This window comes from Lolium rigidum, chromosome 3 (genome assembly GCF_022539505.1).
Source record: "Lolium rigidum isolate FL_2022 chromosome 3, APGP_CSIRO_Lrig_0.1, whole genome shotgun sequence".
Classification (NCBI taxonomy): domain Eukaryota; kingdom Viridiplantae; phylum Streptophyta; class Magnoliopsida; order Poales; family Poaceae; genus Lolium; species Lolium rigidum.
The window spans coordinates 91881337-91953425 of record NC_061510.1 but is presented as its reverse complement, the minus strand read 5'-3'; the positions used below and the strand labels follow the sequence as shown (position 1 = coordinate 91953425).

At 42.2% G+C, this 72089-nt stretch overlaps 2 protein-coding genes across 2 annotated transcripts in view; both read right to left on the bottom strand.

Annotated features, from left to right (window-relative positions):
• LOC124701935 overlaps positions 1-14624 on the bottom strand; it is a 14661-nt gene extending 37 nt beyond the window's left edge. Inside the window, exons 1-18 of the mRNA XM_047234038.1 lie at positions 14340-14624; positions 12937-13000; positions 12680-12778; positions 11966-12144; positions 10590-10754; positions 10209-10463; positions 9952-10067; positions 8185-8242; positions 7846-8043; positions 7222-7281; positions 6052-6134; positions 4899-5197; positions 4698-4789; positions 4488-4617; positions 2431-3599; positions 2057-2343; positions 975-1142; positions 1-394 (exon numbers count right to left, since the gene is read on the bottom strand). The exon at positions 1-394 is cut by the window's left edge and continues 37 nt beyond it. Of these exons, the coding sequence (XP_047089994.1) occupies positions 265-394; positions 975-1142; positions 2057-2343; positions 2431-3599; positions 4488-4617; positions 4698-4789; positions 4899-5197; positions 6052-6134; positions 7222-7281; positions 7846-8043; positions 8185-8242; positions 9952-10067; positions 10209-10463; positions 10590-10754; positions 11966-12144; positions 12680-12778; positions 12937-13000; positions 14340-14624 (3837 nt within the window). The 3' untranslated portion in view covers positions 1-264. The remainder of the gene's footprint in view (positions 395-974; positions 1143-2056; positions 2344-2430; positions 3600-4487; positions 4618-4697; positions 4790-4898; positions 5198-6051; positions 6135-7221; positions 7282-7845; positions 8044-8184; positions 8243-9951; positions 10068-10208; positions 10464-10589; positions 10755-11965; positions 12145-12679; positions 12779-12936; positions 13001-14339) is intronic.
• Positions 14625-36861: 22237 nt separating this feature from the next.
• LOC124697527 (eukaryotic translation initiation factor NCBP-like) lies at positions 36862-40442 on the bottom strand. Its single transcript, XM_047230108.1, has 6 exons — positions 40181-40442; positions 39971-40063; positions 39789-39893; positions 39609-39686; positions 37288-37407; positions 36862-37179 (listed from the first exon to the last, which is right to left on the bottom strand). Exons 1-6 carry the CDS (start codon positions 40337-40339, stop codon positions 37048-37050), a joined length of 687 nt encoding a protein of 228 aa, XP_047086064.1. The 5' UTR covers positions 40340-40442; the 3' UTR covers positions 36862-37047.
• Between the last annotated feature and the right edge of the window lie 31647 nt (positions 40443-72089).

Here is a 72089-nt window from a genome sequence, read left to right as displayed (position 1 = left end):
ACATGTATACGTCTGTTACTGTTAGAATAACATCAGCCAGAAGCTTACAGGGAACTATAAATTAGGATGACAACATTTACATCTACAGGAATACACTGGATTTGTCAGTTTCGCCCAGTATGGACCAGAACTTCGCCATTGGGCTACTACAGTTACTGAATTGTGAAAATAAAAATGAGTCACCTCAGTCAACCAGTCAAGCTACAGCCAAAAAAAAGCTGCCGCTTCTCATCGAAACCAGATTATTAACTTGTATCTAGTCTTCTAAGCTATAGTTTCCTCTATATCCTTCCCACACCTATCACCAAAATGGCCGCTTTGTGCTAACAATTTGATGCCTTCAGGTGATAGCGAAAGCGCACCAGAACTCAAGTAATGTCTTGACCGACGACACCTGCAGTACAAAAACAGCAACAGGGAATTATTGCGCCTTGCTTGATACATTCCTGAAATTAAATCCTGAATTCTGAGAACAAAAATGCTACATGATGTTTATGCTGAAAGTTGGGTCAAGGGATTTGAGAACATATTGTTCGGCTGTTAATAATATGGACAAAGGAACCATTTAACTACTTCCCCGGTCCAACTTGAAGAAAAATGGAAATTTGAACTTAAGCTTGTCCATTCACACAATAGATCCCATTTTGAAGCAATTTAACTAGATTGAGGCAAATATTATTTTCAAAGTAGGACTGTTACATGGTTTAAATATGCATTTGAAGAGAACAAATATGTCCAAGGAAGGTATCACGGTATGTTTAGACAAAAACAGTGCAGTTTTGGCTGCTTGGTCTCCTTAGATTTATTTACACAAGAAGAGCTTGTCATACCTAGAGTACCAAGAGCTTGTGCACCAAAAAGAAACTTATGTACACACAATAATAATGACATAATAGTACTTCATTTAAAATAATAATAATGTCATACTTAGTGTACAAGAGAAAATATCTACAGAGCTGAAAGACAGGGATTACCTTCTCTGGTTGTTTCCAGCTTTATTTTCAGAAAGTCGCAAGTTTTCTAACTGTGATATCTGACCCGTCGAAGACAAATAATCAACAAAAGCAGGTCCTCTCAGTGAAAGAGATAGCTTGGAAGGGACTACTGGAATCAGCGTTTCAGTAAGATGGCCAAGTTGCTCCCTGCACAGTTCAATGCCTCAACATGAATGTTCCATTGGTACATACATAAAACAACAACAACAAAATCGAGAAAACGCAAAGGACCTTTGCGTTTCATTTCATTGAAAAGATGGAAGTTTTTGTTACAAGCCTCCTAGGAGGAAGGGATACAACAGAAAAATGATTTAACAGTAGCCAAAAAGGCTCATTCAGCCAGATAATATTTCACCAAGTAAAAAAAATTGAGTAAAAACTACAATTTATACGAAATCTATTATTCACGGAAATTGCCGAACATGGAAAAGAATCGCAACCAGCGGTGAAGTTTAGGATTTCAACTGTGGTGAAAACGACTATCATGTGAAAGTACCATGTGCACATAATACCCATTGGTGTCATATTATAGCATGTGGATTGAACAACTAAGTGACATTATTAGCATATAAGTGTAGGCTGACTATCGTTACAAGATATGCATATGTCAGACACCAAAACCCCAGTAAATTTCCAAATAAAATGCACATTGTTTAATGCACCAAGAGAAAACTATATCTTGTGTTAAGTGTATGGCTATATATATGACCTTATATTATTGCAAATATAGCTGAAATGTTTACTATTATGACCTGTGAGGTGTGAGTATGACCACTAGATAATATACTCAACATGCCTTCAATTTCTTCCCACCTAGCATTGCATGTCAAACTTGAATATTTGCCCATGTGGGAATTTGCTTTTGTTTTGTCTTGTTTTGGAAACCATATGACCCTTCGGCAGACATTATGGCCACTAGGACCATAAAGCAATTTTCTCAAATTTACTCCATATTAAATGCATAAATTAATAAAACTGAGCTGTAATACCATGAGGAAAAGCACAAGATACATTCATACAGTATAAAAGCTACAGATGCACAAGGGAAATCCAATGCTTACCTCCCCTTAGAAATACAGCTTGTTGGATTTTTCATGTGGGAAATGTTCCCAAATCCATCACTACTGCTGATCCCTGAACTAATAAGTGTACCAAGAGATGTGGCAGATGTACTGGCAAACAACAACTCGTGTGACAAATCAATGAAATTACCCTCCTTATCCTGGGAATCCCTTGAGAAAACGCAAAGAGCGTGCTGGGAATAGGCAGATCCCATCTCAAGCTGCTTGTCATACCAGGACAAGTCATCAGGCTCAGCACATGGAGTCGAAGATGGATCCAAAATGTCCTGCACAAATTTATAAAAAAATACATCTTTCAACACCATATAACACAAACATGAATCGGCAAGCAACAAAATAATAAGAGTACTGACATTGATAAGAGGGTAGCAACGGGCAAGCATAAGATCTGTTTCCGATATAAAATCAGACACACAGGAAGCAAGCTTCAAAGTTCCAGGAACAGTTCTGTTGTGGTTGGTCTCACGGGGAAGTACAGGACAACGTCGCAGCCTGTTCCAAGTATCTTGTACACATTCAACCTTGTAACAGTCATTAGTTTTTTTGCCAGAAAGCTGCCAAATGCTTCCAGCTTGACTACATTCATCCATAAGTTGATACCCTGCAGTTGAACAACTTGCTTGTTCGTTCCTGCCAAATGATTCTGCATAAGCCTCACATGTCTCACCAACCACATCTTCCATGCATTTGTGCGTTTCAGCCATTAAATTCCTTACATTGAAAGTCTCTTCTACTGCCGTTATAGGCAAAGTGCAAACACTGTCATTGTTAAAGGTAGATAAACCATTGGACACCATACTTGATAAAAGGTCATCGCTGCTGACTGATGCAGATACACCCCCAGCTATGAGGGATGACTCAGGCACACACGACACACCCTGTGACATAAAAGTATCACATATTTGCGAAATGGACCCAACCAAGTTGCTTTCAAACTGGTTTTGGAAAGAATTAGTTATTTCAAAAGCCTCCCTTGATTCGCTTGGGAAACAAAACTGATTTGAGATTCCTTGCTCATGCAGGGGTACTTCTAAAGCTCCCGAGAATATACCACCTTTTGGAACAGTAATTTTGGCATCTTCGGCAATATGTGCATCAGCTTGATCATCATCAGACTCAGATAATAGCAGTACACCCTTCTTTTTCCTCATTCTTTGCTGATCAGACGGAAGAGAGATATCCGGGTCATCATCAAAATCATCAAGATCATTCTTACACGGTGAAATATTGTTACATTCAGTAGAGTGGCCATGCTTTAATTTGGATTTCTTTATTTTTCTTGTTTTAACTGCACTTCTTCCCTTGGTCAGAGGTGCTATTATTTGCAACTCTAGTGCTTCAAACTCTGATACTTCCATCTGCCTTTTCTTTTCTTCGGCTAAAAGGATTGTCTTTTCTATCTCCATGAACACTGTTTCTGATAATTTACAGGGGAAGTCCCAAGGTAACATTCTTGGCACAGTAGAATGTACTGCATCTAAGTCAAGTGAAAAAGGACTAGACAAGCATTTGTTTGACCTTTCTGAAATAGAAAATAAATTAGAATAAATTGATATGCTCAGCAGTTTCAGATTCAATAAAACATTTAAATGCCAAACCTTTGAAGCTAAACTACCAGCTAGTCAGAGAGATGACCTAAAAAGAACTGAAACAACACTTATCGCTAGTGCATGGCATTTTAGTGATATCAATGACCAAAACAACGCCACGTCTTTCAACAAACTGTGGTGAATTAGGGCCTTCTGTACCGAGCTTATCATTAATGCCTTATCGTGTAAGGTGACTAAAGGGCATTATAGTTGCCCTAATTTGAACTACTCTCTGTAAGGTAGCTCAAGGTTGATCAATAAATGTGAAAAATAAGCCATCTGTTGATTTGACCAATAATGAAATTATTTCTACAAAAAGAATCCTAGAACTATGCAACCAACATGATAGACTACCCATTATGAGATGCATGCAGCTAACCAGATTAAAAGGTCACCTTCCAACTAAACGATATGAGCTGTCTAACAGTCCATGCCTATAACAGCTAGTCCAGCAGTGTCCACCGCGAGGTAACCATGTTAGAAGCACCACTTCCCGTAGGTCAGGGTACCAGCACCACTTCCCGTAGGTCAGGCACCAGCACGCAAGCACTTCAAAGGCAACAGCAGCATAAGCCACACGAATGACAGGACAGACACGGGTCCAAAGCTACTCATGCGCTCGCGTAGCCAACATCGGTCAAGCCTACCAAGCCTCCCCCCACGCATGCAAGCAAATTACACAAACATGTTTCTATCTTGATACGTGAATCATGCAGCTAGCCACCCACTTCAGTGAATAAATGAAAAATAATTTAAGCTACATTATGCACTTAGGATTCAATTCTGTAAGTAATGGGCCAGCACAAGTGCACCGAAGTAACCTGTGTATTGTTGTCTGCCTTGATACCAAAACTGCAAAAGCATTGTTGTCCTCCTAATATCACCTAAACAAGCATTCATAATATACTTCAATTGAGGAGCAGCAACATCCACTCCCTCAGATTTACAGATCTGAACAAAATTAGAATATAATCAACTTTCACCAAATCAGACAAGTAACATAAGTTTTCATCCACGAAATAGCTCTTTACCATGCCAACATGGGAAAGTAGCTCCCCAGCTGATGGATATTTGAAATCCAAAATGAGCTGATCCAAGAGATTAGGCAAAGATGGATCCTTCTCTTCACATATCAAGGAAAGTGTACCAAAATAACAAGAGCTTTAGTATATATATATCAAATGAACTACGAAGATCATTTGGGATATGCAAGACTGAAGACAAAGACTCACTGTTGCTAGTCAGTATAATAGGCCATTTTGTAGTCTCTGCGATCTTAAGTATGGTCGAAATAAACCCACGATCCTCATCAAAGACAGTATCCACATCCTCAAATAGGATAAGCGTCTTGTTAATGACTTGTTTAGGGGCTTCATCACTCAGCTTCGAAGTCAAGTAGCATTTTGCAGGTGACTTATGCTCATCGCTGTTAGATGTTTTTCCTGTAGAGCATGACGCTGATTGTTTGCATTCAGCCCTATCAGGATCTAGCAAATCAGTTCTTGGTGCAGTGGTGTCCTCCTCTTGTGACCTGTATGGGAGACAAAAAGATAATTGATGTATGTACACCTCAAAAAGGCAACTCTATAAAGTTTAGACAAGAATGCTTACATACATTGGCATTTAAACTGCATTTCACTACATGTCAACTTGCCGCTTGCCAAAAAAAATTGAACAGCACTTCACATGATTATAAGCAAGTTTCCACTGTTACATGATGATATGATAATCCCTATAGCAGCAGATTTGGTTGTCAGTCCCTACTTTGCAGATTTGGTTGTTAGTCCCTACTTTGCTGAGGAGCCAGATTAAGTGTAAATGTTTAGTTGGTGCCAAAATTTGCCATACCAAAATTTTGGCAGCCTATATGATATTTTGTCTCTGGCTTACTTGCCAAAATTTTGGTTGCCTATGGAGCTTGCACACTCTTCATAATTCTTGCCAAATTCTTGGCCAACAAAGGGTCAGGAAATCTCTACCCATTTTTTTTGGCTAGCCGATGGTTGACCAAAATTGGTAGGGTGCGCTATGGCAAGGGGCCAAACAATACCCGAAATTGGATGAATTAGAGAGCAATATTAGCACTTATATTATATTGTTAAGGCCTATATGTATATAAGAGCTAAGGAAGGTTGGATTATCTCTTAAGTAATAAGAATGAACAAAGAAGTCATATGGCCTATAGTCTCGCATTTCTCCTAAGATTCTGCCCCTTCAAGTCATCACAGTGCAGCTTATTTGTGTGAGGTGTTTCCCAAATGGACTAAGGTGCATAATAAGATGTGACATGAAAAGAGTAGAGAAGTAACAAAGGAATGTCAAAACAATTAGACAACTATTATTCATCATAAACATAAATGGTGAACATGGAGAAAACAGGCATACCATTTTTCAAGGCCATGTGATTTAGTTGCTTCCTCAAACTTTTGCTTTACATATGCCCCATTTCTCATATCAGATGTATTCACCTACAAATTCACACTTTGAGAAAAAGTACAAGGAGTTTTTCAAAAAAAAAAACTGCTGAAACACTGCTAACTTGGTAGGAAACTAATTAAAAACTATGCATGCCCTATTCCTGCTTCTCTCAGATGACAGCATGCCAACTCATGGATACTGTATGTATACCATCATGTAATAATTTGGGAAAACTTTGTGCGATGTCCCTCAGGACCCCAAGACCTTTCGTACATAGGCCTAAGATTTACAACCTGACAATGATACGATCCTTCATTACACTAGGACTAGGAGCTTATTGGATCCTGTACTAACTCTACAATACTTTAAGCTCCTCCCCGCAAAAAAAAAAAAAGATCCAAACACTGGATGAAGACATGGCCAATTATATTGGTACGAAACCTTGGTGCTTTAATCATATGTTGCTTGGATTAGACCAAACAAACAACACTGCGTAAGACACTGAATGCAAATTAGCCCCTTTTCTTCAGATCAACAAAAGAAAGTTGATCTAGCAAGCAAACAGTGCCACATACTAAGTATAGGCTATGGTTACACAACAGGTGAAGATTAAGCATGCATAGAGATGATTATGATCTTGTTTGTTGTCAATATGGAACTTGAGCAAGGTGTGTGCCACCTAAGTACAGGCAGCTGGGCAATGTAGTACTAGTTTACACATGACTGACCTGTAAAGCACGACCACTTTAAGTGCACACAGAGGTTATGATAATGTCTATCGTAAATATGAAGCCACCCACGCAAGCCACCCAAGATACCTCATAAGAAGCAACTGGAACGGATTTCAGCTAATCTGCTTGTGTAACCCATAGTTTACAGTTTACACGAAAAGTGACCTAGTGAAGCACATTCAAAATATTGGTAGGTGGAGCCTGGTGCACTGCTTGAAGTCAATATGGTTCAAAACAGTGTATTACTACAAACTCAAAGACCAAGCAGCCCCGCGGAAGACAAAGCAGGGACCGTAGGGTGCCAGGAGGTTAAATATAAGTAGTGTTTCAACAAATAAATGGTACTAACAATATGGGAATTGGGAAGCATTGCAAGGTGCACCAAAATTGGAACTTCAGAAAATACCTCAATTACATTGAACCCTTCTTCTCTTGCACACGCAAAAACTGCCGCTGATTTTCCACACTGGGAGTAAGAACAAAGAGATCAGAGCTGCATGTCTATGTATAGACATAATAATACAAGTACACATTGTTCCCATTGCATTGTCTTAACAGAGTTCGTTGCTGATAGTAAATCGGTAACTTCAGGTGGCTACTACAATTTGAAAATATAAATTAGAACACAGTGGGGGCATCAATAGATTAGTACTTTAATGTTACTGCAGCTCTGTGTTCACTTAAATGAATACATAAAAATATAAAGTGCTAGGACAAAAACAGAAGCCACTTGCTATTAATGCCTAAACATAGCCAGGTGCAGTACTGTCAGTGGCAGAGGCATGTAATCCTATTCCATAATTTGGTGGGCTGCATTTAGGATGATGTTAGTTACTGGCAGCAATTTCCCCAATACAAATGTATGTCAGTTATAGAAAATATTCACCCAAACTGGTCCAGTAATTAGAAGCATAATTTAATGAAGTGTACAATGATAAAGTGCAGATTGATGGATTGCTGAAAGCAGCATGTTAACGAAGTGTACAATGATAATGACAGGTGCTCTTGACCATGACACATTGACACTCACCCCAACTGGTCCAGTAATTAAAAGCACATTATCATAATCAGAAGCATCTTCTGAACAATCTGAGTCAGATTCATCTTCACAAGAGCTGGCATTGATGCTCTCATTAGCAGCACCAACTTGCTTCTTCTTGTGGCCTCTTTCATCCCAACCTTTGAGCCATTCACTAAGAAACTTTACGTGCTCAACATTTCCACAAACCTATTTGACCAAAATAGAGAGGAAATTCAGTAACAAATATGAGCATATCTGATTTTTTTTTGTGTATTCCTATAAGAAGCGTGTTACTTCAAAGAAACAAACGGGAAAGATATTATGCTATGTATAATTGTCAATGTTCACCTGAGCAGCAGTTTCAGGCCGGTACTTGTCAATCCAGAGGTAATAAGATGGCTGACAGCTGCAACAGCAAATATTATAATACATAAGATAAGGGTTAAAACAATTCTTTCTTTTATCATCAAATAATTTCTTAAAAAGACTTGGTTAGCATGCAGTATTACACATCGATATGCTAACCAACCAAAGCACCACAAGAGATAATTCCGACAAATAGTTAAGTAGGGAAGGACAGGGAGGAGTTAGGGTCACAAACATTGAAAAAAAGGACGGGGAAACTTTTGATGTCGACTTTTCATATTTCAGTACATATGAAAGGTAATAAATCCTTTATGTCTATACCTAGACTCTCTTCATTGATGCTCACAGTATAAGCCTAAATGACGACGCAGTTTGGTATGTGCAATGATATGAGACACCAATTGGAAATGGATATATGAATATCAAACACAAAATCTAGCTTACTTGGGACTAATGAAGTTGATGGAAAGTTAATGCTTGATAGGATATTAGGGAGAACTCGCGCATTTAGTGTTATTAACAAACAACCTTAGTTAAACAAACTGATAAGCACCTATTTGTTAAAAGGTAAATTGAAAAACAATTTTCAAGTCAGTTTTTTTACAGTATATCGCTCATAGAGAAACAATTATTCAACCAATATGTTTGTCTGTTAGTCAGGGTTTTAGGTTTACGAATTGTCTAGCAAACACAGTTAAATTAACCAGAGCAGCGATTAAAATGGGAAAAAAGAACCAGCTATTCTTAGAGGAGGGCAACTTGGCTGGCCAAGCCCAGCCTTGCATCCATCTCATGCTCTCTCCCACGTCCACATCCTCCGTTTTCATTGCATCATCTGGGTCATCCACTTGCTTCTGTCTGCTGCCGTCAAATTCCCAGTCCCGTGAACTACTTTCATCATCCGCTAGGTCCAAATATCATGGGCAGCATAACATAGGCGCAATATTGGTTACAAGAAATAAGGCACGCTGGGGAAACTTGTGAGTAGTGGCAAGCCACTAGAAGGAAGAGACATGGTGTTCAGATGGCATGTAGTTTAGAATTGTTTGAGATTAGAGCACATGCGGTTCAGTTTTTCGTTTGCATTAGACTAGAGTTTGGCACGTTGATTTATACTGGAATTTTGTTGGGTCGGAGCATCTATAGCTGGTTCAAGTAGGCAATATCTAACACAATCTTTCTGACACCATAATTGATTTTTTATTTCCATCATCCATGGATTCTTTCAGGTCATCCACTTTTGACACTGCATATTTTTTCCAGTTGGAACTTCTTACCCTACTATTTGCCTCTATTTCTTAAAAAAAATCAAACTAATAATGGTATTTACAAACCACCAGTTCAGTCAGTGAACCACTGGCCTTACTGGCTCAGTATCTAGAACTATGGATGAGGCATCAGGAATAGAAAAACTCATATTTGTTCTGTTGCAAAATATACAATCGAAAAAGTGTGACAAGATTCTATCTGAGGAAAAAAAGAGCACGAAAATAACAGAAATACAAAACAATTTGATATCCTGATGACTAACACCACTTGAGCAGACATTAACGAATAAGGTGTGGCCTTGTTTGGCTTAGTCATTTGACGACTTTGTTCCAGAAACTATGATATGCAACTTCATGGACTGACGATTTCAAATGATTAATAAAATTTCCAAGTTAAATATGAAGGAAAAACTAAGGCAGCTAGCAGAAAGCCAACGATCTTGCACATATTTAGGCAAACAACATATGTAATGCTTGTTACCCTTTCTGGCCAACTTCTGGCAATCCTTGCAGTATCCTTTCTGGGTGTTTGGTATAAGAAAGAGAAGCATGGCAACTGGAATCAGATGTCAACAAACTCTCATCGTCCAAATGGATCTGGAGTGCAAATGGTCAAACAATCTAGATTAATGCACGGCTAGAACAAGGAATGTAGTCGCTGAACAATTCTGATAAGAGAAGCACAGAGCAAGTTCATCTGAATACTTAATAAGAAAACTGTGAAAACAAAGCTTATACCATATTCAAAGAAGGGAACTTGCTTCCACTTTGTTCATTAGAAAAGCTAGAGAAATCCATTCCTGAAGCTGTATGATCTGCAGCATTCTGCTTGACCAACTGGTTTGGACACATCTTGCAATTAGATTCTATTGTCAAAGGTTTCACAAAGCCCTCACAGAATGAGACAGAGTTTTCAAGCGTATCAGCAGCTCTGGTATTAAGAAAAGATCCCTCCACAATTAGCCATCTACTCCAGTGAATTGGTATGCTAGTCTGCAAAATAGCAAATAGAACCCTGTCAAAATAATAAGGGTACAGTTCAATTGAATTGAATAAACCTCCTAGAAATAGACTGCAAACTATTCTACAAGTAGATGTATGGAATTTATGCTGGCACACCTCCAACTGGCACACGTGAACAGGCCAGAATGGCGGGTCCCTCTCCGTAGCACAAAGGGAGTCTGCATCCTCGATATTGAGAACATCTTGATCAGCACCTTTGTTCACTTTCCGGGAAGCAAAAAATGGATGGATTTTCTTTCCAGATGATAACATCCGAATTTCCTGTCAACAAAAGCAAAGGACATGCTTTTTCAGAGAACAGCAGGATAAACATGAAATTAACTAAAACAAGCACAAAGGAAAATTCTTTTTCCCCTCAAACATTGGGGCCATAACCAGAGCACCGACAAGCTGGTAGATGTGTAATAAGATAACGAGCCTTAATTCAACACTGGGTGATGAGGTGGTTCGCCCAAACATTGGAAATGGTATGTTGCATGCACAACGGTACTGTGTAACAATGAATGAGACCAGTTCTTAAATAATTGTTGGTGTTTTAACTTGGTCTTACAAATGAGGCCATGGCTATACAGCTCAGATTACAAGTAGGAAATAACAGAGCAATCAACCTCTCTACCTGACACACTAAGAAGTTACTACAGAAGATCTCGTTTTTCTTCTCTCCTTTCACGCCAATACTGAGGGAGGACCGTACTGCTTTTGTTCTACTAGCCTCCGTTCACTATTATAAGATGTTTTAGGGTTTTTCGAAAATGTATGTATCTAGACACGTTTCAGTGTGTAGGTTCACTCATTTTGGTCAATATCTAATCCACATTGAAATATCGAAAACATCTTATAATAGTGAACGGAGGGAGTATTATCTAATATCTACAGATGTTAGGTGTGATGATACTGTTCAAACGTGCTTAGTTTCTTTAGCTGGGGGTCAGCTAATTTGATTACTCTAGATGCTTATCTTTGGCTAGGTTGTTTCCTTAAAATAGAGATTACCCCTTGGGAGTCAAGTCAAGTTGTTTCTATAAGAGTTGAACGGTGTCTTAATAAGCAAATATGAACTAATAAAGTCTCCTAGCTCATTTATGGCTGTATGTTCCAGCTCGGATCTCCATCCCCCTCTCTCCCCGTCCGATGGCCTCCTTCTATAGCTGTCGCCACATGACCCCTCTCTGAGGGCTCTTTACCAGCGTTGTGAAGTGTGAACTAGTTACTACAGATATAGACTGGTAAACCGAGTCATCAGCAAGAATCCAATATTCAGCCAACCAAAGATATCCACCACCATTCCGTAACAGTATCAAGTATTCTGAATGAATAGCATATGACTCGTTCCCGTTTCTTTGGGTTATAACGTGACATTCGAACAGCTATAAATATGAGCTTCGCAATAAATTTGATGGTAGCAGGAACACTTGCAAGACAAGGAGCATACGGCGTATCTGAGGAATGCAGACCATGGAGCTGGAGCTTACCTGTGCAGCTATTTTCGCCTCTGACCTTAGGTCAACTATCACCTGTGACTTATCTTCATTCTCTAATACATCATTGGCATCCTCCTGTGCTTCCGAAGGCACACTGTTCAAATCTATATCAATTGATACAGGTGATGCTTCAGTTTGACTGCTATTCAGTTGCTGGTAGCTTCCATGACCTTCATATACAAAAAGTTCTTATTACACCTCCGCCGAACTCAAGTGCAAGCTAACCAATAAATACGTAAAATTACAAGTACATAATATTATCCAAATAAATATGTAAGTAGAATACAAGTAAACCCAATAAATACGTAAATTTTTTTGTGACAATAATACATTTAAGCTAATGATTAGTATGCTCTATGTGATAAACCTGTTAAAAACTAAATCTATATGACAGACAAGTGAAATATTTCCGACTCAACATGTAAAGTTTTCAGTCTTTCGAATTCAATGTAGGTGGATCATTTTTCCTTCGAAATGGTACATGTCAAACTTTTGAAGACTTGATAGTTTTTATCTTTCCATTGTACGAAAAAAAAAACATTAACTCAATCATACCAAACTGGGATACACAGGCATAGTTTGATACAAATTATTTGATAAGACTATAAGTTCTTAACTGTGAGCATACGGATGAGAGAGAGAGAGAGAGAGAGAGAGAGAGAGAGAGAGAGAGAGAGTGACGGTGTGTGGGGAGAGAGAACTAACCATCAGTAGATTCCAATACCTTGCAGCGTTTTCTGTTAGGAACCTTCCGTGCTGCATCTTGATTTCTACCTTTCCGCTGCTTTTTCTGAGGGCTCTCATCTGAAATCCAGCAACATAGATATTAATTTCTGGCACAATAGTATTCGCCCCTCAATCACAATGTACCAAATAGATACGAAAAAGAATGACTGACTAGGCCAGTGAAACACTTGAAGAAATGGCAGAAATATTGTATGTCGGTTACGGGATTGACATACCAATAGAAATCCCTTCATCTGTGCTACCTTGATCCAACCCATTGGTCTCCTTGTTTGAAGATGGCTACATGAAGGTTGATTAAAGAAATTAGTATTTCGCATAACAGGACAGACAACAGAATTCACAGAATGTACAGCATAGAAATTGAACCAAAAGATCGATCTAAGATTTATCGATTTTGAAATGAGGAAAAAAGGACTTGACATTTTCATTAATTAAGTATGTTTTCAGAAGTTTTGAGTAGAAATTGCCTACTCTCCCAGTATCAAGCAGCTCAAGACCTCAAGTATTTTGCCTGCCACCCCCAGTGGTTATGAGACAAAAGTTAGCTTAGTTTGGGATGATAGCCCTCCTGATTTCATAATAGCTGATGTAATTCGAGATGTAACTCTGCTAGAGGTTGTAACTAGTATTTGAACTCAGAGCAGCAAGTTTCAGACGCACTCTTTTCCTTACCAGGGTACCTAAGGGGACTGGAAGGTTTTTAATGAGGCGGCTTGCTTGCTTAATATATTGTGTTTATTACAAAAAAAAAGCAGCTCAAGACCTCAAGCACCCCCAGTGGTTGTTTTCTTCCTTAATCTTGTAGGTAGAGCTACAGTGTGTTGGAAGACCCACGAATTTCTTTCATTACAGATCCCACACAAGACTAGCACTGCAAGAGAAGCATTTGAAAAGATCTTTGTTTCCCAATAGCATTGATCTTCCACCCAGAGTCCTCATTTATGTGGTTGGATGCACATCATGAAGACCGAGCCATCGCTTGAGCATTTTCCATATTCTCATCGTATAGCAGCATTTGAAAAGGATATGCGCTGCTGTTTGCCGTACTTGTTTACAAAGAGGGCAAAGGCCAGAATTTGGCCAGCCTCGTTCGTAAACACAGCCCGCTGTCCCAACCCTGTTTCTCATGACCAGCCAGTGGAAGAATTTACATGTCGACGCCACCCAAAGTTTCCATATCCGCGTCAAGATCGGTCTCACCCCGAACACTCCACAGGGTTACATCAAACTTGCCATCTCACCCAATCTGTTTGCACTCCTACTGACGCTGGGTCGCTTCAACCAAACATGATAAAGGAAGTTTTACGAGTTCCAAAACACTAGAGTGGTGAGTAGGCTGGTCTCGGCTCGCCATGGTTCAGGTCAAAGGAAATAGTGAAGGGGTCAGTCAGGATGTTGGGTTAACTTGTCTACGTTTGAGTAAGCAGTACTAGTACACAGCACTGCAGATTTATAATATTCTCCCGGTTAAAATTGGAAAGGGGAAATCGAGATGTAGCACAGAAGGTGCCTAATTCGACAGGCCATAATTCGACACAAGGGACAAGTAAAAGCTGTCCAGCTGACGAGGCGAAGACGCCGGACAACAGCTGGAATGGGGGGAATTCTGGAAATGTACCTTCTTGCCCGCCGCCTCCGATTTGCGGGACCGTCCCCTCCGCCTCCCCTTCTCCGGGGACTTCCCCGCAGCCGCCTCCTCGGCCGCGGGCGCGGGAAGGACAGCCCCTGCTCCGTTGCCGGCGCCGGCGCCGCCGGCGCCGGCTGACTTGCCCGCCCCGAAGGAGAGCCTGGACTGCACGCACCGCTTCGTCCGCTTGGCGCTCGACGAAGCAGGGGAGGGCGGCGGCTTGGCCGGGGACGGCGACGGCGTCGGGGTCGGCGCCGGGTCAGCAGATCCGGCCATCGGAATGGGGAGATCGAGCCGGGGGTTGGGCGGTAGGGTTTGGGTGTGGGGAGCTGGGTAAAGAGAGAGCGGGAGATGGGGCTGGATTGGCTTCACGTTTTTCCCGCGCGCGCGGTGCAGCCAGCGTGAGCGCGGGCGGATTTGGGCGCGACGCGACGCGCCAGGGAGGAGGAGGACGGAGGTTGGCGCGGCGTACTCTACGGTAAGGACAGGGACTCTGGTAGAGTGAGAAAAAAAAAAAGGTAGGAGTAAGTATTCTGGGAAAAAGTAGGTTGGTGGGAACAAGGCCGAGGGCAGCAACATGGGCTAGACTGGAGAACGCGGGCTTGGCCCATTTACCCAACCAAGTACCATGGGCTAGCGTTGGAAACGCGGGCTTGGCCCATTTACCCAACCCAGCGTGATAAGATTATTTTCACAGACAGACTTGATATGAATTAGATTATGAGCAATTGGACTTTTTTTTGAACAATGGAAGGCGTCGGAGATGCCAAATTTCATTCAGCTCACAAACAGTTTACAACATGTAACATGGTCCCTTGAAGATCAAGGTGTTTAAAAGCTATAGCAAAGGGATAGTAGGATTCTAAAGTATGAGCTAAATTAGAGCAGCTAAAGATAGGCAAAGACTGATTGTCTAATTTCCTGTTGTGCACAGTTGTGGGGAACACCATTTATTTCCCGCTTCACATGGAAGATGGTTGGTTGCAGATTTGTGGAAGCTCTTTTGTATTGCACTATTTGCTCCCTAAGCTCCCAAGGCACCTGGACATCTGAAATCTTTCTTGCAGCTGCAGCTCTAACAAGAGTGAGATTGTGAGTAAGAAAAGTGACTTGTTGAACTTGGAGTTGTTCTGCTACTTGAGCCGTAAGCCGAAGAGCAGTTTCTTCCACATGTAAAGGCCGCTGAAGCTTGAATTAGAGTTGTTGCTTCACTGTTTGTGCTGTGTTTTATTTGTCAACTAGTAATCAAGCACGTGCACATGCACGTTCACGTTTCATGAAATATTTGAACTAAATGTGTAGGCTTTGCAACTTCTCTAGCATGATGGTATTTTCAGTGCTTGTCGATGTGAACCTCGACAACCATAAGCACCAGAGGTGCATGTACCCGTGCATCCAAACCTTGACCTGTTAAACAGAGGGAACAAAGAAGATTTAAGTATGAAATTTCGTCCTCGAGCACATAACACTTTCGTATCTTCGTCAATATAGCTATTTTCATTAATAGTTGCATCCGGTGAAAAAGTATTAAAAGCATACTGCAGATGCAAAAATATATTCATCATGTCTCATGATAATAAATTAAAAAATAAAATCACCATGTGCACACGTATTAGAGTTGCAACCTGTTGACTGAAAATGTTACATGGTTTATATTTCCTTCCAAGACCTAAATAAAGCGTACATTGTCAGCAATATAACTGAATTAGCAGCAGAAGCAACATAGTAGGGGAGATAAGTTCACCTCAAGTTTGAGTTCTTTCATGGATGCAGCACCAGCACTACTTGCTGCTTGGTATGTGCTACCAACCATATATGACACCTACCACAATGACTGATCAAAAGATTGCCATCAATTTATTTGTTCAGTCCATCAATGCAACAAATAAACTTTTACAGAGTATAGTAAACTTACTACAAAATACCACTCACAATACAAATGATGACAAGATCTCAAGAATAACTATGCCTAATTATGGGTACTCCCTACTAACAAGCATCATGTAATCTATAAAAAGTTGTTAAGTATCTTAAGTTCTTAACAAATTGCATGGGTTATAGCTCACAGACATCTGCATTAAGAGAAATATTGCCTGCTGGGACATTTTGTCCAGCACCTGAAGAGCACAAACAAATATGAGAGTCAATGGTTGATCGCCAGTATAGATGATCTCCACATGCCGCCGGCCGCCGGCGGACATGGAATTCAGCCGGCGTGCATCTTGTCAACCTTGACACACCTCACCAGTCTGTAGAGCATTGAACTATGAAACTACGGAGTCATCTTTCACAAGATTCTTGAACTATGTTTCGGGAACTTCTTTTTTCATGAAGGAATTGTTAATGATGCAGTTGCCACTGATCAAAACTCTAAACTTCCCTATAAAAGAAACTGAAGCTAGAACAGAAAAGCCATAAATATACGGAGAATAAAAGATTTTGGAACCTAACGGGTAGTAATTTTTCGCGAGTCTGATGTCCATGAACCAGGAGGGTCTTGCAGTGTCGAGAGGCTGCATTTATGTTGTCTGCGACCAACCACCGTGGCCGGCCGGTGCCGGTGACGTCCAGGTCAGCGTTCCGGCGTGCAGGGCGACCTACCGCGCGGCCGGCTGGTGTAGTTGATATCCACGATGGCTGCTTCGCGTGCCGGGGTCCCGGTGGGCAGGAGCAGGACAACCCACCGTCGCGACGGGCCGGCGAAGAGAACGTGCAGGGGTGGCGGCTTCGCGTGCGGGCGTTTAGGGCGTGGGGGGCTGTCGTGCAGGCTAGCACAGTTCTCTTGCCGGATCTCGCGGAATTTTTGCCAAAAAAGACCACATACGCCAATGAATTGCCAGAAGAGACCATCTGCGAAAAAAATTGCCAAAAAAGACCTCCTTCCCGTGGCGGCAAGACGCGCCAGGCGACACGTGACACTTGAGGGCTTGCCGCCGCTCTCACTGGCGGCATGTTAGGAGGCCAGACGGCTCCGTCGTCTGGACGTTGATGCAGCGGACCATGCCGCCACCAGTGTGGGCAGGGCCGGCCCATAAGGCGGGGCGACGGGGCAACCGCCCTGGGCCCTCGGGTGGCAGGGGCCCCGGCCCAGGTATTAGTCCAGCACACTAGGCAACCATCGGCATTATGCTCAAAAAAAAAAGGCAACCATCGGCATCGTTACTTCCCGAGAAAAAATCAAGGATGAGCACGACGCATCGTTCTCTTCTCCTCTGGACCTGAGTCGCATGGTTGACTCGCGTCCGCCCAGCCCTCTCCAAATTCTCCAATCAGGACAGCATCATCGCCTCAAATCTTGCCTTTCCAATTCCAAGATCGCTGATTATCCGCATCCATTGATGGGCAGGGAAACGGTGCTATTTGGTTCCCCAATCACCTCTCTTTCTTTCCATCCCCAAGAACTGGTCCACATCAACGATGAGATGGTGCGTCTCATTTCTTCCCCTAGCTCGTAGTAAATAGCACATCCAATTTTCATTCTCCCATTCTTCTCTTCTTAGGCTCGCTCTTGAGATCTTCAAGGGTCAATTGGATCTGAGCGTGAGGAGACAAAGCAGTGAGAAAATTTGGAGAAGAAGAGAGGACGGGGAATCAGCAAGGCGATCTTCCCCTTTTGTCTTCATGTTGAGTATTGCAAGCTGCAGATCAAGAAAACTTCATCGGCAGTTCGACATATCCAGGTGCTTTTTTTTTTCCTGTATTGACTGTTTTTTGCAAATTATTTCGGTGACATGTTATCTAGAAAAAGTTTATCTGGAAACGAGAAAAGGAGAAGAAAAAAAAGAGAGAGATAAATTGGTAGAATCTCAGAGAGGCTCGACTGACAATTTATTTAGAACCGGTAGTTCTTCCAGGAATTCCCTGCAATTAGCCCTAGTTAATGTTGAAGAACAGCACAATGAGAATTTAGGCGATGATTATGATACCAACTAGGTCGATAATAATTTTAGTGCTAAATTTGCTTTACTATTTCTTATGCATGTATCTTTGGAGAATTTTTTTTTTCTGGTGAACATAGCTGATTGAAGGGATAGAATTTGATGTAATTTCTCATTCACTAGCATCATTCTCATGGTAGCACAGAAGCTATAAGTTGCAACTAGCAATCAGTTATGACAAGGTTGTTTGTTTTGCAGATTAATTGATGAAATGATGGTCACCTTCTGGCATTTAGAAGATCGATCTTTTGTATAGCTACAATGTATTCCTTCTATCATTATGTGGTTCTGTGGAATGTTGCGAATATATGTCTTGTGGGAGTTTTGTAATTTAAAAGACCATCGATATAAGTTATGTATACTCAGTTGCTCTTGAAATGTAATGCATTCTGGAAAAAAAATTATCAACAAGGGCCCTTTTTATTGTCTCGCCCCAGGGCCCTGAATATGTATAGAACGGCCCTGAGTGTGGGCGGCAAGATTGTGCAGCACGCTTTCGTCTGTGGCCAGCCCCTGCAGGCCGACAGCGCACAGCAAAACAACAACACGTAATTAAAAGGCTCAGTTCAACACGTGAAACAATATTTCTGATTGCCTCATAGGTTTTTGGTCTGCTGGTTGTGCCATTACTGTTGGTTGCCGTAGGTGTTAGGGCATCTCCAGCGGGCCGACGTATCGTCTGAAATGTCCGTTTGCATCGGCCCGCGGACGCGTTGTGGCCCAGGGGTTTGTGTCGGGTACCTCCAGCGGTGCGGACGCATATTTTATCCGGGGACAGCGTCAAGGTCGCTAATGGCGTTTTGCGTCCCGTCGAGGACTGCCGCCGGCGATTAACTGTTCCCGCGCGACGACGATCGTTCCCGCGCGCCCAATACATTGGCAAGTTTCGCGCGCGCGGGAAACGCCCTGCGCGTCAACGCCGTTTCCCGCCCCGCCGTGGCTATATATGGTGGACACCGTCGGGGGCGACGAGCACAACTCAAGCTAACCCTACCATCCATCCATGGCGGATCACATGAGTTGGGAGCACGTTGTTCACATGTGCCGCCAGCTCCACCCGGAGGAGGAGGAGGACGAGGTAGCCGCCGCCGGCGTTGAGGCCCGAGCGACTGGACCTGGAGGTCGCGGAGGCGGAGGCGGCAGAGCGCGCGGAAGGGCGCCTCGCGGCGACCAGGGCGGAGATCGCCAACGCCATGGCCGAGCTCGCCGACGCCAGGGCCGAGCTCGCCGACGCCAGGGCCGAGCTCGCCGACGCCAGGGCCGAGCTTGCAGGCATCTCCAGCGGCGCGACGCATTTCGGACGCCCAAAAGTGGTCGCGAGCGTCCGTTTGCGTCATAAAAACTTTCAAAGTAGTACATATGAATGCATAAAAACTATACAAAGTAGATCTATAGGCCTAGACTACTTGCTTCCTGACGGGCCGGCACCGCGTGGACCTGCAAGGGTGCAGGCCTTCCAGGACGCATCCGGGAACTTACCGAGCTCACCGACGAGGCCGGGGGAGCGGCACCGACGATCCCCTCTCGCTTGACGAGGAGCTTGGCATCCGCTATTCTCGGATGGAGGCCTACTTGCTTGGCGGCGGCTTTCAGCTGCATCTGCCATGCCATCTGTTGGGTGGCCTCCACATGCTGGGCGGCGGCGACCGCTGCATTCATCTCCTTCAGATTCATGCACCGACCGCGACGCTTCTTTGCCGCCTTCGGCTTAGCTTAGCTTCTTTCTCCTCCTTGGACAACACCTTCTTTGCCGCCTTCGGCTTAGCTTCCTGGCCGCCGGTGGCGGCACGCTTTGCTTCGGCCGGAGATGCAGCCTCCGTTGGGGCTATGGTGGTGGCTATGGGAGAGTCCGGGGCGGCGGCGGCTGCGAGGGTTCCCTCGGAATCCATGGTGGTTGCGGCGACGAGGACTTCGCCGCCCATCACTATGGCTTGGACTGCTCGCGCCGGTCTACTTTGATTTTTCGCGCTGGGAATGGCCACCGGCGGGAATATTATCGATGTCCCCGCCACTGACGTGCGAGTCCTACGTAAATTTCGGTGGTCACTCGGCACGTCCGCGCAGCATCCGCTGAGACACAAACTCAACGTATATTTGGACCAGGTTTGCGTCGCTGCAGCCAGCCCGAACGCTATGGCATGGTCCCAGAGACATTTCCGTTTGCGTTCGCCTCATTAGAGATGACTTTAGTATGAGGGAGTATACAGAGAAAGAAAGAGGTAGATTTAATAATACACTAGTGATGATGGGTCGATTAGTTTTTGCACTCGTACCGTGGATAGCCAGTGTTGCTCCGTTCCGTCCGCTTTAAATGGAAGGAGATGGCGCCATGCATTCGTGCCGCCAAGGCCGGTGGTGGCATGGCCCACTGCCTCAAGGCCTGTTAACGGAGCTGGCCGGCCTCCAAACGTGCCGCCAGGAACAGCGGCGGCAGGCCCTGCCGCCACAATCAACGGCGGCAGGTGCCACGTGTCGCTTGGCACGCCCTGCCGCCAGATGAAGGTGGTCTTTTTTGGTAATTTTTTTTGCAGGTGGTCTATTCTGCGAAAACCTGTTTTTACAGGCGCCGGTAGGTGCCGGCGTCGAATCGTCCGTCCAAGCACTTTAAGATTGATGCGTCCGCTTCCTTCCCACCACGCCGTATACATGTATTCTCTCCCGAAACGTTACGTGTCTCTCCCGTAATGTCAGATCACGAACAGAAGTGGGGCCCGCCACTCCCGGTCGCAATTCTCTCTCGTCTCTTCATCCTCCCACTCGATCGCCGCCGCCCACGGACAGGACGATCTCGTCACCAGGGAGGAGAGCAGCAAGGCGGCCGGAGCACGTAGCGGGACGGTTCCTCCTGGCGTGAGAGGGAGTTTTAATGGGGAGCGCGCAGCTGGAGCCGGAGAACCCGGCTGCCCCTCGTCTCGTCTCCAGAAGGAAAGGGGATGCAGTAGGGTGCGGGTCAACTTCTCGCCCCGACGTGATGCGCGCCTGCCGGAGCTGCTGCCTCCGCCCCGTGCTTCAGGTCGCCTCCACTGGGCTGGCCCGTGCGTTCCATTCACATCCAAGTTGATGATTTATTGATTGATGGTAGATACAAAATTTCATGACCCTTTTGTTTTCTTCCACCTCTGTGTTTACTTTTTTTGGGATTTTCCCATCTTCCTCTTTCTCGTTGCTTTGTCCCAGGTTCCGCTGGTGTAAAAATAAAATTAAGCCGCTCTGTCTCCCCTGCACAATTACTTCCTGCTACTTCTCTGTTTTGCATATGGATGCAGCAAGAACAAGAGGGGTGGCAGATCAGATACATGCAAAGATGCAGGTCATGAGTGTTTTTCGTTGGCCTGCCGTGGAGCATCCAGCCGAGGCAAAAGCCTAGAGCAAGGCTTCTACTTTTCAGCGATTTTTTTTTGTTAGATTTGCACCTGTTTCAAAATCTATTGCTGGATTATTGCATTATTACAATGTCAATTCAATGTCAATTCAGTTGTTTTTCTTTTGAACCTTTGTATTAGTTTCTTATATACCCCTCCCATAAAAAATAATTGTCGGTCAGTTAGTATAAACTTTATACTTACTTAGTACAAATTATGGATCCAATGGATTACAAAAGTACCATGTTTGTTGAATCAAGTGAAAAAGAATCGGTTTGATTGCAAAAAGATTTGCACACCGACAATATCAAAATGGTGCTATGAACTGGTTATGAATTTATAGTGAAAAAGGATAGATTGTGAAAATTCATTGAAATTACATGGGAGTCCATGGCCTTGTGAAATCCGAAGGGAATTAGATATTTGGTACTTCATTAAAATATTTGTGAACAATAACTAGAACAATTATGAAGTAAGTGAATTTTTGAATCTTGGTATAATTCAAGTGCGAAACAATTGGAAAAAATGGTTGATTTTTTCGAAACTTCTTCGAAATGTGTGTGAAATCAATGCAACTTATGTGAACCTAATTTCAAATACGTGTGAAATAGATGGTAATAGAAACCTTATGAAATTTATGCGAATCAAATAACTCATATGAAACAAATTTGAACCATGCGTGAAACCATCACAAAATTGTATTTTGTGATGAATTAGTATTACTTTTTCGGTAAAATATGTGTGAAACTAATGGAACATTTGTGAAACTAATGGAACGCTAGAAGGATTTCATGGTCTACTAGTGAAATACATTTCCAGAGGCCATGCACAATTGAAACTTCAAAACATCTTAAAGAATAGTAACCTATATCTTGCATTGATACCAAAAAAAGATGAAACACACTCCATCCATTAATTACAAACTAATGTGAAACATATTCATCCAAGTGAAATAGTTCATTAGTTGTGTTTCACAAGTTCATTTCAATAATGCATATCCTATTGATTTTGTTACACAAAAGTTCAACATGGAATCATTCTATTGCTTCAATTATGTCACAAGTTGGCCATGGAATCATTCTATTGCTTCAGTTTGTCGGGCATGTTTCAAATTAGTCACAAATGGATCGACGATGTTTCAATAATGTATGGGCTATGGAAATGCATCTAGTTTTTCACATTTTGTTTCATAAGTCGTGTTTGGGCTTAAATAATCTAGTTGTTTAATTTCCACAATTAAGCTACTATTCCACAAAGATTTCAATAATGCATGGGCTATAGAATTGTGTTTTAGAAGTTCACCATCGAACCTGTATAGTGTTTCAGTTAGTCGACCATGTTTCACATTAGTTACAAATGGATGTAGAGTGTTTCAATAATGCATGGGCTATTTGCTTGTGTTTCATAAATTGGTCATGGAATCCTTCGACTATTTCACGAGTTGGACATGGAATCATTCAACTGTTTATGTTCATCATACATGTTTAACATTAGTTACAAATGGATGGATGGTGTTTCAATAATTCATGTATAGGATTGTGTTCCACAAGTTGACAATGGAATCCTACTTAGCTCCTAGTTCTCCGGGCATGCTTCACATTAGTTCCAAATGGAAGGATGGTTTTTCAATAATGTATGGGTTATTTTATTGTGTTTCAAAAAAATGTTCAAGCATTTAAATATCTAGTTTTTTTATTTCCACAATTAAGCTATGGTTTCAAAAATATTTCAATGATGCATGGGCTATAAGATTGTGTTTTACAAATTGATCATCAAATCCTTCTAGTGTTTCAGTTAGTCGGCGATGTTTCACATTAGTTACAAACAAATGGAGGGTGTTTCAATAATGCATGGGCTATTTGACTGTGTTTCACAAAATAGATGACTATTTAAATAAGCTAGTTGTTTCATTTCCATAAGTAAAGCTACTATTTATTGGATGCAGTGAGTTTCAATAATGTATGGTCTTATGATTGTATTTCACATGTTAAACATGGAATCTTCAAGTGTTTCACAAGTTTAGACCAAGGAATCATTCTACTGTTTCAGTTCGCTGGGCATGTTTCACATTAGTTACCAATTGATGGAAGGTGTTTCAATAATCCATGGGTTATAGGATTGTGTCTCACAAGTTGACCATGGAATCCTACGAGTGTTTCAGTTCTTCGGGCATATTTCACCTAAGTTCGAAATGGAAGAATGGTGTTTAAGCAATGCATGGGCTAGTTGATTGTGTTTCACAAATTGGTTGACCATTTAAATAATCTAATTGTTTCATTTCCACAAATTAAGCTACTATTTCACAAATATTTCAGTGATGCATTGGCTATAGAATTGTGTCTCACTAGTTCACCATGGGATCCTTCCAGTATTTTAAATTGTCGCCCATGTTTCGCACTAGTTACAAATGAATGGAGAGTGTTTCAATAATGCATGGGCTACTTGATTGTGTTTCACAAGTCGAACATGGAATCCTTCAAATGTTTCACACATGGTCCATGAATCCTTCTAGTGTTCCAGTTCTTCGTGTATGTTTCACATTAGTTACAAATGAATGCATGGTATTTTCAATAATTCAGGGACCGTAGGATTGTGTTTCACAAGTTTAACATGCAATCCTACTAGTGTTTCATCTCTTCGGGCATGTTTCCCGTTAGTTCCAAATGGAAGGAGGGTGTTTCAATAAAGCATGTGCTATTTGATTGTGTTTCACAAAATGGATGACCATTTAAATAATCTATTGTTTCACAAATATTTCAATGACACATGGGCTATGTTTTGTGTTTACAAGTTGAACATGGAACTGTATCACAATTTTACCATGGAATCCTTCAAGTTTTTCAGTTCTTTGGGCATGTTGGTGTTTCAAAAAGCATGTGCTATATGATTCTATTTCACAAGTTGACATTGGAATCCTACTACTATTTTAGTTCGTCGTCCATGTTTCACATTACTTACAAATTGGAGGGTGTTTCAATAATTCATCGGCTATTTGTTATGTTTCACAAGTCGTGCATGGGCTTAAATAATCTACTTATTTTATTTCCACAATTAAGCTAATGTTTCAAAAATATTTCAATCATGCATGCTCTATAGGATTGTGTTTCAGAAGTTAACAATCGGACCCTTCTAGTGTGTTAGCTCGTTGGCCATGTTTCACATTAGATACAAATGGATGTACGATGTTTCAATAATGCATGGGATATTTGATTGTGTTTCATAAGTTTACATGGGTCAATTCAACGGTTTCATGAGATTACAATGGAATCATTCAAGTGTTTCAGTTCGTCAGGGCATGTTTAATATTAGTTACAAATGGATGGATGGATGGTGTTTCAGTAATGCATGGCTATAGGATTGTGTTCCACAAGTTGACCATGGAATAATACTTGTCTCTTAGTTCTTCGGGCATGCTTTACATTAGTTCGAAATGTAAGGACGGTGTTTCAATAATGTATGGGTTATTTTATTCTGCTTCAAAAAATGTTCAAGCATTTAAATATCTATTTTTTATTTCCACAATTAAGCTATGGTTTCTAAAATATTTCAATGATGCATGGGCTATAAGATTGTGTTTTACAAGTTGATCATCAAATCCTTCTAGTGTTTCAGCTCGTCGATGATGTTTCACATTAGTTACAAACAAATGGAGGGTGTTTCAATAATGCATGGGCTATTTGACTGTGTTTCACACAATAGATGACTATTTAAATAAGCTAGTTGTTTCATTTCCATAATTAAAGCTACTATTTCAAAAATATTTTTATGATGCATGGGGTATATCATTATGTTTCCACAAGTCCCCCATCGAATCCTTCTATTGTTTCAGTTTTGTAAGCCATGTTTCACATTAGTTACAAATGGATGCAGTGAGTTTCGATAATGCATGGTCTTATGATTGTGTTTCACAAGTAAAACATTGAATCTTCAAGTGTTTCACAAGTTTTGACCAAGGAATCATTCTACTGTTTCAATTCGTCGGGCATGTTTCACATTAGTTACCAATTGATGGACGGTTTTTAATGCATGGGTTATAGGATTGTGTCTCACAAGTCGACCATGGAATCCTGCGAGTGTTTCAGTTCGAAATGGAAGGATGGTGTTTAAGCAATGCATGGACTAGTTCATTGTGTTTCACAAATTGGTTGACCATTTAAATAATATAATTTTTTCATTTCCACAAATTAAGCTACTGTTTCACAAATATTTTAGTGATGCATTGGCTATAGGATTATGTGTCACTAGTTCACCATGAGACCCTTCTATTGTTTCAAATTGTCGCTCATGTTTAACACTAGTTACAAATGAATGGATATTGTTTCAATAATGCATGGGCTATTTGATTGTGTTTCACAAGTCGAACATGAAATCCTTCAAATGTTTCACACATTGGCCATGAATTCTAGTGTTCCAGTTCTTCGTGTATATTTCACATTAGTTACAAATTAATGCATGGTGTTTTTCATAATTCAGGGGCTATAGGATTGTGTTTCACAAGTTTAACATGCAATCCTACTAGTGTTTCATCTCTTCGGGCATGTTTCCCATTAGTTCGAAATGGATGCAGGGTGTTTCAATAAAGCATGTTCTATTTGATTGTGTTTCACAAAATGGATGACCATTTAAATAATCTATTGTTTCACAAATATTTCAATGATACATGGGCTATGTTTTGTGTTTACAAGTTGAACATGGAATCCTTCAACTGTATCACAATTTTACCATGGAATCCTTCTAGTTTTTCAGTTCATTGGCAGGTTGGCGTTTCAATAAAGCATGTGTTGTATGATTCTATTTCACAAGTTGACCATGGAATCCTACTACTATTTAGTTCGTCGTCCATGTTTCACATTACTTACAAAATGGAGGGTGTTTCAATAATTCATAGCCTATTTTGTTATGTTTCACAAGTCATGCATGGGCTTAAATAATCTAGTTATTTCATTTCCACAATTAAGCTAATGTTTCGAAAATATTTCAGTCATGCATGGTCTATAGGATTGTGTTTCACAAGTTAACAATCGGACCCTTGTAGTGTTTTAGCTCGTTGGTCATTGATACGTCTCCGACGTATCGATAATTTCTTATGTTCCATGCCACATTATTGATGTTATCTACATGTTTTATGCACACTTTATGTCATATTCGTGCATTTTCTGGAACTAACCTATTAACAAGATGCCGAAGTGCCGCTTGCTCGTTTTCTGCTGTTTTTGGTTTCGTAAATCCTAGTAAGAAAATATTCTCGGAATTGGACGAAATCAACGCCCGGGGGCCTATTTTTCCACGAAGCTTCCGAAGTCCGAAGACGAAACGAAGAGGGGCCACGAGGCAGCCGAGCATAGGGCGGCGCGGCCCCTGCCCCGGCCGCGCGGCCCTATGGTCCGGGCCCTCGCGCCGCCTCTTGACCTACCCTTCCGCCTACTTAAAGCCTCCGTGACGAAACCCCCGCATCGAGAGCCACGATACGGAAAACCTTCCGCAGACGCCGCCAACGCCGATCCCATCTCGGGGGATCCAGGAGATCGCCTCCGGCACCCCGCCGGAGAGGGGAATCATCTCCCGGAGGACTCTACGCCGCCATGGTCGCCTCCGGTGTGATGTGTGAGTAGTCTACCCCTGGACTATGGGTCCATAGCAGTAGCTAGATGGTTGTCTTCTCCCCATTGTGCTATCATTGTCGGATCTTGTGAGCTGCCTAACATGATCAAGATCATCTATCTCGTAATTCTATATGTTGCGTTTGTTGGGATCCGATGAATAGAGAATACTTGTTATGTTGATTATCAAAGTTATATCTATGTGTTGTTTATGATCTTGCATGCTTTCCGTTACTAGTAGATGCTCCGGCCAAGTAGATGCTTGTAACTCCAAGAGGGAGTATTTATGCTCGATAGTGGGTTCATGCCTCGCATTGACACCAGGACGATGGAAGAAAGTTCTAAGGTTGTGTTGTGCTGTTGCCACTAGGGATAAAACATTGATGCTATGTCTAAGGATGTAGTTGTTGGTTACATTACGCACCATACTTAATGCAATTGTCTGTTGCTTTGCAACTTAATACTGGAGGGGGTTCGGATGATAACCTGAAGGTGGACTTTTTAGGCATAGATGCAGTTGGATGGCGGTCTATGTACTTTGTCGTAATGCCCAATTAAATCTCACTATACTCATCATGATATGTATGTGCATGGTCATGCTCTCTTTATTTGTCAATTGCCCAACCGTAATTTGTTCACCCAACATGTTGTTTGTCTTATGGGAGAGACACCTCTAGTGAACTGTGGACCCCGGTCCAATTCTCTTTACTCGAAATACAATCTATCGCAATACTGTTCTACTATTTTCTCGCAAACAATCATCTTCCACACAATACGGTTAATCCTTTGTTACAAGCAAGCCGGTGAGATTGACAACCTCACTCGTTTCGTTGGGGCAAAGTACTTTGGTTGTGTTGTGCAGGTTCCACGTTGGCGCCGGAATCCCTGGTGTTGCGCCGCACTACATCCCGCCGCCATCAACCTTCAACGTGCTTCTTGGCTCCTCCTGGTTCGATAAACCTTGGTTTCTTTCTGAGGGAAATCTTGCTGCTGTGCTCATCATACCTTCCTCTTGGGGTTCCCAACGAACGTGTGAGTTACACGCCATCAGTCATGTTTCACATTAGTTACAAATGGATGTAGGATGTTTCAATAATGCATGGGCTATTTGATTGTGTTTCATAAGTTTACATCGAACAATTCAACGGTTTCATGAGTTTACCATGGAATCATTCAAGTGTTTCAGTTTGTTGAGCATGTTTAATATTAGTTACAAATTGATGGATGGATGGTGCTTCAATAATGTGTGGCTATAGGATTGTGTTCCACAAGTTGACCATGGAATCGCACTTGTCTCTTAATTCTTCGGGCATGCTTCACATTAGTTCCAAATGTAAGGACGGTGTTTCAATAATGTATGGGTTATTTTATTGTGTTTCAAAAAATGTTCAAATATTGAAATATCTAGTTTTCTATTTCCACAATTAATCTATGGTTTCACAAATATTTCAATAATGCATGGGCTATAAGATTGTGTTTTAAAAGTTGATCATCAAATCCTTCTACTGTTTCAGTTCGTCGGCGATGTTTCACATTAGTTACAAACAAATGGAGGGTGTTTCAATAATGCATGTGCTATTTGACTTTGTTTCACTCAATAGATGACTATTTAAATAATCTAGTTGTTTCATAACTAAAGCTACTATTTAACAAATATTTTAATGATGCATGGGGTATATGATTATGTTTCCACAAGTTCGCCATCGAATCCTTCTATTGTTTCAGTTTTGCCGGCCATGTTTCACGTTAGTTACAAATGGATACCGTGAGTTTCAATAATGTATGGCCTTTTGATTGTGTTTCACAATTTAAACATGGAATATTCAACTGCTTCACAAGTTTTGACCAAGGAATCATTCTCCTGTTTCAGTTCATCGTGCATGTTTCACATTAGTTACCAATTGATGGATGGTGTTTCAATAATGCATGGGTTATAGGATTTTGCCTCACAAGTTGACCATGGAATCCTATGAGTATTGCAGTTCTTAGGGCATGTTTCACATAAGTTTGAAATGGAAGGATGGTGTTTAAGCAATGCATGGGCCATTTGATAGTTTTTCACAAATTGGTTGACCATTTAAATAATCTAATTGTTTCATTTCCACAAATTAAGCTACTATTTCACAAAATTTTCAGTGATGCATTGGCTATAGGATTGTGTTTCACCAGTTCACCATGGGATCCTTCTAGTGTTTTAAATCGTCGTCCATGTTTCGCACTAGTTACAAATGAATGGAGAGTGTTTCAACAATGCATGGGATATTGGATTGTGTTCCACAAGTCGAACATGGAATCCTTCAAATGTTTCACATATTGGCCTTGAATCCTTCTAGTGTTCCTGTTCGTCGTGTATGTTTCACATTAGTTACAAGTGGATGCATGGTGTTTTCAATAATTCATGGGCTATAGGATTGTGTTTCGCAAGTTTAACATGCAATCCTTCTAGTGTTTCATCTCTTCAGGCATGTTTCCCGTTAGTTCCAAATGGAAGGAGGGTGTTTCAATAAAGCATGTGCTATTTGATTATGTTTCACAAAATGAATTACCATTTAAATAATCTATTGTTTCACAAATATTTTAATGATGCATGGGCTAGGTTTTGTGATTCACAAGTTTAACATGGAATCATTCAATCACAAGTTTACCATTGAATCCTTCTAGTATTTCAGTTCTTTGGTCATGTTGGTGTTTCAATAAAGCATGGGCTATATGCTTCTATTTCACAAGTTGACCATGGAATCCTACTACTATTTTAGTTCGCCATCCATGTTTCACATTACTTTCAAATTGGAGGGTGTTTCAATAATTCATGGGCTATTTGGTTATGTTTCACAAGTCGTGCATGGGCTTAAATAACCTAGTTATTTCATTTCCACAATTAAGCTAATATTTCGAAATATTCCAGTCATGCATGGTCTATAGGATTGTGTTTCGTAAGTTAACAATCGAACCCTGTTTTAGCTTGTTGGCCATGTTTCACATTAGTTACAAATGGATTTAGGGCTTTTCAATAATGCATGGGTTATTTGACTGTGTTTCATAAGTTAACATGGACTCGTTCAACGGTTTCATGAGTTTACCATGGAATCATTAAAGTGTTGAAGTTCGTCGGGCATGTTTAATATTAGTTACAAATGGATGGATGGATGGTTTCAATAATGCATGGCTATAGGATTGTGTTTCACAATGTTGACCAATAAATTCTACCAGTCTCTTAATTCTTCGGGCATGTGATGTCTACTTCCCCCTCCTTTTCCTGTAGACAGTGTTGGGCCTCCAAGAGCAGAGGTTTGTAGAACAGCAGCAAGTTTTCCCTTAAGTGGATCACCCAAGGTTTATCGAACTCAGGAAGGAAGAGGTCAAAGATATCCCTCTCATGCAACCCCGCAACCACAAAGCAAGAAGTCTCTTGTGTCCCCAACACACCAAATAGGTGCACTAGTTCGGCGAAGAGATAGTGAAATACAGGTGGTATGAATATATATGAGCAATAGCAACGGTGCCGGAAAATAGCTTGCTGGCGTGTAGTTGATGGTGGTAGTATTGCAACGAGTAGTAACACAAGTAAAACAATGAAACAAGCAACGATAGCAGATATTTAGGAACAAGGCCTAGGGATTACACTTTCACTAGTGGACACTCTCAACATTGATCACATAACGTGAATAGATAAATGCATACTCTACACTCTTGTTGGATGATGAACACATTGCGTAGGATTACACGAACCCTCAATGCCGGAGTTAACAAGCTCCACAATTCAATGTTCATATTTAAATAACCTTAGAGTGTAAGATAGATCAATACGACTAAACCAAGTACTAACATAGCATGCACACTGTCACCTTCATGCTATGTAGGAGGAATAATACACATCAATACTATCATAGCAATAGTTAACTTCATAATCTACAAGAGATCATAATCATAGCATAAACCAAGTACTAACACGGATGCACACACTCGTCACCATTACACCGTGTAGGAGGAATAAAACTACTTTAATAACATTGCTAGAGTAGCACATAGATAAATTGTGATACAAAACACATTGCAATCATAAAGAGATATAAATAAGCACTTCACTACGCCATTCATAACAGTGAATAAGTATTCAGTGAAATATAGCCTAAGAGACCCACACGGTGCACACACTGTCACCTTTACACACGTGGGACAAGGAGTCTCCGGAGATCACATAAGTAAAATTCACTTGACTAGCATAACGACATCTAGATTACAAGCATCATCATATGAATCTCAATCATGTAAGGCAGCTCATGAGATTATTGTATTGAAGTACATAGGAGAGAGATGAACCACATAGCTACCGGTACAGCCCCGAGCCTCGATGGAGAACTACTCCTCCTCATGGGAGCAAGCAGCGGTGATGAAGATGGCGGTGGAGATGGCAGCGGTGTCGATGGAGAAGCCTTCCGGGCACTTCCCCGTTCCGGCGGCGTGCCGGAACGGAGACTCCCGTCCCCCGCATCTTGGCTTCGCGATGGCGGTGGCTCTGGAAGGTTTCTGTGGGTTTCGTCAATCGTATCAGGGTTTTCGCGACGGAGGCTTTAAATAGGCGAAGAGGCGGCGCAGGAGGGCTGACAGGGTGGCCACACTATAGGGGGGCGCGAGCCGCCCCTGGCCGCGCCGGCCTAGGGTTTGGTGGGCCTGTGCCCCCTCTCTGGCGGTTCTCGTGTGTTCTGGATGCTTCCGGGCAAAATAGGAACCTGGGCGTTGATTTCGTCCGATTCCGAGAATATTTCGTTACTAGGATTTCGAAACCAAAAACAGCAGAAAACAGGAATTGGCACTTCGGCATCTTGTTAATAGGTTAGTTCCAGAAAATGCACGAATATGACATAAAGTGTGCATAAAACATGTAGATATCATCAATAATGTGGCATGGAACATAAGAAATTATCGATACGTCGGAGACGTATCAGCATGCTTCACATTCATTCCAAATTGATGGACGGTGTTTCAATAATGCATGTTGACTAAGAAATTCAACCAGTCTCTTAATTTTTAGGGCATGCTTCACATTAGTTCCAAATTGATTAAAGTGTGCAATTATGAAGAAATTGAAACACGGGAAAGTATTTATCGAAATATTTTCCATCCTTTATTTGGAATAAGTGAAACATGCATGAACAACTCCTGAAACATAGTCCATCATCGAAAAAATAAACGAAACTAGTAAGTACTTTTGTGGAACGCAACAATGTATGCAATTGAACTTTGCTAAAGCACACATACTCAACACTATCTACAATTGATACTTAATTGAAACATTAATTTAAAACTAGTGAATAATGTACCATTTCATGCAAGACCTATGGAAATGTGTTTCAAAAATAATTAAATTATGCATGGCCTATTGAAATGTGTTTCACCGTTTTATCAAAACAGACTAAATCTCTATTTCCTACAAGCGTAAGAATGTTTTACCAAACTCTTGATCGATGAACTAAATCTCTATTTCCTACAAACAATATACATGAGTCAACACCATCAAAGATATCTTCCTTCCTTTATTCTAAATTTCGAAAACTGTTTAGAACATATCTTTTCTCTGTTACATTTCTCGAGCTGCTTCACCAAATCAAGAAAAACAGCGCATTATAAAGTTCAAAAGTGTATTATCTACATATTACCTAATAATAACAACAAATTTTATGAAGCAAATAAAAAAATGGAATCTTATAATTGAAGTGTGAAATTTTGAAGAAATTGAAACACATGAAAGAATTTATCGAAAATTTTCCATCCTTTATTGATAATAAGTGAAACATGCACGAACAACTCCTCAAACATAGTCCATCCTCGGTAAATAAGCCAAACCAGTAAAACCTTTATTTTTATGGAACACAACAATATATGAAGTTGAACGTTGCAGAAACAAAACACCATCTATAATTGATACTTAAATTAAACATGAAACATTAATTTAAAAATAGTGAATAATGCACTATTTTGAAATATATGAAACATGATCAACAAAGTGAAACATGAATAATGTACGATTTTACCAACAGTGGTACCTACCTCACAACGAGTGAAACATAGCCCGTCCATTATAAAAATAAAATGAAACATGATCAGCAAAGTGAAACTCAAACAAAAAAAAAATTCAAAACATTGTTATCCTTTATTGGTAAATAAGTGAAACATTCTTGGAAAAATTGTGAAACATAGTCAATGCGTGGAAAATTAAGTGAAACCTGCAAAATCGGCACTTTAGTGAAACACACCGACTTAGCACTATCCACAATATTTAACTGATACATGAAACACACCCTATGGGGTTGTATTTTACAAGTTCACCATATTAGTTACAAAAGCATAAGAATGTCTCCACGATTTATCGCAATTGTTTTACATTTAAATAATCTAGTGTTTCAATTCCACAATTAAGCTAGTGTTTCAAAAATAATTCAATAATGTATGAGCTATAGGATTGTGTTTCACAAGTTAACCATGTAATCTTTCTAGTGTTTCAGATCACTAGGCATGGTTCACGTTAGTTTCAGATGGATTGAGGGTGTTTCAATAATACATGGGCTACTTGATTGTGTTTCACAAGTTGAAAAAATAGAATCATTCAACAATTTCTCTTGGATGAACATGTTTCACATTAGTTTGTAATGGATGGATTGTGATTCACTTTCTTGGTATCAATGTATGATCTATGCTATAATTGTTACACAAATAATTCAATAATGCACGACTTATGTAAATATGCTTCACAAGTTTCGCAAAACATGTTTCACAAGTTTTGCAAGTTTCAGTAATGTATGGCCTATGGAATTGTGTTTCACAAGTTTCAATAACTAATGGCCTACGAAAATGTGTTTCACTAGTTGACCATGGAATCCTTCTAGTGTTTCACTTGGAAGAGCATGTTTCACATTAATTTTAAATGGATGGTCATGTTTCATTTTTATTTGGTATCAGTGTAAGGTCTACATTGCACTTTTTCAGAAATAATTCAATGATGCATGGGTTATGGGATTATGTTTCACAAGTTCACCATATTAATTAGTTACAAAGGCATAAGAATGTTTCCACGGTTTATCGGTATTATTTTGCATTGACATGATCTAGTTGTTTCCCTGCCACAATTAAGCTAACGTTTCACATATAATTTTGATAATGCATGGCTTATAGGAATATATTTCACAAGTTGACCATGAAATCCTTGATCCGTTTTAGTTGCATGAACATGTTTCATATTAATTTATGATGGATGGAGTATGTTCCACTTTTTGTAGTATATCATTGTAATTTGTAAGATGTAGGTATCCATTGTTTTACAAATAATTCAATTACCCATGGCTTATGAAAAAGTGTTTCCCAATTTATCAAAACATGTTCCACAAGTTTCAGTAATGCATGTCCTGCGTACTAAATCTTCATTCCCTACGGGCATAAGAGTGTTTCACAAAACTTTTGATGGGTGAACTAAATCTACATTTCTTACTAATACCATTAAATAAATCTTCCTTCCTTTATTATGAATTGCCAAAACTGTTTGGAACATATCTGTTCTATGCATCTCGAGCCACTTCACCTAATAAATAAAAAGAGCATTACGAAGATCAAAAGGATATTATCTACATATTTCTTGTTGTGAAAGATACTAGTTTCGCTTCTAAGTATAATTGGTTCTCCCAAATCAAATGTTTGTTCAAACTTAACGTCCTCGTTCAGTATAGCACTAATTTGGTGATATATCGACCACCATCTCAAATGATAGAAGATCGGTATCTTCGAAAATATGATTATGAAGACTTTGTATCTTGTTTCCTGACTAAATTCATCCGATAGTTTACTGCAGTTTCGAAAATAAGAACTCAATCATAAATCTAATCTGCAATTTCATCTCATGTGTAAAATTTAAAGTTAAAATTGCATAGATATGGATTAACTAGAAATTACATTTGTTGTACGAACTCCCAAACTCAAAAGGACCAGAAGGAAGTTGCCGCCGGGAACACATCATCTGCACGAGAGCTCAATGTCAGAGCGGGAGAGGAGACGACGCCGGAATTAACAGGGACGCCAGACCATGGTGGCTTGCCTCGCGGATGCTAGATCTGGAGGTGGCCGGTGCCTCCGGTAGGATGTTTGATAGGGGACGCCGGATCAGGAAGCTCGGACCTTGAGGCCGGCGCCGACGCCGAGACCGGAGGCTACCAGACGGACCTCTGCAGGCGCGGACGCTGGGCTCGGAGCAGCTGTCGAAGCCCTATCAACCTACAACGCCACAAATTTTCTAACACTGGGCCGTATCGCCGCTGTCGACTGTCGGGGACGGTGGAGGCTAGATGGCCGCCGCCGCAGGGTCAGGATCACGACGGATGAACGAGAGAGAGAGTCGCGAACGAGAGGACGGATATTCCAAGGAACGTGGGTGGGCCTGATGTATCTGACGTGAGTCAGTTGTATTGTATTGTATTTGCAATTTTTAAGCCTAGTACCACGGAACGACACTTTATACCGCAAGTGGAGGCCAAAATCTCAAAGCAGCAACCGATGGTGGATTGGACTCCTGCACCTACCGGCGCCGGTAAATTTGCTGCTCTCGTCTATTCTGGCAATTCGTTGGAGTAGGTGGTCCTTTCCGTCAAAAATTCGATCTCGCGAGGGACGACCGGATGGGCAGGGAGAGCAGTGGCGGTTTGCGCTCGCGTGAGAAGGCGACATGGAAAGAGAAACGTCCCGCTGCAGGCTGGGATCGTGGGAGATGATTTGCGATATTGCGGAAATTACGGGATACGCCGATACCATTGGATCATGGGATAGCGGTTTAGTTTAGCGAGGCTGGATGTTCCGAGCGGACAATGTTTTAGCGCTAAACGCGGGATAGATTTGTTCCATTGGATGCTTGTTAGATGGCTGAGATTGTTTGGATCTGCCCCTTCTCTATCTTTTTATATTGGTATAGATATACTCCAAGCCCTGCAAAGATTCTTCCTTGTGATCCCGGTACCTTCTTTCTTTTCCACGCAGCTACCAAGAAGATTTTGCCCCCTTTAATCGGTAGATCAGTTTTGATTGTTTCTCCCTGTATGGGAATGATTGCTTGAACTTGGCCATCATCTTGTGTTTGTGCTTGATTTGTATGGCTCTTCTCCTGTATGTGGCTCTGACCTTGACTTTGAGTCTTGCACCTGTCCTCTTATTCCTGGAAAACATCTAGCATTTTCATGTTTTTGTTAATAACATTTGCCATATGATATATTTGTTTTGGGTGACTTTGTTTTCTGTTGAATAAGTAGTAATTACAAGCCTTCCAAAGACACCACGTAAAAGTGAGATATTTTCAATAGAAGCATAAGTAGTCATGCCCTAGGGTTGGAAATGCGGGCTTGGCCCATTTACCCAACCCAGCGCAATATGAGCAATCGTTTTGACGAATTATCCACTGAAAGCTGAACTGATATAACGTGGTATGAGGAACAGGGTCCGTATAGAAGTTCCAGTTGTGATGTGCTGAGCAAGGATTTCCATCTACTGGTCAGCCTAATTCGTACACTCCGTATGTCATCTTGTAGTACTTCCGCTATGCAGAATCCACAAGAGCAAGTCCAACGATTCGCCTAAACACTTGTTAAAACGAGCCGACCATACAAACATAGAGAAGTTGACACCTGTGCGTTCGAAATTCTGGATAGTAGTACTTTAGCATGACAAAGAGTGCATACTTAATACATAACAGCTGGGGCTGAAAAGTTGGAACAGGAAATCCACAAGGATCTATAGTTCGGACACAACATGGAGGTTATTACTAGGTTTAGCCTCTCAGCCATGTGTTCCTGTAAGACGAATTGTCTCTCAGCGAGGCATCGTGTGGCTTGTACTCCATCAGGTAGGTGTGCGGCAGCTTCAGGTGCCTCTTGATTGAATCTCTCAACGTCATCACAGCCTGCAATGCACAAGAACACGAGTAAATAACACATTGCAACAAATAAACCTGAGAGGATAACAGAGTCTAAACACCACAGCCATAGAAGCATCAAGTGATTTCACAAACCTGGTGGTCTGATGCATTTCGATTCCAGACACTCAGAATGTCTTCATTGAAACGGCAACTGAGCACCAGGCCACAAACATCATCGCTGTACTCGAGTTGATCACCCACTAGAACCAGCACCTGGAGATATTGAACATGATACAATTCAGTCTCTGCAAGACCTGTTTAATGCAAAAAAATCCCTTGCAAAGAAAAACAATAGCCCGCATAACAAATTTTGTAAAATCAGGTTTTATCCTTGAGGCATTGTAAAACTGATTGGTTTATAACTGCAGACGCTGAATGAAGGACAAGCCTCAGAAAACCTTTACCAGGCTTCAAACCATTCCCATAAAAGCACAGACACATCAAAGAGTATAGAAAGCAGGTATGCCTTGCGGAAAGGAGAATCCTACATGGGCTGTCTGAACAAGAAAGCAAAGCTCTGCCTGAGGTGAGAGGCATAAACCTGTAATCAGCTGCACAATACAATGGGCAAACAACGAAAGTGCAGAAATAGACAATATAATGGGCAAACAACTCAGGAAATTAGTTTTGGATCAGCAAAGAAAAACATAACTTGGCGTGGATGTGGCATCAATGGCAAGCAGGCATGGCGGAGAAAGCAAGATAGTGGCAAAAATAATGATAAAACCTACTCATTGCTACTAGCATGCAACAACAGCTAGAGATGGGGGCTCAGGGTGGGAGATCAGAATGAGACTAAGTCAAACAGGTCCACAAGGAAAACAGAAGAATAAAGCATGCCCGTCCACACGCTCCAATGGCCCGCGCATGCATGCAATGTGTCACTTGTGTTTTAGTCCCACCTCGCCGTGTGACGAGGAGACAAACCAAGTTAATTACCCGCGCGCACAGTAGTGGACAAGAAGTTGTTCGTCGCTGACAGTGTGGAAGGAACGAAACATGCTGTGATGTTTTCCATTTATTTCATTAATTCAACCAATTATGAGCAAATGCAACACACATATTTTCCTACCTAAGATAAATGACCTCTTATTATGTCCCCAAAAATGGAAACCATGCAGTATTCACAAGTATACTCAAGACATATAAACAGAGAAAAAAGCTTATCATGTTAAACAGGCATTGCAAATTAGCAACAAGAGTGGAGTGTGGCAACAATTGATATAAGGCACCCACATATCCATATGTCAATTTAGCTCTTAGAATTTTTATTATACAGCATCATAGAAGTATAGAACAAGGAAAATCTTCGCTTGCCGACACGACCGTTTGAAAAATTGACAATCTCAAGTTTTTGCTGCGGGGAACAATACCATAAATGACCATCTTGTTTCACATAATAAAACTCACTGCACCAATTGTACTAGTAATGCATACAATTTACTAATGAGGGGCAGGCGTGCATGAGATCACTGGCAATCTTGATTTCAAAAGTATTGATAGGGAAATATCACTGCCAAAGTTAAACATTTATGCAGCACATCTAGTGTTAGAGGTAATCAGGTAATGAACTTCAAACAAAGAAGATACAATACTAACTAGATAATCAAATTAAAAAAATGACAATGGCAATCAAGAAATATGGCGCAGACCTCTGTAAACTATAGCATATGGCATGCACGCATAGGAAAGCAGGCAACAGTAAACTGAAGGACAGTGCATTTTGGAAGGGTGCTAATTCATTTCTGGCTTGGCCTCACCTTTTACCTCTGATAAACCACTCGCTTCAATGCACAAAGTGTGTATAGTGAACATGGAAATCGCAATAATACTACCTCGGGTATCAGGCTTGCGTTGGTATCGGTGCCAGAATGCAAGAGCATGGCTATTTGGTTAAGAATGGCCTTAATGTCTTTTACTGGGATATATGAATACATAATGAGTAATTCCATGTTTTTATGCCATGGCCCTATTCCTCATTGACATTGGCAGTTTTGCACTGGTCATGACCTGAGGAATGGCATGGTGAAGTACAAACCAATTCCACTTTATAAAGAAACAAGGATTATCGTGTTACAACTGTAAACCTAAAGTTTTTGTTTGGCTTGGGAAATGAAATGTTTGGTCCATCACTAGCCCTCTGTAGCGTCCAGCATAATTAACGCAATTGAAAGCCATCATGAATAAAAAAACATCACTGGACAATCACATATCACATACTGGAAAAAAAAAGCAACATAGTATTAATAAACGAGGTCAACCCAAAAAACCAAGCAGGCTTATTTGTGATATTTCATGGCGGGCTCAGGCAAGTGAAGTTTTAATTGAGGTGTTTACAAACAAAAATGAAAGTTTGTATGATGACCAATCTTATAACCCAACAATCTCTCGAGAGCACAAATACATTAACTTACCAAATCCTCCCAGAAACGACCGGAAACAGCCTTCTTGAACCGTATAATCCACTTGCCACCATTCCGATTTGCAGGATCCTGCCCAATGAAACAACTTTAACCCCTAGAAACACTGGCACAGATGACACTAGGCTAAACACAAACAGGGCTGACAAAAAGCAGAGCGTTCAGAGTAAATACCTCCCAGAGTGGACGGACGCCCTCTTTGAACAGATGCAGGTCCGTTGGGCTCGGGAGGGACGCCGGGCGCGCCATGTGGCAGTAGCAGACCCAGAACGACTCGACCTACAAGCAGCAGCATCGATCAACCAGCTGCACTGACGAAGCAAGAAATCTGCTAGCAGTGTATCGGAGACACGTACGGTGCTGAAATCGACGATCTTCCTGATGTTGTCCTCGTACGACTGCGACCTCGCCCCGGGCGTCCGGCGCGTGTACCAGAGCACGAGCTTGCGCTGCGGACGCACATCAAGGGTCAGCTTTTCTGAGATTCAAAGATTGTTCTGCCATTTCTGGAAGGGGGGGCTAGGGGTAGGATTTAGATCTAGCGGCGGCGGGTGGGGGGGTCTTACCCTGAGGGGGTGGAGGCCGGCCTTGAGCTCGGCGTTGCGGCGCTCGGTCTCCTCGGCCTCCGCGTCGTCCTCCTCGTCGACGGCGGCGGGCGGCGCGTCCTGCGGCGGCTGCAGCTGCTCCTCCTGCTCGGGCACCTTCCTCTCCGCCGCCGGCTCCATGGCGCCCGTCGATTTGGTCGGCTGGGTTGGGTGTAGAAGATGGTCAGAGTAGGAGGCGAGGAAAGGGAGGGTCCGGGCACGCGTGAGTGACGGGCGATAGGCAGTGGGTTTGGGCCTTTTGGACCTTTGGTCCTCTTCCGGGCGATGGGAGTGGGCTTGGGCCTTTTGGACCTTTGGTACTCTTCTGGGCGATGGGAGTGGGCTTGGGCCTTTTGGACCTTTTGGTACTCTTCTCGGCGATGGGAGTGGGCTTGGGCCTTTTGGACCTTTGGTACTCTTCTGGGTGTGGTCTTCTCCACCCTGCCAGAATCCGACTCCGACGCCGCGCCACTGCTGCCAGCCCGGCTCTAAGCGCGGGCCAAGAAGGCCTAAGAAGGTCCCCGTCCCGCCACCGGCGAAGAGGGCCCCACACTGGAACCGGGGAAAAACGACAAGGGGGAGAAGACGGCGACCCGAAGAAGGCTAAGGCGGCCACCCCGAAGAAGGAAAAGGAGCGGGACAAGGCGGAGCCGCCCCAGGAGGAGGGAGGCAATCTCAAGAAGCAGCAGCAGGCGTCCGGCGGAGCGGCGGCAGTGAAGCCCGCGAAGAAGAAGAAGAAGAAGAAGAAGGGTGGGGAGGCGGCTGATGCGCGTGAGACACACGTCCGTTGGGAACCCCAAGAGGAAGGTGTGATGTGCACAGCTGTAAGTTTTCCCTCAGAAAGAAACCAAGATTTATCGAACCAGTAGGAGCCAAGAAGCACGTTGAAGGTTGTTGGTGGCGGAGTGTAGTGCGGCGCAACACCAGGGATTCCGGCGCCAACGTGGAACCTGCACAACACAACCAAAGTACTTTGCCCCAACGTAACGAGTGAGGTTGTCAATCTCACTCGACTTGCTTGTGAACAAAGGATTAACCGTATTGTGTGGAAGATGATTATTTGCGAAGAACGAGTAAAGAACAAGTATTGCGGTAGATTGTATTTCGGATGTAAAGAATAGGACCGGGGTCCACGAGTTCACTAGTGGTGTCTCTCCCATAAGATAAATAGCATGTTGGGTGAACGAATTACGGTTGGGCAATTGACAAATATAGAAGGCATAACAATGCACATACATATATCATGATGAGTACTATGAGATTTAATCGGGGCATTACGACAAAGTACATAGACCGCTATCCAACATGCATCTATGCCTAAAAAGTCCACTTTCGAGGTTATCATCCGAACCCCTTCGGTATTAAGTTGCAAGCAACGAACAATTACATTAAGTATGGTGCGTAATGTAATCAACACAAATATCCTTAGACAAAGCATCGATGTTTTATCCCTAGTGGCAATAGCACATCCACAACCTTAGAACTTTACGTCCATCGTCCCGCATTTAATGGAGGCATGAACCCACTATCGAGCATAAATACTCCCTCTCGGAGTCACAAGTATCAACTTGGCCGGAGCCTCTACTAGCAACGGAGAGCATGCAAGAACATAAACAACTCATATATGATAGATTGATAATCAACTTGACATAGTATTCAATATCCATCGGATCCCAACAAACACAACATGTAGGATTACAAATAAACGATCTTGATCATGATAGGCAGCTCACAAGATCGAACATGATAGCACAATTAGGAGAAAACGACCATCTAGCTACTGCTATGGACCCATAGTCCAGGGGTGAACTACTCACACATCGATCCGAAGGTGATCATGGCGATGAAGAGACCTCCGGGAGATGATTCCCCTCTCCGGCAGGGTGCCGGAGGCGATCTCCTGAATCCCCCGAGATGGGATTGGCGGCGGCTGCGTCTCTGGAAGGTTTTTCGTATCGTGGCTCTCGGTACTGGGGGTTTCGCGACGAAGACTTTAAGTAGGCGGAAGGGTAGGTGTGGTGACCCTGCATACCACTGCATGTTGTAGTATGCCAGTCGTTGATATAACATTCACGAAGTACCATTCCGCAAATATTACATCCCTCAGAGTAGTACAACAGAACATAGCAAGGTCCATACCTCATTCACATATTATTACAATTAATACACACATGTCGTCTCGGAGCTCCTCTTGGGTCCTAAGAGGAATACTCCTGGGTTCGAGGCGAACCCAACTTAACTTACAATATAAGTGTCTCATTAAGCTAAACATTTATTACCTCGAGCAGCTAAATACTAAGAGTTCGGGCTGCTCTGGCTACTACTACTATCGGATATCTCTAGGCTTGTTCTCCTCCGGAAGCCTCCCCGGATCCGTAGACGATGATGTAGTCTACGCCTTCAACTCCTCCCGAGAGGTCGGGTTCATCATAGCCGATAATCTCGGCTCCTTCATTGTTGTCGTAGTCCTCCTCCGGACCGGTTCGGACAATCTAAGCATGGGATTTAAGAGTGGTATGAGTACGAGCGTACTCAACAAGTTCATTATAGATAAGAGGTGTTTAATGCACTAACTACGATATTAGACCGGAAAGTCTAATACCAATGCAAGTTTTGATAAACATTTCTTCAATAGATTGCTTTTATTTCAAAGAGCTATGTCCGTCAGCCTTCACCGGTTTACTAGAACTTCATGGAGCTCCTTTCCGGCCGCGTTCGCAGCTTCCTTATCCCGGAACGAGGGAGTGACAGGTCACGCTTCTTTACACTCGCAGAGGTGTGTTGCTTTACCCATAAGAGATCTTAACCTTGGTGCCAACCGGCAGCTTTCCCAGTCCACACTTCCTTCGGTGTGAGGCCCGGTATAAGGTCTAGCCAATCATGTTCCTCCGCTACCTCGAACACCCACCCTTTGTTGCATGCCCCGACCCCGGGTCCACGCCGGTCCCATTATTCCCGTAATTTCGGGGTGGACCCCGACCACGACGACGATCCGGGATTGAACCAAACTCCTTCGCCGGTAGCTGCAACCCATCATAGACCACATTACCGTGGGGAATTAGAATGGGATCCCCACCCTCAAGTTGTTCCGCAAGCCGCAACCGCTACGGTATGCACGGCATAGCCGTGGGGACTTAGAATGGGTTCCCCACCCTCAAGTTGCTCCGCAAGATACAAGCCGCTACTGGTAAGCGCATCCGTTGATGAACGAGAGGTGGAAACACTTTTGACTACTCTGTCCCACTCCAGATCTTATGGTTAACACGGATATTACGGCACAAGAATCACTGGCGACATTTGTTGTTTAATCCTAGATGGATATAAACCCTTGCAATGGAACCTCCACCATATCAACACAATCCATGGTTCCATTGCCCACCACTTAGTCATATTCATAGTTATGAAAGTAGTGGTTTTGATTTTCATGCAATAGTGATAACCATAATATTTTGCAAGTAATTTGATAGAAATACTCAAATGACATGAGCAAGTGATGAACTTGCCTGAACACTGCAAAGTTTTGCGGTTGGAAGGTGTGGACTGACCCTTGTCCTCCGCCTCGAAAAATAGCATCATTGTCCGATAAGGGCAATGGTTAAAGAAGCAATTATGCATCATTCTATTTTTAGGGTTTGTTCCCCCTTCCGATGTCGTTATTATTTCATGTAAGAGGTTAATACTAAGAATAATTTGAGGATACTTTATTCCAAGTAAAATACAACCTTGAAATGTTGTCAAGGTGTTTTTAAAGTCCAAATACATTAATGGACTTAATTTCATTTATAGAAAATTAGGTGTGTGATTTAAATGATTATTTAAATCATCAGAATAGGACTTATTCTTAATTGTCTTTCAAATTTCTCTTTGATATTTTATTTAAATAGAGAATTTTATGCTGATCATTTTTCATATTTTTAAGTTATTTTTAAGAGCTTTTAATAATTTTCTATTGAATTTCAAAGTTTCACATTTTTATTAAATTGTAAAAGGTCCTTTTTGCCCCTGGGCCCACCTGTCAGGGTGGCCCAGTGGTTAACCCTAACCCGGGCCGCTCGTCCGGCTCGGTCGGACGCACCCATCCCCTACCTCTCGCGCACGCGCTAACCCTAACCCTCTGAGCTCTGGCGACACCCGTGTCGCCGCCGCCTTCGCCGATTTTCTCCGGCCGATTCCGGCCATCGCCGCCGGCGAGATGTGGCGCATCTGAACCGCCACTCGACGGTGATTCAGATCCACCACGTCGATCTGTGTTTCGCCGCTTCCTCGACGCGTCCCCTTCACCTCTGCTCGTCTACCGTGGTGTGCTGCGGCGAGTTCGTCGCCGCCGACGCTCCTGGTGTCGAGGCCGTGTGCCTCGCCGTGGTGATGCTGGCGTTGCGGCGAGTAGTGCCTGGCTAGGCTTGGCCTGGCGCCGCCGTTCGCCCGGCGTGTGCCGCCGTGCCGCCATGGTCGATCTCCTCTCCGCTCACCAGTAAGTGCTCATCTCCTCCGTCCTTCTCTGCTACTTGTTCTACTGCTTCCCCTTCCCTTCGTCTAGCTTGGCCACTGGCCTGCTTCTCCTCAGTGGGGATGCACGTCTGTGCCGATGTGCTTTGTGCTAGCTCGCTGCGCCTTGCTAGCTTACGCGTATCTCTGCTGTGCTATGTTGCTTGTGCTGCATTGCTTCTGCTGCTGTCTGTGCATCCGTCATGGTTCCGGTTTGTTGTCGTTGTCTTGTTCTTGCTCAATTGCTTGCTTGTTGCAACTCATGAACTATTGCTCATGAGCATGCCTGTGGTGCTCGTGTAATTTAGTAGCTCCTGCCGATTCTCCGTATAATATTCCTCTCCTCGTGAATGCCATGAATTGCTCTTGGCTTGATCATTCTGTGATGATCCTTGCTATTGGCAAGTGCCAATGCTTATGATGTGCTATTATTTGTGCTCTAGTTCATGGATATGCTCAGTTGAGCCTAACTGTTGCATTATCAACTCCATCCCTTGATGGAGTGCTTCTGGATACAATTGATATGCTCTATTCCCTTATCTGTGATGCAATTGTTCAATTATATGGTTAGCTTAACTGTCTGGGCCTTGTGATGATACTAAGCTTGGCTATAGTGATCCGTAGCAAGAGCAAGTGATGCTTTGATGATCAATTGAGCATTACTTGCTTGTGAGCAAGTGTGTGCTTCTCTCCGTGATTCACTCGGTGCTCACCGTCTGTCGTTTGTGCTTCATACGAGGCTTAGCCTGGTGTGTACTATTGTCTGACTTAAGCAAGCTAGCTGTTGCTTGCAGTGATCCATTGGATCACTGCAAAGCTCTGGTGTTTTGATTTATTTGCTTAGTTCACTTATCTGTATTTGCCTGAATCTTACTAAAATGGATAAGTGATGTGAACTGCTTGCAGTAATGATCATTTCATTGAGTTTGGCAGGGCTAGATGGATGCCACCACTTGGTTGGGTACCCTAGCCCTCCTTTTGAACCCATCCGGGTGATGATAACTGTGCATGGCTTATTAATTTGGGCTGGTTCAGTGGTTGAGGTGACCTTGACAGCAATTCATTGCTGTTTAGGTAGCTCCCACCCTTGTTGGCTTGCTATGGCTTAGTGAATGCATCACTGGGTAATTCCTTGTTGGATTTCCAGTGATCTTTGATGTTGACAAATAAGAATAGACACATATTGTCTATCTATCTGATGGTGTGCTAGGTTTTAGGTGCTAAGTGGCTTTGGTTGAATAGATAGGATCATTTCCTTGCTCGGATTGCCTTGGTTATGCCACTGTTTTGGTATAGCCGGTGTTCCCTTGGTGATTTCCTATTGGCTTCACCCATTTTTGCTTGCACCAACCGACTTGGTAGCCGGATGATGATACAATATGGGTATTCTACCCTTCTGTGTTCCTGTGATGCATTGTATGCTTATTTATGAGCAAAACTTGGTTTTGCTCAGGTTGATCTGTTTATACCTCACTCCAGCTCCTAGAAAATGGTGTGTTGGTGTAGAGGTTTTGCTTTTGTGCTGCTTTCTTGGCTTGCCCTGCTCCTCCTTGTGGCTTGTGCTTGATCTACTCCATGGTTTACTTCTCAGCAGGAAACAGTTCTTTGCTTGAGTCGTTCTGGATGAAATTCTGCTATGTGTTCTTCCTGTTCTAAGTGTTCTTGTTTGCTGATGACTTACCAAGATGCCTGCCGATGAATGAGCTAGGGTTTGACTCAAAAAGGTTATATATGATGCCCTCTTGCTCTCTCTGGTCGACAGCTTGGCCTGGTCACTTTGGTGACTCTCCCTGACTGTGTGTGCTGTTGAGCATGCACATTGCCCAGTGAGCGGTGTGGCCGTGTGTGTGTGCACTCGATACTCCGAACTTGGTTTGGAGATGATCAGCTCGGCGAGCTGATCCATATCCATAATTTTCCATTTCTTTTAACTCGCTAAGTGGCTATGCCACTTGGCATAACTTCTATTTGTTGTGTTTATGTACGGGAATTATCAATTGATCACATTGGACGATGGAGTTCATCAAATCCAAGATCAAGTGAAGATGATCTTGTAGAATTTAGACTAGGTCCTTACTTGTATTTTTCTTTTCATTTTCTTGTATTTTTCAATTTCAACAATTCTTGTAATGTGTTGTAATTCATTTTATTTTCTCTTATGAATATTGTAATGACAATGTATATTGTGTGATGATCAATAAAGCTCAAAGTTTTCTCTAATGAGCTTTACTTTATTATAATTATTCATCTTATTTATTATTGATTGTTTACTTAATGAATTTCCTCAATTGAATTATTTAGGTAATTATTTAATGTTTGAATTTGAAATTCAAATTCAACCTTGGTTTAAATTTAACCATGTCACTTATCAAGAATTCACTCATACACTCTCCCCTCTCTTCTTAAAACCCTAAACTAGTGAAGTGAGATGCAAGTTTGTCGCACTCTCGAAACCCTAACCCTGTAAGGTGTCGAGAGAGAAACTTGTCCCCCTTCGATGCGGTTTTTTGTTTAAAAGCGCGAAATTCCCCAGAATTTACTATGCAATGCACATCCCTTTCTAAAATCTACCCCTCGATCGTCTCTAAACCTGGGACATTACAGCCTTTCCCCCTTAAAGAAAACTTCGTCCCGAAGTTGTGTTTGTAATACCTGAACAGCTCGGGGTATGTTTTCCTCAGGTCTTCCTCTTTTCCCAGGTGGCTTCCCTCTCGGGGTGATGCTTCCATTGTATCTTGCAATACTTGATCGCTTTATTTCCGAGTTGTTTCCAGCTCTCCTCGAGAATCTTGGCCGGCTTCTCGATATATGTTAAGTCTGGTTGTAACTCGAGCTCATCATGTGATATTGGTTCATCCGGGGTCTTCAAACATTTCCGCAGTTGTGACACATGGAACACGTTGTGAACTTGAGCTAGCCTTCCCGGTAAATCCAACTCAAAGGCTAAACCTCTGTTCTGACTTAGTATCTTGAAAGGTCCTATGTATCTAGGACTGAGTTTCCCTTTTACTCCAAACCTCTGGAGTCCTTTCATCGGGCTTACCTTAAGATAAACCATGTCTCCAACTTGTGGCTCCCATGTCCTTCTCTTTCGATCGGCGTAACTCTTTTGCCGACTTTGAGCTATCTTGAGCCTGTCTCCGATAATGTCAATGATTTGTTGTTTTTCCTTGACATAATCGGGGTTGAACTCTTTGCTTGCTCCAGGCTTCATACCAACATATTGGTGATCTACACTTCCTTCCATACGAGCTTCAAATGGTGCCATCTTGATGCTCGCTTTGATAACTATTGTTGTATGAAAACTCTGCTAGTGGTAAGTGTTCTTCCCATGATCCTCCGAAGTCTAGGGCACAAGCCCTAAGCATATCTTCTAGAATCTGGTTGGTTCTCTCGGTTTGTCCACCGGTCTGAGGATGATAAGCGGTACTATAATCCAATTTGGATCCTAAAGCTTCGTGAAGTTGCTTCCAGAATGCTGATGTGAACACGGATCCTCGATCCGATACTATCTTCTTTGGCACTCCATGCTTACTCACGATCTCTTTAATGTAAAGATCGATAAGTTTCTCTCCTTTATCTTGATGGTTTACCGCTAAGAAGTGTGCACTTTTCGTCAACCGGTCCACGATTACCCATATCATGTCCTTCTTTTTATTGGTCATGGGTAGTCCGGTGATGAAATCCATCCCTATTTCCTCCCATTTCCACTCGGAATAGGTAAAGGTTGTAACTTCCCTGCTCGGACTCTGGTGTTCAGCCTTCACTCGGCTGGCATGTATGGCATTCTCGCCACATATTGTGCTATCTCCCTTTTCATGTTATTCCACCGTGAATAGTTCCTTTAGGTCCATGTACATCTTTGTACTTCCCGGATGTATGGAATATGGGGTTTGATGAGCTTCCCGGAGTATTACTTCCTTAATTTCAGCAATATCCGGAACGCAAATTCTTTTCTGAAACCATAATGATCCAGATTCTCCGCGGTGAAATTCTGATGGTCTTCCCTCATCTATTCTTCTCATCTCTTCTACAATGAATGGATCGTCCAACCGACCCATCATTATCTCATTCTTCAAGTTAACATTAAGTTCATCGGCTACTTGCAATGCCGATAATCCTTCATGGGCTTCCTTCTCCCAAAGTTGTATTTGGGCTTGACTTATTTCCTTCCTCAACTCCGGTGATATTTCTTGTTCCACTCCTCCGGTGCTCTTCCTACTCAGGGCATCCGCTACAACATTAGCCTTCCCTGGTGTGTAATTGATTGTCAGATCATAATCCTTGATCAATTCTAGCCATCTTTTCTGCCTCATGTTGAGTTCCTTCTGAGTGAAGAAATATTTGAGGCTTTTATGATCTGTATAGAGCTCACACTTAGCTCCATAGAGAAAATGTCTCCAAGTTTTGAGTGCAAATACGACCGCTGCTAATTCCAAGTCATGTGTTGGATAGTTCACTTCATGAGGTCTGAGTTGCCTCGATCCATAAGATATCACTTTCCGATCTTGCATGAGTACGCAACCCAATCCATGCTTGGATGCGTCACGAGACACGGTGTAATCCTTGCCAACTTCCTGGAACTCGCTAACACCGGTGCCGTGGTGAGTTTCTCCTTCAGAGTTTGAAAACTCTTCTCGCACTCCTCTGACCACACGAATGGTGTGTTCTTCCTTAGCAACTTTGTCATTGGTCCAGCTATCTTAGAGAATCCTTCAATGAATCTCCGATAATATCCTGCCATTCCTAGGAATCCCCGGATTTCCTTGACAGTCTTGGGTGCTTCCCATTCTAGAACTGCTACTACCTTACTCGGGTTGACAGCGATTCCATCTTTGCTAATGACATGACCAAGAAATTCCACTTGATCTAGCCAAAATTCACACTTGCTAAGTTTGGCGTAAAGTTGATGTTCTCTTAGTGTTTGCAACACTAACCTCAAATGTTCAGCATGTTCAGCCTTGTTCTTGGAATATATCAAGATATCATCGATAAATACGATGACAAACTTGTCTAGATATGGCATGAAAATCTTATTCATGAGATTCATGAATATTGCTCGGGGCATTGGTCAATCCAAAAGGTACTACAAGGTATTCATGGTGTCCATACCTTGAGACAAAGGCAGCTTTTCGAACGTCCTCCTTCTTGATCTTTATCTGGTGATAACCGGATCTTAGATCAATCTTGGAAAAGACTCCCGCGCCTCTCACTTGATCAAATAGATCTTGTATTTTTGGAAGTGGATACTTGTTCTTGATTGTGACGTTGTTCAGATTTCTGTAGTCTCCGCACATCCTTCTTCCTCCATCTCTTTTATCCACGAAGATCACAGGTGATCCCCATGGTGAAACACTCTCCCGAATGAATCCCTTTTGTTCCAAGTCATCCAATTGCTCCTTAAGTTCTTTCAATTCCTTGGGCCCCATCTTATATGGTGCTTTGGCAATCGGAGTCTGTTTCGGGATTAGGTCGATAGTAAATTCTATCTCCCTATCCGGTGGCATACTGGGTAATTCCGCAGAAACACATCCTGGAATTCATTTACTACGTGTATATCTTCTAACTTCACCTCCTTCATGCCGTTCAGCCGTAGCTCAACTTCAATCCGTGTATGTTTGTCGCCTTGGTAGATCATTCTACTTCCATCGGGACTTTTCAATGACACCGTCTTGTTTACACGACCGATCAATGCTCCATTAGCTTCTAACCAGCTTCATACCAAGAATGACATCAATGTCCTTCATCGGTAAAATGAACAGTCCGCGTCAAATGCGCACTTATTGATCATAATGACTTGTTTTTGTTTGGCATGGGTTACTACTATCGTTCCCCCGCGTAAAGTATGGTTATGGGTGTATCTAACTTAGTGCAACTAATCCCATGTTTGGTGATGAATTGTTGAGAAATGAATGATGTAGTTGCACCAGTATCAAAAAGTACTTTGCCAGGATGAGTGAGTATCCGGAGCGTACCTATCACCGCCCGGTCGAGTTGACCACCTCCTCCAGACTGGTACAGTTCAGCTTGCCGAAGGGCTTCTTATTCTTCCAGTTGCCTCCGGTGTTTCCTCCTCGATTTCCACCTCCTCCTGACTGACCTCCTCCATTATTCTTCTTGTTAGGACAGTCTTTCATCATGTGCCCCTCCTGGCGACACCCGAAACAGATGATTCTGGGTTTACGACAATCCTTTGAGGTATGTCCTTTAAACCCGCAGATGCGACAAATTACTTGGTTAGCAGTTTGAAACGCTTGGTTCTTCCTGCTACCATAGTAGTTGCTGTTGTTGTTGTTGTTGTATCTGGGCTTGAAACTCAAGCTGGTATTGGGCTTGTTATTGGAAAATCTTTTAGGCTCAAACTTGGCCTTCTTCCTCTTCTCCTCCTGTAATTGCTTGAAATCATCTTCTAGAGTGATGGCTGCATCCACCAGCTCTTGAAATTCCGTCGCTCTCATCATACGGAGCTGTACCTTGAACTGGGGACTTAACCCCCTCAGAAATCTCTTTTTCTTCTTGTCCTCAGTGTTGACTTCCTCAACAACGTACCGGGACAGTTTAGAGAACTCCCTGACATAGGTCAGGATTGCCTTGTCCTTCTGCTCGAGACTCTCAAATTCTCGACGCTTCAACTCCACAATACTTTCAGGGACATTGGATTCCTCGAACTTCCTCGTGAATTCCTCCCGTGTAAATACCTTTCCAGCCGGTAAACGGCTACAATATTGTCCCACCATGATGCTGCAGGTCCACATAGCGGATGGGTAGCATAACGAACCTTCTCTTGGTCGTTACATCCAACGGTGTTGAGCTTGCGCTCGTATCCATCAGCCCAATCTTCCGCGTCCATTGGCTCGGGCGCGTATGCGAAAGATATCGGCTTGGTGTTTTGGAAGTCTCGCTAATGTGACTCCCGGGTTCTCGTGTCTCTCCACCCTGTTCTGCTGCAGCAACTCTTGAAAGAATTTATTCTCGTTGCTCCAGCGTTACACGCCGCCTCTCTTCTACCAACTGCATGTACCGGATAAAGTTTTGCTGAGTCATGGGTGGTGGTGGTGGTGGAAATCGATCTCCGGCTGCACCCTCGGCCTCTTCCTTTTCTTTTGCTTCGCGCTCCATGCGCCGCGCTTCGCCTCGTTTCCTAACGTTCCCGACATAATCCCCCTAGTTCCGCAACACAAGATGATACTCATAATTACTCCATGCGCAAGTTTTCTCGAGCTCAACTTTGTGCACGTAACTAGTCACGCAATGGAAATCAAGAAGCAAATCCAAATCATACAAAACATATACCCTGTATATACATACATAAGTGGTCTTTTTACAATACTTCAAGTCGATGTGAGTATGCAAACTCACTTATTAAAGTATATGTACAAATTTATACAAATATTACAAACTATAATACACGTGGTACTTGTGTATTATAGCCTCGCCTCCCTTGGTGGACTCTAGTCGATCTTCACTCCCGTACATCCCAGGGCTTCCATCCGGTCGAACGTGTCGTCCTCCCGATAGACCCCGGAACATAAGGTCTCCCCGTTGGCTGGTAATCCGAATCGGATGATGATCCTAAGGAGAAATCAGTATTCACAAACCGATCGTTGAGTGCATCATAGTCCACCCATCGGGTGTACTCTCCGTAGCCCCACCATAAGGGTTACCAAAACTCATACCCGACTCAACTTGAGTCGGATATCCTCCATCCACTCCTTCATTACTAGGATAGCTCTAGTTCTGGGTTGTTGCGTCATCATTCATCTCTCCATCATAATACACAGAAGTACTATGAGTTCCGCGATCCGATCCCCAACGCCAACCCCCGGAATTCTTGATAGGAGTCTCGGAACGCTGGTTGTTTCCGGATTCCTCTCCGCCTTCGTATCCCCCATAGGAACTACCCAGGTAGTTCCCAGGTGTAGCAGGTGTAGGTTCACGTGCAAGTGGATCAATGCTGATGTAGTCACCAGCTGAATAAACTGGTGTGGGCACTACATTCTCCATAGGTTCTTTCCCCCTACTCTCCTCCTTGGGTTCAGTAAATTCCTCAAGCATCGTATCAATTGCTCCTATCAGATGATGGTTCAACTGAAAGAGTAATGATATGAAGTTACGGCTATTATCCATATATTTTGCCGCTGCTATGGGTTTGCGTTTAGCATATTTGTAGTGGTTGAGCATGGGATCTTCTTCCTCCTGATTATGAGGAATATGGGAGAACTCGGAATCCATAAGCTCTTTTGTCTTATGTTCCCGTATGTCGGTTATGGCTCTCATAACCGCTATATGGTAGGCTGTGTTGGTTGTCCTAGCTTCTCCAAGTGGCATGACTACGCTCATTCCCAAAGATTCGGGAAGTCGCAAGTCCTACCCCGCACTTGGCCAATACCGGTCCATCATAGAACATGTACTTCTTTACTCGGAATCCGGGGATCGCACCCAAATTCCAATAACATGGCTCGTAGGATATCTGCAAGTCCTCCTTGGTATTCGTTCGAATGTGGAATCCATAACTTTCACGTTTCTTCCCGGTCGTGAACTTGCCATGTTGGCTGTAGCAATAGAAAGATTATAAGATTAGTAATAATGCATCATAATAGAGATAATAAAGAATTATCACACTAAAAAATATGATTGTTGTATTCTCAATTGAATATACACCATATTTTTAGAGAATTCTTTACTAATCCTATTTGACTCCTAACGTTTGGTCCCATTTACTAGGTTCCAACCTAAGGTCAAAGCTTTTGCTCTGATACCAACTGTGGTGACCCAGCATACCACCGCATGTTGTAGTATGCCGATCGTTGATATAACATTCACGAAGTACCATTCCGCAAATATTACATCCCTCAGAGTAGTACAACAGAACATAGCAAGGTCCATACCTCATTCACATATTATTACAATTAATACACACATGTCGTCTCGGAGCTCCTCTTGGATCCTAAGAGGAATACTCCTGGGTTCGAGGCGAACCCAACTTAACTTACAATATAAGTGTCTCATTAAGCTAAACATTTATTACCTCGAGCAGCTAAATACTAAGAGTTCGGGCTGCTCGGTTACTACTACTATCGGATATCTCTAGGCTTGTTCTCCTCCGAAGCCTCCCGGATCCGTAGACGATGATGTAGTCTACGCCTTCAACTCCTCCCGAGAGGTCAGGTTCATCATAGCCGATAATCTCGGCTCCTTCATTGTTGTCGTAGTCCTCCTCCAGACGGTTCAGACAATCTAAGCATGGGATTTAAGAGTGGTATGAGTACGAGCGTACTCAACAAGTTCATTATAGATAAGAGGTGTTTAATGCACTAACTACGATATTAGACCAGAAAGTCTAATACCAATGCAAGTTTTGATAAACATTTCTTCAATAGATTGCTTTTATTTCAAAGAGCTATGTCCGTCAGCCTTCACCGGTTTACTAGAACTTCATGGAGCTCCTTTCCGGCCGCGTTCGCAGCTTCCTTATCCCGAACGAGGAGTGACAGGTCACGCTTCTTTACACTCGCGAGGTGTGTTGCTTTACCCATAAGAGATCTTAACCTTGGTGCCAACCGGGCAGCTTTCCCGTCCACACTTCCTTCGGTGTGAGGCCCGGTATAAGGTCTAGCCAATCATGTTCCTCCGCTACCTCGAACACCCACCCTTTGTTGCATGCCCCGACCCTGGGTCCACGCCGGTCCCATTATTCCCGTAATTTCAGGGTGGACCCCGACCACGACGACAGTCTGGGATTGAACCAAACTCCTTCGCCGGTAGCTGCAACCCATCATAGACCACATTACCGTGGGGAATTAGAGTGGGATCCCCACCCTCAAGTTGTTCCGCAAGCCGCAACCGCTACGGTATGCACAGCATAACCGTGGGGACTTGGAATGGGTTCCCCACCCTCAAGTTGCTCCGCAAGATACAACTGCTACGATAAGCGCATCCGTTGATGAACGAGAGGTGGAAACACTTTTGACTACTCTGTCCCACTCCAGATCTTATGGTTAACACGGATATTACGGCACAAGAATCACTGGCGACATTTGTTGTTTAATCCTAGATGGATATAAACCCTTGCAATGGAACCTCCACCATATCAACACAATCCATGGTTCCATTGCCCACCACTTAGTCATATTCATAGTTATGAAAGTAGTGGTTTTGATTTTCATGCAATAGTGATAACCATAATATTTTGCAAGTAATTTGATAGAAATACTCAAATGACATGAGCAAGTGATGAACTTGCCTGAACACTGCAAAGTTTTGCAGTTGGAAGGTGTGGACTGACCCTTGTCCTCTGCCTCTGAAAAATAGCATCATTGTCCGATAAGGGCAATGGTTAAAGAAGCAATTATGCATGATTCTATTTTTAGGGTTTGTTCCCCCCTTCCGATGTCGTTATTATTTCATGTAAGAGGTTAATACTAAGAATAATTTGAGGATACTTTATTCCAAGTAAAATACAACCTTGAAATGTTGTCAAGGTGTTTTTAAAGTCCAAATACATTAATGGACTTAATTTCATTTATAGAAAATTAGGTGTGTGATTTAAATGATTATTTAAATCATCGGAATAGGACTTATTCTTAATTGTCTTTCAAATTTCTCTTTGATATTTTATTTAAATAGAGAATTTTATGCTGATCATTTTTCATATTTTTAAGTTATTTTTAAGAGCTTTTAATAATTTTCTATTGAATTTCAAAGTTTCACATTTTTATTAAATTGTAAAAGGTCCTTTTTGCCCCTGGGCCCACCTGTCAGGGTGGCCCAGTGGTTAACCCTAACCCGGGCCGCTCGTCCGGCTCGGTCGGACGCACCCGTCCCCTACCTCTCGCGCACGCGCTAACCCTAACCCTCGAGCCTGCGGCGACACCCGTGTCGCCGCCGCCTTCGCCGATTTTCTCCGGCCGATTCCGGCCATCGCCGCCGGCGAGATGTGGCGCATCTGAACCGCCACTCGACGGCGATTCAGATCCACCGCGTCGATCTGTGTTTCGCCGCTTCCTCGACGCGTCCCCTTCACCTCTGCTCGTCTACCGTGGTGTGCTGCGGCGAGTTCGTCGCCGCCGACGCTCCTGGTGTCGAGGCCGTGTGCCTCGCCGTGGTGATGCTGGCGTTGTGGCGAGTAGTGCCTGGCTAGGCTTGGCCTGGCGCCGCCGTTCGCCCGGCGTGTGCCGCCGTGCCGCCATGGTCGATCTCCTCTCCGCTCACCAGTAAGTGCTCATCTCCTCCGTCCTTCTCTGCTACTTGTTCTCTCGCTTCCCCTTTCCTTCGTCTAGCTTGGCCACCGGCCTGCTTCTCCCCGTGGGGATGCACGCTCGTGCCGATGTGCTCGTGCTAGCCTGCTGCGCCTTGCTAGCTTACGCGTATGCTTCGTTGTGCTATGTTGCCGTGCCGCCGCTCGTCTGCTGCTGCTTGTGCATCTCGTCATGGTTCCGCGTTGTTGTGCTGTGTCTTGTTCTTGCTCAATTGCTTGCTCGTTGCAACTCATGAACTATTGCTCATGAGCATGCTTGTGGTGCTCGTGTAATTTAGTAGCTCCCGCCGATTCTCTGTATAATATTCCTCTCCTGTGAATGCCATGAATTGCTCTTGGCTTGATCATTCTGTGATGATCCTTGCTATTGGCAAGTGCCAATGCTTATGATGTGCTATTATTTGTGCTCTAGTTCATGGATATGCTCAGTTGAGCCTAACTGTTGCATTATCAACTCCATCCCTTGATGGAGTGCTTCTGGATACAATTGATATGCTCTATTCCCTTATCTGTGATGCAATTGTTCAATTATATGGTTAGCTTAACTGTCTGGGCCTTGTGATGATACTAAGCTTGGCTATAGTGATCTGTAGCAAGAGCAAGTGATGCTTTGATGATCAATTGAGCATTACTTGCTTGTGAGCAAGTGTGTGCTTCTCTCTGGTGATTCATCGGTGCTCACCAGTCGTTGTTTGTGCTTCATACGAGGCTTAGCCCGGTGTGTACTATTGCTGACTTAAGCAATCGGCGTTGCTTGCGGTGATCCATTGGATCACCGCAAAGCTCGGTGTTTTGATTTATTTGCTTAGTTCACTTATCTGTATTTGCCTGAATCTTACTAAAATGGATAAGTGATGTGAACTGCTTGCAGTAATGATCATTTCATTGAGTTTGGCAGGGCTAGATGGATGCCACCACTTGGTTGGGTACCCTAGCCCTCCTTTTGAACCCATCTGGGTGATGATAACTGTGCATGGCTTATTAATTTGGGCTGGTTCGGTGGTTGAGGTGACCTTGACGAGCAATTCATTGCTCGTTTAGGTAGCTCCCACCCTTGTTGGCTTGCTATGGCTTAGTGAATGCATCACTGGGTAATTCCTTGTTAGATTTCCAGTGATCTTTGATGTTGACAAATAAGAATAGACACATATTGTCTATCTATCTGATGGTGTGCTAGGTTTTAGGTGCTAAGTGGCTTTGGTTGAATAGATAGGATCATTTCCTTGCTGGATTGCCTTGGTTATGCCACTGTTTTGGTATAGCCAGTGTTCCCTTGGTGATTTCCTATTGGCTTCACCCATTTTTGCTTGCACCAACTGACTTGGTAGCCAGATGATGATACAATCTGGGTATTCTACCCTTCGTGTTCCTGTGATGCATTGTATGCTTATTTATGAGCAAAACTTGGTTTTGCTCGGGTTGATCTCGTTTATACCTCACTCCAGCTCCTAGAAAATGGTGTGTTGGTGTAGAGGTTTTGCTTTTGTGCTGCTTTCTTGGCTTGCCCTGCTCCTCCTTGTGGCTTGTGCTTGATCTACTCCATGGTTTACTTCTCAACAGAAACAGTTCTTTGCTTGAGCTGTTCTCGGATGAAATTCGGCTATGTGTTCTTCCTGTTCTAAGTGTTCTTGTTTGCTGATGACTTACCAAGATGCCTGCCGATGAATGAGCTAGGGTTTGACTCAAAAAGGTTATATATGATGCCCTCTTGCTCTCTCTGGTCGACAGCTTGGCCTGGTCACTTTGGTGACTCTCCCTGATTGTGTGTGCTGTTGAGCATGCACACTGCCTGGTGAGCAGTGTGGCTGTGTGTGTGTGCACCTGATACTCTGAACTTGGTTTGGAGATGATCAGCTCGGCAGAGCTGATCCATATCCATAATTTTCCATTTCTTTTTAACCTGCCAAGTGGCTATGCCACTTGGCATAACTTCTATTTGTTGTGTTTATGTACAGGAATTATCAATTGATCACATTGGACAGTGAGTTCATCAAATCCAAGATCAAGTGAAGATGATCTTGTAGAATTTAGACTAGGTCCTTACTTGTATTTTTCTTTTCATTTTCTTGTATTTTTCAATTTCAACAATTCTTGTAATGTGTTGTAATTCATTTTATTTTCTCTTATGAATATTGTAATGACAATGTATATTGTGTGATGATCAATAAAGCTCAAAGTTTTCTCTAATGAGCTTTACTTTATTATAATTATTCATCTTATTTATTATTGATTGTTTACTTAATGAATTTCCTCAATTGAATTATTTAGGTAATTATTTAATGTTTGAATTTGAAATTCAAATTCAACCTTGGTTTAAATTTAACCATGTCACTTATCAAGAATTCACTCATACACTCTCCCCTCTCTTCTTAAAACCCTAAACTAGTGAAGTGAGATGCAAGTTTGTCGCACTCTCGAAACCCTAACCCTGTAAGGTGTCGAGAGAGAAACTTGTCCCCCTTCGATGCAGTTTTTTTGTTTAAAAGCGCGAAATTTCCCCAGAATTTACTATGCAATGCACATCCCTTTCTAAAATCTACCCCTCGATCGTCTCTAAACCTGGGATATTACAGTAGGTCAGGGGGCCACACGAGGGCCCCACACAACAGGCCGGCGCGGCCAAGGCCCAGGCCGCGCCGCCCTAGTGTGGCGTCGCCTCGTGGCCCCACTTCGTTTCCTCTTCGGACTTCTGGAAGCTTCGTGGAAAAATAGGCCCCTGGGCGTTGATTTCGTCCAATTTCGAGAATATTTCCTTACTAGGATATCTGAAACCAAAAATAGCAGAAAACAACAGAATCGGCTCTTCGGCATCTCGTCAATAGGTTAGTGCCGGAAAATGCATAATAATGACATATAATGTGTATAAAACATGTGAGTATCATCATAAAAGTAGCATGGAACATAAGAAATTATAGATACGTTTGAGACGTATCAAGCATCCCCAAGCTTAGTTCCTACTCGCCCTCGAGTAGGTAAACGATAAGAAAGATAATTTCTGAAGTGACATGCTATCATAATCTTGATCATACTATTGTAAGCATATGAGATGAATGCAGCGATTCGAAGCAATGATGAAGATAATGAGTAAACAAATGAATCATATAGCAAAGACTTTTCATGAATATTACTTTCAAGACAAGCATCAATAAGTCTTGCATAAGAGTTAACTCATAAGCAATAAATTCTTAGTAGAAAGCTTTGAAACAACACAAAGGAAGATATAAGTTTCAGCGGTTGCTTTCAACTTCAACATGTATATCTCATGGATAATTGTCAACACAAAGTAATATAACAAGTGCAATAGGTAAACATGTAAGAATCAATGCACACAGTTTACACAAGTGTTTGCTTCTAAGATAGAAAGAATAGGTAAACTGACTCAACAATAAAGTAGAAGAATGGCCCTTCGCAGAGGAAGCATGGATTACTATTTTTGTGCTAGAGCTTTTCATTTTGAAAACATAGAAACAATTTTGTCAACGGTAGTAATAAATCATATGAGTTATGTATAAGATATCTTATAAGTTGCAAGCCTCATGCATAGCATACCAATAGTGCCCGCACCTTGTCCTAATTAGCTTGGATTAACACGGATTATCATTGCATAACATATGTTTCAACCAAGTGTCACAAAGGGTACCTCTATGCCGCCTGTACAAGGGTCTAAGGAGAAGGTTCGCATTGGATTTCTCGCTTTTGATCATTCTCAACTTAGACACCCATACCGGGACAACATAGACAACAGATAATGGACTCCTCTTTTAATGCTTAAGCATTCAACAACAGGTAATATTCTCATAAGATATTGAGGTTTTGTGTCCAAACTGAAACTTCCACCATGATTCATGGCTTTAGTTAGCGGCCCAATGTTCTTCTCTAACAATATGCATACTCAAACCATTTGATCATGAAAATCTCCCTTACTTTAGACAAGAAGAACATGCATAGCAACTCACATGATATTCAACAAAGGTAAAAGTTGATGGCGTCCCCAGAAACATGGTTACCGCACAACAAGCAACTTATTAAGAAATAAGACACATAAGTACATATTCTTCACCACAATAGTTTTTAAGGCTATTTGTCCCATGAGCTATATATTGTAAAGGCAAAGAATGGAAGTTTAAAGGTAGCACTCAAGTAATGTACTTTGGAATGGCGGAGAAATACCATGTAGTAGGTAGGTATGGTGGACACAAATGGCATGGATTTGGCTCAAGGATTGGATGCACGAGAAGAATCCCTCTCAATACAAGGCTAGGCTAGCAAGGTTGTTTGAAACAAACTCAAGTATGAAATGGTGCAGCAAGACTCACATATAAACATATTGTAAGCATTATAAGACTTTACATCGTCTCCTTGTTGTTCAAACACCTCAACTAGAAAATATCTAGACTTAGAGAGACCAATCATGCAAACCAAATTTTAACAAGCTCTATGTAGTTATTCATTAATAGGTGGAAGGTACATGATGCAAGAGCTTAAACATGATCTATATGAGCACAACAATTGCCAAGTATCAAATTATTCAAGACATTATACCATTTACCACATGCGGCATTTTCCGTTTCCAACCATATATCAATGAACGAGGTAGTTCAACCTTCGCAATGAACATTAAGAATAAAGCTAAGAACACATGTGTTCATATGCAACAGCGGAGCGTAATATCTCCAATATAAAGAATGCTAGGATCCGATTTTATTCAAACGAAAACAAAAACTAAAGCAAACAGACGCTCCAAGCAAAGCACATAAGATGTGATTGAATAAAAATATAGTTTCACTAGAGGAACCTGATAATGTTGTCGATGAAGAAGGGGATGCCTTGGGCATCCCCAAGCTTAGATGCTTGAGTCTTCTTGAAATATGCAGGGATGAACCACGGGGGCTGATACGTCTCCGACGTATCGATAATTTCTTGTGTTCCATGCCATATTATTGATGATATCTACATGTTTTATGCACACTTTATGTCATATTCGTGCATTTTCTGGAACTAACCTATTAACAAGATGCCGACGTGCCGATTCTTTGTTTTCTAGCTGTTTTTGGTTTCGAAATCCTAGTAACGAAATATTCTCGGAATTGGACGAAATCAACGCCCAGGGTCCTATTTTGCCACGAAGCTTCCAGAAGACCGAAGAGTCAACGAAGTGGGGCCACGAGGCGGCCAAACCCTAGGGCGGCGCGGCCTGGCCCTTGGCCGCGCCGACCTGTGGTGTGGGGCCCTCGTGTGGCCCCCTGACCTGCCCTTCCGCCTACAAATAGCCTCCGTCGCGAAACCCCCAGTACCGAGAGCCACGATACGAAAAACCTTACTGAGACGCCGCCGCCACCAATCCCATCTCGGGGGATTCTGGAGATCTCCTCCGGCACCCTGCCGGAGAGGGGATTCATCTCCCGGAGGACTCTTCACCGCCATGGTCGCCTCCGGAGTGATGAGTGAGTTGTTCACCCCTGGACTATGGGTCCATAGCGGTAGCTAGATGGTTGTCTTCTCCTCATTGTGCTTCATTGTTGGATCTTGTGAGCTGCCTAACATGATCAAGATCATCTATCTGTAATTCTATATGTTGTGTTTGTCGGGATCCGATGGATAGAGAATACTTGTTATGTTGATTATCAAAGTTATGTCTATGTGTTGTTTATGATCTTGCATGCTCTCCGTTATTAGTAGATGCTCTGGCCAAGTTGATGCTAGTAACTCCAAGAGGGAGTATTTATGCTCGATAGTGGGTTCATGTCTCCGTGAATCTGGACGGGTGACAAGAACCTCTAAGGTTATGGATGTCTCTGTTGCCACTAGGGATAAAACATTGGTGCTATGTTCAAGGATGTAGTCACCGATTACATTACGCGCAATACTTAATGCAATTGTCTCGTTGTTAGCAACTTAATACCGGAGGGGTTCGGATGATAACTCTGAAGGTGGACTTTTTAGGCATAGATGCATGCTGGATAGCGGTCTATGTACTTTGTCGTAATGCCCAATTAAATCTCACAGTACTCATCATAATATGTATGTGCATTGTTATGCCCTCTCTATTTGTCAATTGCCCGACTGTAATTTGTTCACCCAACATGCTTTTATCTTATGGGAGAGACACCTCTAGTGAACTGTGGACCCCGGTCCTATTCTTTACATCGCATACAATCTATCGCAATACTTGTTTTACTCGTTTTCCGCAAACAATCATCTTCCACAAAATACGGTTAATCCTTTGTTACAGCAAGCCAGGTGAGATTGACAACCTCACCTGTTTCGTTGGGGCAAAGTACTTTGGTTGTGTTGTGCGGGTTCCACGTTGGCGCCGGAATCCCCGGTGTTGCGCCGCACTACATCCCGCCGCCATCAACCTTCAACGTGCTTCTTGGCTCCTCCTGGTTCGATAAACCTTGGTTTCTTTCTGAGGGAAAACTTGCTGCTGTGCGCATCATACCTTCCTCTTGGGGTTCCCAACGAACGTGTGAATTGCACGCATCAAGCTCTTTTTCTGGTGCCGTTGCCGGGGAGATCAAGACACGCTGCAAGGGGAGTCTCCACTTCCCAATCTCTTTACTTTGTTTTTGTCTTGCTTTATTTTATTTACTACTTTGTTTGCTGCACTAAATCAAAATACAAAAAAATTAGTTGCTAGTTTTACTTTATTTACTGTCTTGCACTCTATATCAAAAACACACAAAAAAATTAGTTACTTGCATTTACTTTACTTGATTCATCATGTTTCCTTTTAATTTTACCATGAAAGACATACCGGTAGGACGTGGGTCTATAGTTGGGAGAAATAATATAGAAGAATTTTTCAATCATGTTAGTACCGTTGAAGATTTTGAAGATAGACACTTGGTAGAACTAGCTCCTACTTATGAAATTGCTCGCTGGCTGCTTTAGTCCGCATGTTGGAAACTAAATTTGTTAATCTCAATCCTATAATCCAACACATGTTTCTCACACTTGGTGATATGGAAGAAGGGGAAAAGAAAGATTTTGTTTTAGAAACCCTTCTTAGAGAATTTGGTGGTATAGCAAGAGAAGCTAGAAAGGTCTTTGCTAAATATGATATGCTTGGTTCTTATACCAATTTTGTTAGTCTCCTTGAAAAGATGGATATGGATAGAATAAAGCACACTAATAATATTAATGATGGTGGGGAGATCAAAGCACCAATACCATGTAAGCTCCTAGCGATGAATGATGCACTAGAAAATAATTATGCTTGGCTTGTTCCTGAAAATTTGTTTGATGAGAGTAACAAGCCCAAGACTAATGAAAAGGGGGACGCTAAAACTTATGTATCTAATATACTATGCATGGTTGAGAAAACTCCAAACCCCGCTGAAGAATCACCGTCTCTCGATAATACTTGATTTACACTTTCTGCGCCTAGCTGAAAGGCGTTAAAGAAAAGCGCTTATGGGAGACAACCCATGTTTTTACTACAGTATTTTTATTTTATATTTGAGTCTTGGAAGTTGTTTACTACTGTAGCAACCTCTCCTTATCTTAGTTTTGTGTTTTGTTGTGCCAAGTAAAGTCTTTGATAGTAAAGTTCATACTAGATTTGGATTACTGCGCAGTTTCAGATTTCTTTGCTGTCACGAATTTCGACCTGCCTCCCTGTAGATAGCTCAGAAAATTAAGCCAATTTACGTGCGTGATCCTCAGATATGTACGCAACTTTCATTAAATTTGGGCATTTTCATTTGAGCAAGTCTGTTGCCCCAATAAAATCCATCTTTACGGACTGTTCTGTTTTGACAGATTCTGCCTTTTATTTCACATTGCCTCTTTTGCTATGTTGGATGAATTTCTTTGATCCATTAATGTCCAGTAGCTTTATGCAATGTCCAGAAGTGTTAAGAATGATTGTGTCACCTCTGAACATGTTAATTTTTATTGTCCACTAACCCTCTAATGAGTTGTTTCGAGTTTGGTGTGGAGGAAGTTTTCAAGGATCAAGAGAGGAGTATGATGCAATATGATCAAGGAGAGTGAAAGCTCTAAGCTTGGGGATGCCCCGGTGGTTCACCCCTGCATATTCTAAGAAGACTCAAGCTGTCTAAGCTTGGGGATGCCCAAGGCATCCCCTTCTTCATCGACAACATTATCAGAGTTCCTCCCCCGAAACTATATTTTTATTCCGTCACATCTTATGTGCTTTGCTTGGAGCGTCGGTTTGTTTTTGTTTTTTGTTTTGTTTGAATAAATGGATCCTAGCATTCACCGTATGGGAGAGAGACACGCTCCGTTGTTGCATATGGACAAGTATGTCCTTAGTTTCTACTCATAGTATTCATGGCGAAGTTTCTTCTTCGTTAAATTGTTATATGGTTGGAATTGGAAAATGCTACATGTAGTAATTCTAAAATGTCTTAAATAATTTGATACTTGGCAATTGTTGTGCTCATGTTTAAGCTCTTCCATCATATACTTTGCACCCATTAATGAAGAAACACCTAGAGCTTGCTAATTTGGTTTGCATATTTGGTTTCTCTAAAGTCTAGATAATATCTAGTATTGAGTTTTGAACAACAAGGAAGACGGTGTAGAGTCTTATAATGTTTACAATATGTCTTTTATGTGAGTTTTGCTGCACCGGTTCATCCTTGTGTTTGTTTCAAATAACCTTGCTAGCCTAAACCTTGTATCGAGAGGGAATACTTCTCATGCATCCAAAATACTTGAGCCAACCACTATGCCATTTGTGTCCACCATATCTACCTACTACATGGTATTTCTCCGCCATTCCAAAGTAAATTGCTTGAGTGCTACCTTTAAAATTCCATCATTCGCCTTTGCAATATATAGCTCATGGGACAAATAGCTTAAAAACTATTGTGGTATTGAATATGTACTTATGCACTTTATCTCTTATTAAGTTGCTTGTTGTGCGATAACCATGTTTACGGGGACGCCATCAACTATTCTTTGTTGAATATCATGTGAGTTGTTATGCATGTCCGTCTTGTCTGAAGTAAGAGAGATCTACCACCTTAATGGTTGGAGCATACATATTGTTAGAGAAGAACATTGGGCCGCTAACTAAAGCCATGATTCATGGTGGAAGTTTCAGTTTTGGACATATATCCTCAATCTCATATGAGAATAATAATTGTTGCCACATGCTTATGCATTAAAGAGGAGTCCATTATCTGTTGTCCATGTTGTCCCGGTATGGATGTCTAAGTTGAGAATAATCAAAAGCGAGAAATCCAAAATGCGAGCTTTCTCCTTAGACTTTTGTACCGGCGGCATGGAGGTACCCCATTGTGACACTTGGTTAAAACATGTGTATTGCGATGATCCGGTAGTCCAAGCTAATTAGGACAAGGTGCGGGCACTATTAGTATACTATGCATGAGGCTTGCAACTTGTAAGATATAATTTACATAACTCATATGCTTTATTACTACCGTTGACAAAATTGTTTCATGTTTTCAAAATAAAAGCTCTAGCACAAATATAGCAATCGATGCTTTCCTCTTTGAAGGACCATTCTTTTACTTTTATGTTGAGTCAGTTCACCTATCTCTCTCCACCTCAAGAAGCAAACACTTGTGTGAACTGTGCATTGATTTCTACATACTTGCATATTGCACTTATTATATTACTCTATGTTGACAATTATCCATGAGATATACATGTTATAAGTTGAAAGCAACCGCTGAAACTTAATCTTCCTTTGTGTTGCTTCAACACCTTTACTTTGATTTATTGCTTTATGAGTTAACTCTTATGCAAGACTTATTGATGTTTGTCTTGAAGTACTATTCATGAAAAGTCTTTGCTTTATGATTCACTTGTTTACTCATGTCATTACCATTGTTTTGATCGCTGCATTCATTACATATGTTTACAAATAGTATGATCAAGGTTATGATGGCATGTCACTCCGAAATTATCTTTGTTATCGTTTTACTCGCTCGGGACGAGCAGAACTAAGCTTGGGGATGCGATACGTCTCCGACGTATCGATAATTTCTTGTGTTCCATGCCACATTATTGATGATACCTACATGTTTTATGCACACTTTATGTCATATTCGTGCATTTTCCGGAACTAACCTATTAACAAGATGCCGAAGTGCCAGTTGCTGTTTTCTGCAGTTTTTGGTTTCAGAAATCCTAGTAACGAAATATTCTCGGAATTGGACGAAATCAACGCCCAGGGTCCTATTTTGCCATGAAGCTTCCAGAAGACCGAAGTGTCAACGAAGTGGGGCCACGAGGCGGCCAAACCCTAGGGCGGTGCGGCCTGGCCCTTGGCCGCGCCGACCTATGGTGTGGGGCCCTCGTGTGGCCCCCTGACCTGCCCTTCCGCCTACAAATAGCCTCCGTCGCGAAACCCCCAGTACCGAGAGCCACGATACGGAAAACCTTACTGAGACGCCGCCGCCGCCAATCCCATCTCGGGGATTCTCGGAGATCTCCTCCGGCACCTCGTCGGAGAGGGGATTCATCTCCCGGAGGACTCTTCACCGCCATGGTCGCCTCCGGAGTGATGAGTGAGTAGTTCACCCTCGGACTATGGGTCCATAGCAGTAGCTAGATGGTTGTCTTCTCCTCATTGTGCTTCATTGTTGGATCTTGTGAGCTGCCTAACATGATCAAGATCATCTATCTCGTAATTCTATATGTTGTGTTTGTCGGGATCCGATGGATAGAGAATACTTGTTATGTTGATTATCAAAGTTATGTCTATGTGTTGTTTATGATCTTGCATGCTCTCCGTTATTAGTAGATGCTCTGGCCAAGTTGATGCTAGTAACTCCAAGAGGGAGTATTTATGCTCGATAGTGGGTTCATGTCTCCGTGAATCCGGAGGGGTGACAAGAACCTCTAAGGTTATGGATGTGATGTTGCCACTAGGGATAAAACATTGGTGCTATGTTCAAGGATGTAGTCACCGATTACATTACGCGCAATACTTAATGCAATTGTCCGTTGTTAGCAACTTAATACCTGGAGGGGGTTCGGATGATAACCCGAAGGTGGACTTTTTAGGCATAGATGCATGCTCGGATAGCGGTCTATGTACTTTGTCGTAATGCCCAATTAAATCTCACAAGTACTCATCATAATATGTATGTGCATTGTTATGCCCTCTCTATTTGTCAATTGCCCGACCGTAATTTGTTCACCCAACATGCTTTTATCTTATGGGAGAGACACCTCTAGTGAACTGTGGACCCCGGTCCTATTCTTTACATCGCATACAATCTACTGCAATACTTGTTTTATCGTTTTTCGCAAACAATCATCTTCCACAAAATACGGTTAATCCTTTGTTACGACAAGCCGGTGAGATTGACAACCTCACCTGTTTCGTTGGGGCAAAGTACTTTGGTTGTGTTGTGCAGGTTCCACGTTGGCGCCGGAATCCCCGGTGTTGCGCCGCACTACATCCTGCCGCCATCAACCTTCAACGTGCTTCTTGGCTCCTCCTGGTTCGATAAACCTTGGTTTCTTTCTGAGGGAAAACTTGCTGCTGTGCGCATCATACCTTCCTCTTGGGGTTCCCAACGAACGTGTGAATTGCACGCATCAGGGGCATCCCCAAGCTTAGACTTTTCACTCTTCTTGATCATATTGTATCATCCTCCTCTCTTGATCCGTGAAAACTTCCTCCACACCAAACTCAAAACAAACTCATTAGAGGGTTAGTGCATATTTGAAAATTCACATATTCAGAGGTGACATAATCATTCTTAACACTTCTAGACATTGCACAAAGCTACTGAAAGTTAATGGAACAAAGAAATCCATCAAACATAGCAAAACAGGCAATGCGAAATAAAAGGCAGAATCTGTCAAAACAGAACAGTCCGTAAAGACGAATTTTACAGGGGCACTTAACTTACTCAGATGAAAATGCTCAAATTTAATGAAAGTTGCGTACATATCTGAGGATCACGCACGTAAATTTTCAGATTTTTCTGAGTTACCTACAGAGAATTCTGCCCAGATTCGTGACAGCAAGAAATCTGTTTCTACGCAGTAATCCAAATCTAGTATTGACTTTACTATCAAAGACTTTACTTGGCACAACAATGCAATAAAATAAAGATAAGGAGAGGTTGCTACAGTAGTAACAACTTCCAAGACTCAAATATAAAACAAAGGTACTGTAGTAAAATGATGGGTTGTCTCCCATAAGCGCTTTTCTTTAACGCCTTTCAGCTAGGCGCAGAAAGTGTGAATCAAGTATTATCAAGAGATGAAGCATCGACATCATAATTTGTTATAATAATAGAATCATAAGGTAACTTCATTCTCTTTCTAGGGAAGTGTTCCATACCTTTCTTGAGAGGAAATTGATATTTAATATTACCTTCCTTCATATCAATAGTAGCACCAACAGTTCGAAGAAAAGGTCTTCCCAATATAATGGGACAAGATGCATTGCATTCAATATCCAAGACAACAAAATCAACGGGGACAAGGTTATTGTTAACCATAATACGAACATTATCAATCCTCCCCAAAAGTTTCTTCGTAGCATTATCAGTAAGATTAACATCCAAATAACAATTTTTCAATGGTGGCAAGTCAAGCATATCATAGAGTTTCTTAGGCATAACGGAAATACTTGCACCAAGATTACATAAATCATTACAATCAAAATCATTGACCCTCATCTTAATGATGGGCTCCCAACCATCTTCTAACTTCCTAGGAATAGAAGTTTCAAGTTTTAGTTTCTCTTCTCTAGCTTTTACGAGAGCATTTGTAATATGTTTTGTAAAGGCCAAATTTATAGCACTAGCATTGGGACTTCTAGTAAGTTTTTGTAAGAACTTTATAACTTCAGAGATGTGACAATCATCAAAATCTAAACCATTATGATCTACAGCAACGGGATCATTGTCCCCAATGTTGGAAAAAAATTCAGCAGTTTTATCACAAGCAGTTTCAGCAGTTTTAGCAATTTCAGGTAATTTTGCACGCTTTGCACTAGGAGTAGAAACATTGCCAACACCAATTATTTTACCATTGATAGTAGAAGGTGTAGCAACATGTGAATCATTAACATTACTAGTGGTGGTAATAGTCCAAACTTTAGCTACATTATTTTCTTTAGCTAGTTTTTCATTTTCTTCTCTATCCCACCTAGCACGCAATTCAGACCATTAATCTTATATTCTCATTAATTCTAACTTGGATGGCATTTGCTGTAGTAACAATCTTATTTTCATTATCCTTATTAGGCATAACTTTCAATTTTAAAAGATCAACATCAGAGGCAAGTCTATCAACCTTAGAAGCAAGAATATCAATTTTACCAAGCTTTTCCTCAACAGATATGTTAAAAGTAGTTTGTGTACTAATAAATTCTTTAAGCATGGCTTCAAGACCAGGGGGTACATTCCTATTATTATTGTAAGAATTCCCATAAGAATTACCATAACCATTACCATTATTAGAAGGATATGGCCTATAGTTGTTACCGGAATTATTCCTATAAGCATTGTTGTTGAAATTATTATTTTTAATGAAGTTCACATCAACATTTTCTTCTTGAGCAACCAATGAAGCTAAAGGAACATTATTAGGATCAACATTAGATATACCATTCACAAGCATAGACATAATCACATCAATCTTATCACTCAAGGAGGAGGTTTCTTCAACATAATTTACCTTCTTACCTTGTGGAGCTCTTTCCGTGTGCCATTCAGAGTAATTTATCATCATATCATCAAGAAGCTTTGTAGCCTCCCCCAAGGTGATGGACATAAAGGTACCTCCAGCAGCTGAATCCAATAGGTTCCGCGAAGAAAAATTCAGTCCTGCATAAAAGGTTTGGATGATCATCCAAGTAGTTAGTCCATGGGTAGGGCAATTCTTTACCAAAGATTTCATTCTCTCCCATGCTTGAGCAACATGTTCATTATCTAATTGCTTAAAATTCATTATGCTACTTCTCAAAGATATAATTTTAGCGGGAGGATAATATCTACCAATAAAAGCATCCTTACATTTAGTCCATGAATCAATACTATTCTTAGGCAAAGATAGCAACCAATCTTTAGCTCTTCCTCTTAATGAGAAAGGAAACAATTTCAATTTTATAATATCACCATCTACATCCTTATACTTTTGCATTTCACATAGTTCAACAAAATTATTAAGATGGGCAGCGAGCATCATCGGAACTAACACCGGAAAATTGCTCTCTCATAACAAGATTCAGTAAAGCAGGTTTAATTTCAAAGAATTCTGCTGTAGTAGCAGGTGGAGCAATAGGTGTGCATAGGAAATCATTATTATTAGTGTTTGTGAAGTCACACAACTTAGTATTTTCAGGGGTATTCATTTTAGCAATAGTAAATAAAGTAAACTAGATAAAGTAAATGCAAGTAACTAATTTTTTTGTGTTTTTAATATGGAGAACAAGACAAGATAGTAAATAAAGTAAAGCTAGCAACTAATTTTTTGTGTGTTTTGTTTTAGTGCAGCAAACAAAGTAGTAAATAAAGTAAAGTAAAGCAAGGCAAAAACAAAGTAAAGAGATTGGAAGTGGAGACTCCCCTTGCAGCGTGTCTTGATCTCACCGGCAACGGCGCCAGAAAACAGTCTTGATGCGCGTGAGACACACGTCCGTTGGGAACCCCAAGAGAAAGGTGTGATGTGCACAGCTGTAAGTTTTTCCTCAGAAAGAAACCAAGGTTTATCGAACCAGTAGGAGCCAAGAAGCACGTTGAAGGTTGTTGGTGGCGGAGTGTAGTGCGGCGCAACACCAGGGATTCCGGCGCCAACGTGGAACCCGCACAACACAACCAAAGTACTTTGCCCCAACGTAACGAGTGAGGTTGTCAATCTCACCAGCTTGCTCGTGAACAAAGGATTAACCGTATTGTGTGGAAGATGATTGTTTGCAAAGAACAGTAAAGAACAAGTATTGCGATAGATTGTATTTCGGATGTAAAGAATAGGACCGGGGTCCACAGGTTCACTAGTGGTGTCTCTCCCATAAGATAAATAGCATGTTGGGTGAACGAATTACGAGTTGGGCAATTGACAAATAAAGAAGGCATAACAATGCACATACATATATCATGATGAGTACTGTGAGATTTAATCGGGGCATTACGACAAAGTACATAGACCGCTATCCAAGCATGCATCTATGCCTAAAAAGTCCACTTTCAGGTTATCATCCGAACCCCTTCCGGTATTAAGTTGCAAGCAATAGGACAATTACATTAAGTATGGTGCGTAATGTAATCAACACAAATATCCTTAGACAAAGCATCGATGTTTTATCCCTAGTGGCAACAAGCACATCCACAACCTTAGAACTTTATGTCACTTGTCCCGGATTTAATGGAGGCATGAACCCACTATCGAGCATAAATACTCCCTCTCGGAGTCACAAGTATCAACTTGGCCGAGCCTCTACTAGCAACGGAGAGCATGCAAGAACATAAACAACTCATATATGATAGATTGATAATCAACTTGACATAGTATTCAATATCCATCGGATCCCAACAAACACAACATGTAGGATTACAAATAAACGATCTTGATCATGATAGGCAGCTCACAAGATCGAACATGATAGCACAATTAGGAGAAGACGACCATCTAGCTACTGCTATGGACCCATAGTCCAGGGGTGAACTACTCACACATCGATCCGGAGGCGATCATGGCGATGAAGATACCTCCGGGAGATGATTCCCCTCTCGGCGAGAGTGCCGGAGGCGATCTCCTGAATCCCCGAGATGGGATTGGCGGCGGCTGCGTCTCTGGAAGGTTTTCCGTATCGTGGCTCTCGGTACTGGGGGTTTCGCGACGAAGACTTTAAGTAGGCGGAAGGGTAGGTCAGGGGGCCACACGAGGGCCCCACACAACAGGCCGACGCGACCAAGGCCCAGGCCGCGCCGCCCTAGTGTGGCGTCGCCTCGTGGCCCCACTTCGTTTCCTCTTCGGACTTCTGGAAGCTTCGTGGAAAAATAGGCACCTGGGCGTTGATTTCGTCCAATTCCGAGAATATTTCCTTACTAGGATTTCTGAAACCAAAAACAGCAGAAAACAGCAACTGGCTCTTCGGCATCTCGTCAATAGGTTAGTGCCGGAAAATGCATAATAATGACATATAATGTGTATAAAACATGTGAGTATCATCATAAAAGTAGC

Excerpts from the sequence above, each read along its gene's own strand:
- LOC124697527 (XM_047230108.1), bottom strand. The coding sequence starts at position 40,339 with ATGGAGCCGGCGGCGGAGAGGAAGGTGCCCGAGCAGGAGGAGCAGCTG. Across the intron at positions 37,408-39,608 it reads GTCGTTTCTGGGAGGATTTG|GTGCTGGTTCTAGTGGGTGA; the intron begins GTAAGTTAATGT and ends CAATATCTCCAG. Across the intron at positions 37,180-37,287 it reads GAAATGCATCAGACCACCAG|GCTGTGATGACGTTGAGAGA; the intron begins GTTTGTGAAATC and ends TGTGCATTGCAG.